This window comes from Melanerpes formicivorus, unplaced genomic scaffold, assembly GCF_026170545.1.
Source record: "Melanerpes formicivorus ecotype bairdi unplaced genomic scaffold, bMelFor1.0.p_v2 SCAF_231, whole genome shotgun sequence".
NCBI lineage: Eukaryota > Metazoa > Chordata > Aves > Piciformes > Picidae > Melanerpes > Melanerpes formicivorus.
In genome coordinates, this window is record NW_027142583.1 from 51,262 (window position 1) to 119,099 (window position 67,838).

The window sequence follows — 67,838 nt, forward strand, 5'->3', positions numbered from 1 at the left end:
GGGACTATACTGGACATTTCCAGCACTTCTCAGTCAGTCTTGCTTCCGTCTTTGCTTCGTGCAGCAGCTTTGCCTGTGCTGGGCTTTCTGCCAAGGCCTCGGCCTTGAAAACCAGATAACAGGCCTGTATACTAACTCCCTTCCAATTAACACGAACTGCTTCTAACTTTTTTTTCCTCTCTTCTCTTTCTCTTTCTATCCCATTCTGGGGAAAGGGGGGGAAGAGAGGGGAGAGCGGAGGTGGGGGACCCCTCTCTGCCGAGGGGGGCACTCTCATTTCTGTGTTACTCTGTTGTATATCTTTGTATATATTGTAGATATTGTAAATTTGTAAATATCTTCCTGCAAACCCTACATCGCTTTGTAAATATAGCTCCACTGCTTTGCTAATTCAGCTTGCGAGTTTTTTTTTCCTTTCCCTTCAATTTTTTTTTCCCTTTTACTTTACAAGGGGGAAGGGAGGAGGCTTCTTGGCCTTACCCCTTCCACCCACCACATTTTTTTTATTGGCGCCCAACGTGGGGCAGATAATTAGTTCAATTTATTATTTGATTGATTTAGTGTTTTCCAGCTGAATTAGCAAACATGAAGGTATTGTGGTTTGTGGAGCGATTATTCTTTTCAATTTTTGGGGCTCTGATTTACAGGTATTGTTTGGGTTTGATTTTGGATTACCTGGGTAAATATTTGGTGCGGACAATTTATATGTGGGTTATGTATAGAGTTAAATTATGGTATGGAAAATGTATTAATTTATTATGGCCAGTGAGATACAGGAATGTTACCTCCACCACTCTCCCAATTGAGATAAAGAGTTTTAAGATTCCGCCTGAGGAGACAGTAACTTTAGGTGATGCCTGGGATCCAAAGGTGATTTATGTGATGTGTATAAATCTGTTGCTGGTGATGGTAATTGCATATTTACTGTTCTCTCTGCGGCGAGAGAGAAAGTTATCCAGAGCTTGTTTTGTTATTAAAACTAGATCAAAAAGAAAACGCCGTGGCTCTCGATCAGTCCCAGAGTCATCTAGTGACGAGGACTGTGGAGAACCCGTGTCAGTCAAAAAGAAGGCTAAAAAGTTAATTGGTAAAGCAGCTCTAAATGACTTTGCTGATTCTAGCAAGCAGCCAAGGGCATCGGCTGGTATCAACATGGCACCTACTCCTTCTCCTACTCCTTCTCCTTCTTCTTCTCCGTCGGCCATTAACGGAGCAACATCACTTCCACCCACTCCCTCGGTGGGACCGGAAGTCACTGCCCTAGCAGCTGATTTATCTCAGGACCTGTCAGCTTCCATTAAGGTGGCTGTAAATTCAAACACAGCTCCAGTTAAGGTGGCTCCTTTAAAGACTAGAGCTGGAAAGGCCAAAGATGGAGAAGAAGAGGAGGAGACTGATCCTGGTGAGGGGCCCTCTACTCTAAAAGATCCTGCTCAGGAGGAAGAGAAGGTTTGTTTTAAAGATCTAGCTAACCTAGTGAGATCAAAGCAGGATAGAGATGAAGCTAGGAAAGCAGCTGGCAAAGGTGGTTCTCAGCTTAAAGAGATCCTTAGGAGAATGACAGCAGGATTTTATGGGCAAAGAATTCAGGGAGATGAAGATGAAGATGATATTACGGACTGTTCGTCACCACGGGAAGAATTGAGAAATGTCCGTAAAGATTTCACCAGGGCAGATAAGGAGCCAGTTCTAGCTTGGCTTAGTAGGTGTTATGATACAGGTGCTTCAGCTCTAACAGTTGGAGACAAGTCAGCAGCTCAGTTAGGAACTCTCTCAAGGGACAATGGAATAGATAGACATCTAGGCGAAGCTCTCGGTAAGGTTAATCTGTGGATACGCCTCTTGATAGCGGTTGCCCTGAGATACCCTTCCCGAGATGATCTTCCATGGAATCCTAAACCCTGGACTACCATAGATGAGGGAATTAAGCGCTTGAGAGAATTTGCTGTTAGAGAGCTACTCTATGGTGAACATGAAACTCTGAATCCTGATGACATTCCTGTGGGTATTGGTCTTGCTAAAAAGATCATCAAACTTGCTCCTTCCAATTATGCAAACATTCTGGCAAGCAGAATTGTGTCAAGAAGTTATGGTGGAGCTTCTCCCACGGTTGGCCAATTCAGTGATCAAATGAGACAATTGGAGGATAGCATGACACGTGGTTCTTTGGTTTCGGCCATTAAAACAATGTCTGGTGATATTCAGAATTGCATAAGAGAGTTAAAAGATGAATTTAGAAATTCCATATCCCAATTGGCACAAAGGGATAATTTCAATTCTTCCTCCAGGTGGGTACAAGTCTCATCTGTGAGGAATACACGTCCTCCAAGGAGGTCATTCCAAAACAGGACATTCCAAAACAGGTCATTCCAAAACAGACCGCCAAGGCAATCACGTAGAACTATTTGGATAACTCTGCGTGATCAGTTTGGTGAGAACATGAACCGCTGGGATGGCCAACCAACTTCTAATCTTTTCAGGAGACTGAGGGAATTGCAAAGTGGCAGAACCCAAGGTAGCAATACCAGAAGGGTAGCTGTTACTTCCACAGTTCCCCAGAACGACTCTTATGGCACCAACAGTGGCTCCAGTTATAACATGCAAAGTTATAACCCTGCACAATATGTGCAATGCACATGTGCGCATGTTCCCCATAACTAGGGGTGCCCTGCCTCCCGCCAGGGGGAGGAGAGGGATAACAGAGATAACAGAATCTATTGGGATGTGTACATCCAGTGGCCTGGCACTTCACAATTTCAGAAGTACAGGGCCTTGGTTGACACAGGAGCTCAGTGCACCATAATACCATCAAATTATCAGGGATCAGAGTCTATAACTATTCTGGGAGTCACTGGTGGATCTCAAGAGTTAAGTAAGGTAGAGGTTAATATAAGTTTAACTGGTAAACAATGGAGGAAGCATACAGTTGTGACCGGACCTGATGCACCTTGTATTTTGGGAATTGATTTTCTGAGAGAAGGGCGTTTCAAGGACCCTAGAGGTTACAAATGGGCTTTTGGAGTAGCTTCAATAGAAATTGATGGACAAAAATTGAAGCTATCTGCCAGACCCGAACTTTCTGATGAATCTGCAGTTGTGGGACAACATAAGATACAGGACATTAAATTGCCGGTTGCTTCTCAGACTGTGCATCACAGACAATACAGAACCAACCGTGACTCTTTGTTGCCCATTCAGAATCTGATTCGTCAGTTGGAAAGTCAGAAAGTCGTCAGCAAAACTCATTCACCTTTCAACAGTCCAGTGTGGCCTGTGCGGAAGCAGAATGGAGACTGGCGTCTGACGGTAGACTACCGAGCCCTAACTGAAGTGACACCACCTATGAGTGCAGCAGTACCAGACATGATGGAGCTACAGTATGAGCTGGAATCCAAAGAGGCCAAATGGTATGCTACCATAGACATTGCTAATGCATTTTTCTCTATTCCCATAGCAGAGGAATGCAGGCCTCAGTTTGCTTTCACCTGGAGAGGAATCCAGTACACTTTCAACAGATTGCCAATGGGCTGGATCCACAGCTCAAGCATCTGTCATGCAGTGATCCACGATGCTCTGGAGAAAGGCGGAGCTCCAGAACACATCCAGTTCATCGATGACATCATCGTCTGGGGTAAAACTGCTGAGGAAGTCTTCAAGAAAGGTAACAAAATCATTGACATTCTTCTGAATGCAGGTTTTGCCATCAAGCGAGACAAGGTGAAAGGACCTACCACAGAGATTCAATTTCTGGGAGTGAAGTGGCAGGATGGACGCCGACACATTCCAGTGGATGTGGTAAATAGAGTCTCTACCATGGCAAGTCCCACAAACAAGCAAGAGACCCTACGTTTCTTGGGGATAGTGGGATTTTGGAGACTGCACATTCCTGGATACAGTCAGATTGTGAAACCTCTGTATGATGTGACTCGAAAGAGAAACCATTTCCACTGGGGACCTGAACAACAAGCAGCCTTTGACCAGATAAAGCAAGAGGTAATTCAAGCAATGGGTCTGGGACCTGTCCGAGATGGTCCAGACATTAAGAACATTTTGTACACGGCTGCAAGTGACAATGGTCCAACCTGGTGCTTGTGGCAAAAAGCTCCAGGAGAGACACGTGGACGACCTCTTGGTTTCTGGAGTCGAGGTTACAGAGGTTCAGAGGCTAACTATACTCCAACAGAGAAAGAAATCTTAGCTGCCTATGAAGGAGTAAAAGCATCTTCTGAAGTGATTGGAACTGAATCACAACTTCTTCTAGCTCCCAGATTACCAGTTTTGAATTGGATGTTCAAAGGCAAAGGATCCACACCACATCATGCCACAGACTCAACATGGTCTAAGTGGATGGCTCTGATAACACAGAGAGCTCGAATGGGAAATCTTGAAAGACCTGGTCTAGTGGAGGTGATCTCAAGTTGGCCTGAAGGTACCAACTGTGCTAAACCTCCAGAGGAGAAAGTAACTCGTGCTGAGGAAGCTCCTCCTTACAATGACCTTTCTGATGATGAAAAGAAATATGCTTTGTTCACAGACGGTTCCTGTCGTCTTGTTGGAAACAAGCGAAGGTGGAAGTCTGCAGTGTGGAGTCCAACACGCCGAGTTGCAGAAGCGAAAGATGGAGAAGGAGAATCCAGTCAGTTCGCAGAGGTAAAAGCTATCCAGCTAGCTCTCGACGTGGCTGAACGTGAGAGATGGCCAAAGCTTTATCTCTACACCAACTCATGGATGGTAGCCAATGCTCTATGGGGTTGGCTAAAGAACTGGAAAAAGAGTGGTTGGCAGAGAAAAGGAAAACCCATTTGGGCAGCCAACCTATGGCAGGACATTGCTGATCGAATCGAGAGAATTCCAGTGAAAGTGAGACATATCGATGCTCACATTCCTAAGAGCAAAGCTACTGAGGAACAGCAACACAACCATCAGGCAGATCTAGCTGCAAGAGTTTCTCAAGTAGACATGGACTCTAATCTTGATCTCGACTGGAAACACCGAGGTGAGATATTCTTAGCTCGGTGGGCTCACGATTCGTCAGGACATCAGGGCAGAGATGCAACATACCAATGGGCTCGTGACAGATCCATAGACATTTCCATGGATGCTATCACACAAGTCATCCATGACTGTGACATTTGTGCTGCTATTAAGCAGGCAAAACGACTTAAGCCCTTGTGGTATGGTGACAGATGGTCCAAGTACAAGTATGGTGAAGCTTGGCAGATTGACTACATCACTCTACCACGTTCTCGTTCTGGTAAGCAATACGTGCTTACTATGGTAGAGGCAAACACTGGATGGTTGGAAACTTATCCAGTTCCACATGCAACTGCACGCAACACCATTCTCGGTCTGGAGAGACAGATCCTATGGAGACACGGAACTCCAGAGAGGATTGAGTCAGACAACGGAACTCATTTCAAGAACAACCTTGTGAAGAACTGGGCAAAAGAGCACGGTATTGAGTGGATATTCCACATTCCCTACTATGCACCAGCTTCAGGGAAGATTGAACGCTACAACAGTTTGTTGAAGACCACTCTCAAAGCCATGGGAGGTGGATCTTTGAAAAACTGGGAAAAACATTTAGCACAAGCAACCTGGCTGGTAAATAGTAGAGGTTCAGTGAACAGAGCTGGACCTGCACATTCAGATTTGCTACGAAAAGTAGAAGGTGATAGAGTTCCTGTTGTTAGAGAAAAGAATCTGTTAGGTAAAACTGTTTGGGTATTTTCACCCTCAGGAGAGGCTAAACCTGTCCGAGGGGTGGTTTCAGCTGAAGGTCCGGGTCACACTTATTGGGTAATGCAAGAGAACGGTGAAATTCAGTGTATTCCACAAAGAAATTTAACTTTAGCTGAAAGAGGTTAATTTCAAACTGCTGTACAGCTACATCGCGCCCAGAGGAAGAACCAACGAGGAATCTACGGTGCACGAACCCTGAGATCCCTGAGAGCCCTGAGTCAACTAAGAGACCCTGAGATTTCCCTGTTTCCCTTTTCTTTGCTTCGTCGGCGAAGAAATGAACTCTTTTCCATTTTTCTCGTTTTCTGATTTTCTTGGACTTTTGAATCATCTACATCTGAGCATAGCCGGAATGGACTATGAACTTTACTCACGAACTGTAAATATCGTTTTGGATTGGATGGACAGTGTGAACAGCCAATGAAATTGTTTAGAAGGGGTGGACTGTGGCCGGTTGACGTTGCCCCCTTAAGAAAGGGAACATGGTGGACGGAAGTTGGTAAACGGAAGGAATAGTCTAAACTAATTTCATTGGACGAGTGGGAGGAAGCACTTTATGAGCTGGGACTATACTGGACATTTCCAGCACTTCTCAGTCAGTCTTGCTTCCGTCTTTGCTTCGTGCAGCAGCTTTGCCTGTGCTGGGCTTTCTGCCAAGGCCTCGGCCTTGAAAACCAGATAACAGGCCTGTATACTAACTCCCTTCCAATTAACACGAACTGCTTCTAACTTTTTTTTCCTCTCTTCTCTTTCTCTTTCTATCCCATTCTGGGGAAAGGGGGGGAAGAGAGGGGAGAGCGGAGGTGGGGGACCCCTCTCTGCCGAGGGGGGCACTCTCATTTCTGTGTTACTCTGTTGTATATCTTTGTATATATTGTAGATATTGTAAATTTGTAAATATCTTCCTGCAAACCCTACATCGCTTTGTAAATATAGCTCCACTGCTTTGCTAATTCAGCTTGCGAGTTTTTTTTTTCCTTTCCCTTCAATTTTTTTTTCCCTTTTACTTTACAAGGGGGAAGGGAGGAGGCTTCTTGGCCTTACCCCTTCCACCCACCACAACAGCCCAGCCCCAGCCCTGGACCCAGCCCCAGTCGCAGCCCCGGCCCCAGACCAGCCCTAGCCCAGCCCCAACCCAACCCTCAGCCCCAGCCCAGCTCCACCCACAGCCCAGCTACAGCCCTGGACCCAGCCCCAGCCCAGCCCCATCCCCAGCCCTGCCCCAGCCCTACCCTCAGCCCAGCCCCAGCCCCAGCCCGGCCCCACTCCTGCCCCAGCCCCAGCCCCAGCCCCACCTTGGACCCAGCCCCATCCCCAGCCCTGCCCCAGCCCTACCCTCAGCCCAGCCCCAGCCCCAGCCCCGGCCCAAGCCCAGCCCCAGCCCTGCCCAAGCCTTGGTTCCAGCCCCAGCCCCAGCCCTGCCCCATCCCTGCCCCCAGCCCCGGCCACAGCCCCAGCCACAGCCCCAGCCATGCCCCAGCCACAGCCCCAGCCATGCCCCAGACCTGCCCCTACCCCAGCCCCAGCCCCAGCCCCAGCCCAAGCCCTACCCCAGCCCTGCCCCAGCCCCATCCATCAGCCCCAGCCAAGACCCAGCCCTCAGCCCCAGCCCCCAGCCCCAGCCCCAGCCCCAGTCCTGCGCCAGCCCTGCCCCGCCCTGCCTCAGCCTTGTCCCCAGCCCCAGCCCCAGCCCCAGCTGAGCCCCAGCCCAGCCCCGGCCCCAGCCCAAGCCCCAGCCCTGCCCCAGCTCATCCCCAGACCAGCCCCGGCCCCAACCCCTGCCCCAGCCCCAGTTCTAGCCCCGGCCCTGCCCCAGCTCATCCCCAACCCAGCCACGGCCCCAGCCTCCAGCCCCAGCCCCAGACCTGGCCCCAGCCCAGCCCCAGCCCTGCCCCAGCCCTGCCCCTGCCCTAGTCCCCAGCCCACTCCCAGCACAGCACCAGCACAGCCCCAGCCCTAGACCCAGCCCATCCCCTGCCCAAGCCCCAGCCCAGTCCTGCCCCCAGCTCAGCCCCAGCCCAGCCCCAGCCCTGCCCCAGCCCTGCCCAGCCACCAGCCCACCCTTGCCCCAGCCCCAGCCCAGCCCTAGCCCCAGCCCAGCCCCAGCCCAGCCTCGGTCCCAGCGTCCAGCCCCAGCCCTGCCCAAGCCTTGGTTCCATCCCCAGCCCTAACCCTGCTCAAGCCCCAGCCCCAGCCCAGCACCAGCCCTGCCCCAGCCCCAGCCCAGCCCTAGCCCAGCCCTGACCCAGCCCCAGCCCCAGCCCTAGCCATGCCCAAGACTTGGTTCCTGCCCCAGCCCCAGCCCTGCCCCAGCCCCACCCTCGGCCCCAGCCCAGCCCCAGTCCCAGCCCTGCCCCGGCCCAGCCATGCCCCCCAGCCCTGCCCCTGCCCTGGACCCAGCCCCAGCCCAGCCCCAGCCCCAGCCCCAGCCCCAGGCCTGCCCCAGCCCAGCCCCAGCCACAGCCCAGCCCCAGCCCTGGACCTAGCCCCAGTCACAGCCCTGGCCCCAGCCCAGCCCTAGCCCAGCCCCCGCCCCACCCTCAGCCCCAGCCCAGCTCCAGCCACAGACCAGCCCCAGCCCTGCCCCAGCCCAACCCCAGCCCCAGCCCAGCCCCCCGCCCCGGCCCTGCCCCAGCCCAACCCCAGCCACTGCCCTGCCCCAGCCCTGGACCCAGTCCCAGCCCCAGCCCCACCCCCGGCCCCAGCCCTGGCCCCAGCCCAGCCCTAGCCCAGCCCCCGCCCCACCCTCAGCCCCAGCCCAGCTCCAGCCACAGACCAGCCACAGCCCTGGACCCAGCCCCAGCCCCAGCCCTGCCCCAGCCCAAGCCCAGCCCCAGCCCAGCCCCCCGCCCCGGCCCTGCCCCAGCCCAACCCCAGCCACTGCCCTGCCCCAGCCCTGGACCCAGTCCCAGCCCCAGCCCCACCCCCGGCCCCAGCCCCGGCCCCAGCCCAGCCGTGCCCTCAGCCCAGCCCCAGGCCCGGACCCAGCCCCAGCCCTGAGCCGAACCCAACCCCAGCCTGGCCCCAGCCCTGCCCTAGCTCCAGCCCTAGCCCTGTCCCCAGCCTCGGCAAGTGCCCCTGCCCCAGTCCCAGTCCTGCCCCATCCCAGGCCCCAGCCCCAGCCCTGCCCCAGCCCAGCCCCAGCCACCGCCCAGCCCTAGCCCCGGACCCAGCCCCAGCCCCAGCCCCACACCTGGCCCCAACCCCTGCCCCAGCCAAGCCCCAGCCCCAGTCCAGACCCTGCCCTGGACCCAGTCCCAGCCACCGCCCAGACCCAGTCCTGCCCCATCCCAGGCCCCAGCCCCAGCCCTCCCTCAGCCCCAGCCCAGCCACAGCCCTGGACCCAGCCCCAGCCCAGCCCCAGCCCCAGCCACAGCCCTGCCCCAGCCCTGGACCCAGCCCCAGCCCTAGCCCAGACCCAGACCCAGCCCCAGCCCCAGCCCAAGCCCAGCCCCGGACCTACCCCTACCCTATCCCAGTCCATGCCCAGCCACAGCCCTGCCCCACCCTCGTCCCCAGCCCAGCCCCTGCCCCAGCTTTACCCCTGACAGTCTCGGTCCATGCCCAGCCCCAGCCCTGCCCAGCCCCAGCCCCAGCCCCAGCCCTAGCCCTGCACCGAACCCAGCCCCAGCCCCACCCCAGCCTCATCCGCTGCCCAGCCCTAGCCCAGCCCTGCCCTCAGCCCAGCCCCAGGCCCAGACCCAGCCCCGGCCTCAGCCCAGCCCTAACCTAGCCCTGCCCCAGCCCCAGGCCTAGCCCAGCCCTGCCCTCAGCCCAGCCCCAGCCCTGGACCACGCCCCAGCCCTGAGCCGAACCCAGCCCCAGCCTGGCCCCAACTCTGCCCTAGCTCCAGCCCTAGCCCTGTCCCCAGCCTCGGCCCGTGCCCCTTCCCCAGTCCCAGTCTTGCCCCATCCCAGCCCCCAACCCCAGCCCTGCCCTCAGCCCAGCCCCAGACCCAGCGTGGCCCCAGCCCTGTCCCCAGCCCTGGCTCCTGCCCCACCCCTGGCTCCAGCCCCAGCCCCAGCCCTGCCCATGCCTTGGTTCCAGCCCAGCCCCAGCCACAGCCCAGCCCCAGCCACAGCACAGCCCCAGCCCTGGACCCAGCCCCAGACCAGCCCCAGCCCCAGCCCCAGCCCCAGCCCTGCCCCAGCCCAGCCCCAGTCACAGCCCAGCCCCAGCCCTACCCTCAGCCCAGCCCCAGGCCCAGCCCGGCCCCAGTCCTGCCCCAGCCCCGGCCCCAGCCCCACCTTGGACCCAGCCCCAGCCCCAGCCCAGCCCCAGCCCTGCCCCAGCCTAGCCCCAGCCCCAGTCCAGCCCCTGCCCTGGACCCAGCCCCAGCCCCAGCCCGGCCACAGCCCCACCTTGGACCCAGCCCCTGCCCCAGCCCAGCCCCAGCCCTGCCCCAGCCTAGCCCCAGCCCCAGTCCAGCCCCTGCCCTGGACCCAGCCCCAGCCCCAGCCCGGCCCCAGTCCTGCCCCAGCCCCGGCCACAGCCCCACCTTGGACCCAGCCCCAGCCCCACCCCAGCCACCGCCCAGCCCCAGACCTGCCCCTGCCCAGCCCCAGCCCCACCCTGGACACAGCCCCAGCCCCAGCCCTGCCCCAGCCCTACCCTCAGCCCAGCCCCAGCCACCGCCCAGCCCCAGACCTGCCCCTGCCCAGCCCCAGCCCCACCCTGGACCCAGCCCAGCCCCAGCCCTACCCCAGCCCTACCCCAGCCTAGCCCCAGCCCCAGCCCCAGCCCTGCCCTGGACCCAGCCCCAGCCCCACCCCAGCCTCATCCCCAGTCCAGGCCCAGACCTTCCCCTGCCCAAGCGCCAGCCCCAGCCCCAGCCCCATCCATTCCCCCAGCCCAGCCCAGCGCCAGCCCCAGCCCTGCCCCCAGCCCAGCCCCAGCCCCAGCCAAAGCCCTGCCCCAGCCCAGCCCCAGCCACCGCCCAGCCCCAGCCCTGGACCCAGCCCCAGCCCCAGCCCTCTCCCAGTCCCCGCCCCAGCCCCAGCCCCGGCCCCAGCCAAGCCCCACTCACGGCCCCATCCCCGGCCCCAGCCCAGCTCCAGCCACAGCCCATCCACAGCCCCCGCCCTGCCCCTGCCCCAGCCCTGCCCCAGCACAGCCCCTGCTGTGGACCCAGACCCAGCCCAGCCCCAGTCCTGGACCCAGCCCCAGTTCCAGCCCCGGCCCCAGCACAGCCCTAGCCCAGCCCCAGCCCAGCCCTAGCCCTGCCCCAGCCCCACCCTCAGCCCCACCCCAGCTTTAGCCACAGCCCAGCCACAGCCCTAGACCTAGCCCCAGCCCAGCCCCTGCCCCAGCCAAAGCCCAGTCCCAGCCCTGGACCCAGCCTCAGTCGCAGCCCCAGCCCCAGCCCAGCCCTAGACCAGCCCCAGCCCCGGCCCTACCCCTACCCTATCCCAGTCCATGCCCAGCCACAGCCCTGCCCCACCCTCGTCCCCAGCCCAGCCCCTGCCCCAGCTTTACCCCTGCCCAGTCTCGGTCCATGCCCAGCCCCAGCCCTGCCCAGCCCCAGCCCCAGCCCCAGCCCTAGCCCTGCACCGAACCCAGCCCCAGCCCCACCCCAGCCTCATCCGCTGCCCAGCCCCAGCCCAGCCCCTGCCCCAGCCCTGCCCCGGCCCAGCCCTAGCCACAGCCCAGTCCCAGCCCTGGACCCAGCCTCAGTTGCAGCCCCGGCCCCAGCCCAACCCTAGCCCAGCCCCAGCCCCTCCCTCAGCCCCAGCCCAGCCACAGCCCTGGACCCAGCCCCAGCCCAGCCCCAGCCCCAGCCCCAGCCCTGCCCCAGCCCTGGACCCAGCCCCAGCCCTAGCCCAGACCCAGACCCAGCCCCAGCCCAACCCCAGCCCCGGCCCTACCCCTACCCTATCCCAGTCCATGCCCAGCCACAGCCCTGCCCCACCCTCGTCCCCAGCCCAGACCCTCCCCAGATTTGCCCCTGCCCAGTCTCGGTCCATGCCCAGCCCCAGCCCTGCCCAGCCCCAGACCCAGCCCCAGCCCTAGCCCTGCACTGAACCCAGCCCCAGCCCCACCCCAGCCTCATCCGCTGCCCAGCCCCAGCCCAGCCCCTGCCCCAGCCCTGCCCCGGCCCAGCCCTAGCCACAGCCCAGTCCCAGCCCTGGACCCAGCCTCAGTCGCAGCCCCGGCCCCAGCCCAGCCCTAGCCCAGCCCCAGCCCCTCCCTCAGCCCCAGCCCAGCCACAGCCCTGGACCCAGCCCCAGCCCAGCCCCAGCCCCAGCCCCAGCACTGCCCCAGCCCAGCTCCACCCACAGCCCAGCCACAGCCCTGGAGCCAGCCCCAGCCCAGCCCCATCCCCAGCCCTGCCCCAGCCCCCACCCTCAGCCCTAGCCCAGCTCCACCCACAGCCCAGCCCCAGCCCTGGACCCAGCCCCAGCCCAGCCCCAGCCCCAGCCCCAGCACTGCCCCAGCCCAGCTCCACCCACAGCCCAGCCCCAGCCCAGGACCCAGCCCCAGTCGCAGCCCCGGCCCCAGACCAGCCCTAGCCCAGCCCCAACCCAACCCTCAGCCCCAGCCCAGCTCCACCCACAGCCCAGCTACAGCCCTGGACCCAGCCCCAGCCCAGCCCCATCCCCAGCCCTGCCCCAGCCCTACCCTCAGCCCAGCCCCAGCCCCAGCCCGGACCCAGTCCTGCCCCAGCCCCAGCCCCAGCCCCACCTTGGACCCAGCCCCATCCCCAGCCCTGCCCCAGCCCTACCCTCAGCCCAGCCATAGCCCCAGCCCAGCCCCAGACCTGCCCCTGCCCAGCCCCAGCCCCACCCTGGACACAGCCCCATCCCCAGCCCTGCCCCAGACCTACCCTCAGCCCAGCCCCAGCCACCGCCCAGCCCCAGACCTGCTTCTGCCCAGCCCCAGCCCCACCCTGGCTCCAGCCCCAGCCCCAGCCCTGCCCATGCCTTCGTTCCAGCCCCAGCCCCAGCCCTGCGCCAACCCAGCCCCAGCCCAAGGCCCAGCCTCAAGCCTAGTCCTGCCCCAGCCCTGGCCCCAATCCAGCCTCAGCCCTACCCCTACCTCAGCCCTAGCCCCAGCCCTGTCCGCAGCCCCAGCCCCAGCCCCACCCTCGCCACCCAGCCCAGCCCCAGCCCCAACCTTGCCCCCAGCCCAGCCCCAGTTCCAGCCCTGCCCCAGCCCTGCCCCGGTCCCAGACCCAGCCCCGGACCCAGACTCGGCCCCAGCCCAGCCCCAGCCATAGCCCTGCCCCAGTCCCCGCCCCAGCCCCAGCCCCAGCCCTGTGCCAGCCCTACCCCAGCCCAGCCCCGGTCCCAGCCCAGCCCAAGCCCTGGCCCAACCCCAGCCCAAACCCCATCCTTGCCCCCAGCCCAGAACCAGCCCAGCCCTAGCCCTGCCCCAGTCCCAGCTCCAGCCCAGCCCAGCTCTGGACCCAGCCCCAGCCCCACCCCCGCACCCATCCCCGGTCCCAGCCCAGCCGTAGCCCCCGCCCTGCCCCAGCCCTGCACCGAACCCAGCCCCAGCCTGGCCCCAGCCCTGCCCCAGCTCTGGCCCCAGCCCTGTCCCAAGCCCTGTCCCCAGCCCCAGCCCCAGCCCCACCCTCGGCCCCAGCCCAGCCCCTGCCCCAGCCCTGCCCTGGCCCAGCCCTAGCCACAGCCCAGTCCCAGCCCTGGACCCAGCCTCAGTCGCAGCCCCGGCCCCAGCCCAGCCCTAGCCCAGCCCCAGCCCCACCCTCAGCCCCAGCCCAGCCCCAGCCCCAGCCCAGCCACAGCCCTGGACCCAGCCCCAGCCCAGCCCCAGCCCCAGCCCCAGCCCCAGCACTGCCCCAGCCCCAGCCCCACCCTCAGCCCCAGCCCAGCCCCAGCCCCAGCCCAGCCACAGCCCTGGACCCAGCCCCAGCCCAGCCCCAGCCCCAGCCCCAGCACTGCCCTAGCCCAGCTCCACCCACAGCCCAGCCCCAGACCTGGACCCAGCCCCAGTCGCAGCCCCGGCCCCAGCCCAGCTCCAGCCACAGCCCATCCACAGCCCCCGCCCTGCCCCTGCCCCAGCCCTGCCCCAGCCCAGCCCCAGCCCCAGCCCAGCCACAGCCCTGGACCCAGCCCCAGCCCAGCCCCAGCCCCAGCCCCAGCACTGCCCCAGCCCAGCTCCACCCACAGCCCAGCCCCAGTCCTGGACCCAGCCCCAGTTCCAGCCCCGGCCCCAGCACAGCCCTAGCCCAGCCCCAGCCCAGCCCTAGCCCAGCCACAGCCACAGCCACAGCCCTGCCCCAGCCCTGGACCCAGCCCCAGCCCTAGCCCAGCCCCAGACCCAGCCCCAGCCCAACCCCAGCCTCGGCCTTACCCCTACCCAATCCCAGTCCATGCCCAGCCACAGCCCTGCCCCACCCTCGTCCCCAGCCCTGACCCTGCCCCAGCTTTACCCCTGCCCAGTCCCGGTCCATGCCCAGCCCCAGCCCTGCCCAGCCCCAGCCCCAGCCCCAGCCCTAGCCCTGCACCGAACCCAGCCCCAGCCCCACCCCAGCCTCATCCGCTGCCCAGCCCCAGCCCAGCCCCTGCCCCAGCCCTGCCCCGGCCCAGCCCTAGCCACAGCCCAGTCCCAGCCCTGGACCCATCCTCAGTCGCAGCCCCGGCCCCAGCCCAGCCCTAGCCCAGCCCCAGCCCCGCCCTCAGCCCCAGCCCAGCCCCAGCCCCAGCCCAGCCACAGCCCTGGACCCAGCCCCAGCCCCAGCCCCAGCACTGCCCCAGCCCAGCTCCACCCACAGCCCAGCCCCAGCCCAGGACCCAGCCCCAGTCGCAGCCCCGGCCCCAGACCAGCCCTAGCCCAGCCCCAACCCAACCCTCAGCCCCAGCCCAGCTCCACCCACAGCCCAGCTACAGCCCTGGACCCAGCCCCAGCCCAGCCCCATCCCCAGCCCTGCCCCAGCCCTACCCTCAGCCCAGCCCCAGCCCCAGCCCGGACCCAGTCCTGCCCCAGCCCCAGCCCCAGCCCCACCTTGGACCCAGCCCCATCCCCAGCCCTGCCCCAGCCCTACCCTCAGCCCAGCCATAGCCCCAGCCCAGCCCCAGACCTGCCCCTGCCCAGCCCCAGCCCCACCCTGGACACAGCCCCATCCCCAGCCCTGCCCCAGACCTACCCTCAGCCCAGCCCCAGCCACCGCCCAGCCCCAGACCTGCTTCTGCCCAGCCCCAGCCCCACCCTGGCTCCAGCCCCAGCCCCAGCCCTGCCCATGCCTTCGTTCCAGCCCCAGCCCCAGCCCTGCGCCAACCCAGCCCCAGCCCAAGGCCCAGCCTCAAGCCTAGTCCTGCCCCAGCCCTGGCCCCAATCCAGCCTCAGCCCTACCCCTACCTCAGCCCTAGCCCCAGCCCTGTCCGCAGCCCCAGCCCCAGCCCCACCCTCGCCACCAGCCCAGCCCCAGCCCCAACCTTGCCCCCAGCCCAGCCCCAGTTCCAGCCCTGCCCCAGCCCTGCCCCGGTCCCAGACCCAGCCCCGGACCCAGACTCGGCCCCAGCCCAGCCCCAGCCATAGCCCTGCCCCAGTCCCCGCCCCAGCCCCAGCCCCAGCCCTGTGCCAGCCCTACCCCAGCCCAGCCCCGGTCCCAGCCCAGCCCAAGCCCTGGCCCAACCCCAGCCCAAACCCCATCCTTGCCCCCAGCCCAGAACCAGCCCAGCCCTAGCCCTGCCCCAGTCCCAGCTCCAGCCCAGCCCAGCTCTGGACCCAGCCCCAGCCCCACCCCCGCACCCATCCCCGGTCCCAGCCCAGCCGTAGCCCCCGCCCTGCCCCAGCCCTGCACCGAACCCAGCCCCAGCCTGGCCCCAGCCCTGCCCCAGCTCTGGCCCCAGCCCTGTCCCAAGCCCTGTCCCCAGCCCCAGCCCCAGCCCCACCCTCGGCCCCAGCCCAGCCCCTGCCCCAGCCCTGCCCTGGCCCAGCCCTAGCCACAGCCCAGTCCCAGCCCTGGACCCAGCCTCAGTCGCAGCCCCGGCCCCAGCCCAGCCCTAGCCCAGCCCCAGCCCCACCCTCAGCCCCAGCCCAGCCCCAGCCCCAGCCCAGCCACAGCCCTGGACCCAGCCCCAGCCCAGCCCCAGCCCCAGCCCCAGCCCCAGCACTGCCCCAGCCCCAGCCCCACCCTCAGCCCCAGCCCAGCCCCAGCCCCAGCCCAGCCACAGCCCTGGACCCAGCCCCAGCCCAGCCCCAGCCCCAGCCCCAGCACTGCCCTAGCCCAGCTCCACCCACAGCCCAGCCCCAGACCTGGACCCAGCCCCAGTCGCAGCCCCGGCCCCAGCCCAGCTCCAGCCACAGCCCATCCACAGCCCCCCGCCCTGCCCCTGCCCCAGCCCTGCCCCAGCCCAGCCCCAGCCCCAGCCCAGCCACAGCCCTGGACCCAGCCCCAGCCCAGCCCCAGCCCCAGCCCCAGCACTGCCCCAGCCCAGCTCCACCCACAGCCCAGCCCCAGTCCTGGACCCAGCCCCAGTTCCAGCCCCGGCCCCAGCACAGCCCTAGCCCAGCCCCAGCCCAGCCCTAGCCCAGCCACAGCCACAGCCACAGCCCTGCCCCAGCCCTGGACCCAGCCCCAGCCCTAGCCCAGCCCCAGACCCAGCCCCAGCCCAACCCCAGCCTCGGCCTTACCCCTACCCAATCCCAGTCCATGCCCAGCCACAGCCCTGCCCCACCCTCGTCCCCAGCCCTGACCCTGCCCCAGCTTTACCCCTGCCCAGTCCCGGTCCATGCCCAGCCCCAGCCCTGCCCAGCCCCAGCCCCAGCCCCAGCCCTAGCCCTGCACCGAACCCAGCCCCAGCCCCACCCCAGCCTCATCCGCTGCCCAGCCCCAGCCCAGCCCCTGCCCCAGCCCTGCCCCGGCCCAGCCCTAGCCACAGCCCAGTCCCAGCCCTGGACCCATCCTCAGTCGCAGCCCCGGCCCCAGCCCAGCCCTAGCCCAGCCCCAGCCCCGCCCTCAGCCCCAGCCCAGCCCCAGCCCCAGCCCAGCCACAGCCCTGGACCCAGCCCCAGCCCCAGCCCCAGCACTGCCCCAGCCCAGCTCCACCCACAGCCCAGCCCCAGCACTGGACCCAGCCCCAGTCGCAGCCCCGGCCCCAGCCCAGCCCTAGCCCAGCCCTAACCCCACCCTCAGCCCCAGCCCAGCTCCACCCACAGCCCAGCCACAGCCCTGGACCCAGCCCCAGCCCAGCCCCATTCCCAGCCCTGCCCCAGCCCTACCCTCAGCCCAGCCCCAGCCCCAGCCCGGCCCCAGTCCTGCCCCAGCCCCGGCCCCAGCCCCACCTTGGACCCAGCCCCAGCCTCAGCCCTGCCCCAGCCCTGCCCCAGCCTAGCCCCAGCCCAGCCCCAGCCCCAGTCACAGCCCTGCCCCAGCCCTGGTCCCAGACCCAGCCCTAGCCCAGCCCCAGACCCAGCCCCAGCCCAACCCCAGCCCCGGCCCTACCCCTACCCAATCCCAGTCCATGCCCAGCCACAGCCCTGCCCCAGCTTTACACCTGCCCAGTCCCGGTCCATGCCCAGCCCCAGCCCTGCCCAGCCCCAGACCCAGCCCCAGCCCTAGCCCTGCACCGAACCCAGCCCCAGCCCCACCCCAGCCTCATCCGCTGCCCAGCCCCAGCCCAGCCCCTGCCCCAGCCCTGCCCCAGCCCAGCCCTAGCCACAGCCCAGTCCCAGCCCTGGACCCAGCCTCAGTCGCAGCCCCGGCCCCAGCCCAGCCCTAGCCCAGCCCCAGCCCCACCCTCAGCCCCAGCCCAGCTCCACCCACAGCCCAGCCACAGCCCCGGCCCCAGCCCAGCCCTAGCCCAGCCCCAGCCCCACCCTCAGCCCCAGCCCAGCTCCACCCACAGCCCAGTCCCAGACCTGGACCCAGCCTCAGTCGCAGCCCCGGCCCCAGCCCAGCCCTAGCCCAGTCCCAGCCCCACCCTCAGCCCCAGCCCAGCTCCACCCACAGCCCAGCCCCAGCCCTGGACCCAGCACTGCCCCAGCCCAGCCCCAGCCCCAGCCCCAGCACTGCCCCAGCCCAGCCCCAGCCACAGCCCAGCCCCAGCCCTGGACCCAGCCCCAGTCGCAGCCCCGGCCCCAGACCAGCCCTAGCCCAGCCCCAACCCCACCCTCAGCCCCAGCCCAGCTCCACCCACAGCCCAGCCACAGCCCTGGACCCAGCCCCAGCCCAGCCCCAGCCCCAGCCCTGCCCCAGCCCTACCCTCAGCCCAGCCCCAGCCCCAGCCTAGCCCCAGTCCTGCCCCAGCCCCGGCCCCAGCCCCACCTTGGACCCAGCCCCAGCCCCAGCCCTGCCCCAGCCCTGCCCCAGCCTAGCCCCAGCCCCAGTCCAGCCCCTGCCCTGGACCCAGCCCCAGCCCCAGCCCGGCCCCAGTCCTGCCCCAGCCCCGGCCACAGCCCCACCTTGGACACAGCCTCAGCCCCAGCCCAGCCCCAGCCACTGCCCAGCCCCAGACCTGCCCCTGCCCAGCCCCAGCCCCACCCTGGACACAGCCCCAGCCCCAGCCCTGCCCCAGCCCTACCCTCAGCCCAGCCCCAGCCACCGCCCAGCCCCAGACCTGCCCCTGCCCAGCCCCAGCCACACCCTGGACCCAGCCCCAGCCCCAGCCCTGCCCCAGCCCTACCCCAGCCCAGCCCCAGCCCCAGCCCCAGCCCTGCCCTGGACCCAGCCCCAGCCCCACCCCAGCCTCATCCCCAGTCCAGGCCCAGACCTTTTCCAGCCCAAGCCCCAGCCCCAGCCCCAGCCCCATCCGTTCCCCCAGCCCAGCCCAGCCCCAGCCCCATCCGTTCCCCCAGCCCAGCCCAGCCCCAGCCCCAGCCCTGCCCCCAGCCCAGCCCCAGCCCCAGCCAAAGCCCTGCCCCAGCCCAGCCCCAGCCACCGCCCAGCCCCAGCCCTGGACCCAGCCCCAGCCCCAGCCCTCTCCCAGTCCCTGCCCCAGCCCCAGCCCCGGCCCCAGCCAAGCCCCACTCACGGCCCCATCCCCGGCCCCAGCCCAGCTCCAGCCACAGCCCAGCCACAGCCCCCGCCCTGCCCCTGCCCCAGCCTTGCCCCTGCCCAGCCCCAGCCCCAGCACAGCCCCTGCTGTGGACCCAGACCCAGCCCAGCCCCAGTCCTGGACCCAGCCCCAATTCCAGCCCCGGCCCCAGCACAGCCCTAGCCCAGCCCCAGCCCAGCCCTAGCCCAGCCCCAGCCCCACCCTCAGCCCCACCCCAGCTTTAGCCACAGCCCAGCCACAGCCCTGGACCTAGCCCCAGCCCAGCCCCAGCCCCAGCCACAGCCCTGCCCCAGCCCTGGACCCAGCCCCAGCCCTAGCCCAGACCCAGACCCAGCCCAAGCCCAACCCCAGCCCCGGCTCTACCCCTACCCAATCCCAGTCCATGCCCAGCCACAGCCCTGCCCCACCCTCGTCCCCAGCCCAGCCCCTGCCCCAGCTTTACCCCTGCCCAGTCCCGGTCCATGCCCAGCCCCAGCCCTGCCCAGCCCCAGACCCAGCCCCAGCCCTAGCCCTGCACCGAACCCAGCCCCAGCCCCACCCCAGCCTCATCCGCTGCCCAGCCCCAGCCCAGCCCCTGCCCCAGCCCTGCCCCGGCCCAGCCCTAGCCACAGCCCAGTCCCAGCCCTGGACCCAGCCTCAGTCGCAGCCCCGGCCCCAGCCCAGCCCTAGCCCAGCCCCAGCCCCAGCCCAGCCACAGCCCTGGACCCAGCCCCAGCCCAGCCCCAGCCCCAGCCCCAGCACTGCCCCAGCCCAGCTCCACCCACAGCCCAGCCCCAGCCCTGGACCCAGCCCCAGTCGCATCCCCGGCCCCAGCCCAGCCCTAGCCCAGCCCCAACCCCACCCTCAGCCCCACCCCAGCTTTAGCCACAGCCCAGCCACAGCCCTGGACCCAGCCCCAGCCCTGCCCCAGCCCAGCCTCAGCCACCGCCCAGCCCCAGCCCCAGCCCCAGCCCTGCCCCAGTCCCTGCCCCAGCCCAGTCCTGGTCCCAGCCCAGCCCCAGCCCTGGACCCAGCCCTGGACCCAGCCCCAGCCCCACCCCAGCCTCATCCCCAGCCCAGGCCCAGACCTGCCCCAGCCCCAGCCCTGCCCTGGACCCAGCCCCGGCCCCACCCCAGCCTCATCCCCAGCCCAGGCCCAGACCTGCCCGAGCCCAAGCCCCAGCCCCAGCCCCAGCCCCAGCCCCAGCCCCAGCCCCACCCTCAGCCCCACCCCAGCTTTAGCCACAGTCCAGCCACAGACATGGACCCAGCCCCAGCCCCAGCCCCATCCGTTCCCCCAGCCCAGCTCCAGCCCCAGCCCCAGCCCTGCCCCCAGCCCAGCCCCAGCCCCAGCCAAAGCCCTGCCCCAGCCCAGCCCCAGCCACCGCCCAGCCCCAGCCCTGGACCCAGCCCCAGCCCCAGCCCAGCCCCTGCCGTGGACCCAGCCCCAGCCCAGCCCCAGCCCTGGACCCAGCCCCAGTCGCAGCCCCGGCCCCAGCACAGCCCTAGCCCAGCCCCAGCCCAGCCCTAGCCCAGCCCCAGCCCCACCCTCAGCCCCACCCCAGCTTTAGCCACAGTCCAGCCACAGCCCTGGACCTAGCCCCAGCCCAGCCCCAGCCCCAGCCACAGCCCTGCCCCAGCCCTGGACCCAGCCCCAGCCCTAGCCCAGCCCCAGACCCAGCCACAGCCCTAGCCCTGCCCTGGACCCAGCCTCAGCCCCAGCCCCACCCCTGCCTCATCCGCTGCCCAGCCCCAGCCCTGCCCCAGCCCAAACCCCAGCCCCAGCCCCAGCCCCATTCCTGCCCCCAGTCCAGCCCCAGCCCCAGCCATGCCCCATCCCAGCCACCAGCCCCAGCCCCAGCCCAAGCCCTGCCCCAGTCCCTGCCCCAGCCCGGTCCTGGTCCCAGCCCAGCCTCAGACCAGCCCCAGCACTGCCCCAGCCAAAGCCCCAACCCCAGCCCAGCCCCAGCCCTGACCCAGCCCCAGCCCTAGCCCAGCCCCGCCCTCAGCCCAGCCCCAGGCCCGGACCCAGCCCCGGCCTCAGCCCAGCCCTAACCTAGCCCTGCCCCAGCCCCAGGCCTAGCCCAGCCCTGCCCTCAGCCCAGCCCCAGCCCTGGACCAAGCCCCAGCCCTGAGCCGAACCCAGCCCCAGCCTGGCCCCAACCCTGCCCTAGCTCCAGCCCTAGCCCTGTCCCCAGCCTCGGCCCGTGCCCCTGCCCCAGTCCCAGTCTTGCCCCATCCCAGCCCCCAACCCCAGCCCTGCCCTCAGCCCAGCCCCAGACCCAGCGTGGCCCCAGCCCTGTCCCCAGCCCTGGCTCCTGCCCCAGCCCTGGCTCCAGACCCAGCCCCAGCCCTGCCCATGCCTTGGTTCCAGCCCAGCCCCAGCCTCAGCCCAGCCCCAGCCACAGCACAGCCCCAGCCCTGGACCCAGCCCCAGTCGCAGCCCCGGCCCCAGCCCCAGCCCCAGCCCCAGCCCAACCCCAGCCCCAGTCCAGCCCCTGCCCCGGACCAGTCCCAGCCCAGCCCCAGCCCCAGCCCCAGCCCTGCCCCAGCCCAGCCCCAGCCACTGCCCCAGCCCAACCCCAGCCCCAGTCCAGCCCCTGCCCCGGACCAGTCCCAGCCCAGCCCCAGCCCCAGCCCCAGCCCAGCCCCAGCCCCAGTCCCAGCCCAGGCCCAGCCCCAGCCCCAGCCCTGCCCTAGCCCAGCCCCAGCCCTGGACCAAGCCCCAGCCCTGAGCCGAGCCCAGCCCCAGCCCTGCCCCAGCCCTGCCCCGGCCCCAGACCCAGCCCCAGACACAGACTCGGCCCCAGCTCAGCCCCAGCCATAGCCCTGCCCCAGTCCCCGCCCCAGCCCTAGCCCCAGCCCCAGCCCTGTGCCAGCCCTACCCCAGCCCAGCCCCGGTCCCAGCCCAGCCCAAGCCCTGGCCCAACCCCAGCCCAAACCCCATCCTTGCCCCCAGCCCAGAACCAGCCCAGCCCTAGCCCTGCCCCAGTCCCAGCTCCAGCCCAGCCCAGCTCTGGACCCAGCCCCAGCCCCACCCCCCGCACCCATCCCCGGTCCCAGCCCAGCCGTAGCCCCCGCCCTGCCCCAGCCCTGCACCGAACCCAGCCCCAGCCTGGCCCCAGCCCTGCCCCAGCTCTGGCCCCAGCCCTGTCCCAAGCCCTGTCCCCAGCCCCAGCCCCACCCTCGGCCCCAGCCCAGCCCCTGCCCCAGCCCTGCCCTGGCCCAGCCCTAGCCACAGCCCAGTCCCAGCCCTGGACCCAGCCTCAGTCGCAGCCCCGGCCCCAGCCCAGCCCTAGCCCAGCCCCAGCCCCACCCTCAGCCCCAGCCCTGACCCAGCCCCAGCCCAGCCACAGCCCTGGACCCAGCCCCAGCCCAGCCCCAGCCCCAGCCCCAGCCCCAGCCCCAGCACTGCCCCAGCCCCAGCCCCACCCGCAGCCCCAGCCCAGCCCCAGCCCCAGCCCAGCCACAGCCCTGGACCCAGCCCCAGCCCAGCCCCAGCCCCAGCCCCAGTCCCAGCACTGCCCCAGCCCAGCTCCACCCACAGCCCAGCCCCAGCCCTGGACCCAGCCCCAGTCGCAGCCCCGGCCCCAGCCCAGCTCCAGCCACAGCCCATCCACAGCCCCCGCCCTGCCCCTGCCCCAGCCCTGCCCCAGCCCAGCCCCAGCCCCAGCACAGCCCCTGCTGTGAACCCAGACCCAGCCCAGCCCCAGTCCTGGACCCAGCCCCAGTTCCAGCCCCGGCCCCAGCCCAGCCCTAGCCCAGCCCCAGCCCAGCCCTAGCCCAGCCCTGACCCAGCCCCAGCCCTAGCCCAGCCCTGCCCTCAGCCCAGCCCCAGGCCCGGACCCAGCCCCAGCCTCAGCCCAGCCCTAACCTAGCCCTGCCCCAGCCCCAGCCCCCGCCCTGCCCAGCCCCAGCCCTGCACCGAACCCAGCCCCAGCCCGGACCCAGCCCTACCCCAGCTCTGGCCCCAGCCCTGTCCCCAGCCCCAGCCCAGCCCCAGCCCTGGACCCAGCCCCAGCCCTAGGCTAGCCCTGCCCTCAGCCCCAGCCCCAGCCCCAGCCCCACCCTTGGCCCCAGCCCAGCCCAGCCCCTGCCCCAGGTCTGCCCAGGCCCAGTCCCAGCCCCAGCCCAGCCCCTGCCCTGTACCCAGCCACAGCCCCAGCCCCAGCCCTGGTCCCAGCCCCAGTCGCAGCCCCGGCCCCAGCCCCGCCCTAGCCCAGCCCAAGCCCCACCCTCAGCCCCAGCCCAGCTCCAGCCACAGCCCAGCCACAGCCCTGGACCCAGCCCCAGCCCAGCCCCAGCCCAGCCTGGAACCAGTCCTGCCCCAGCCCTGGACACAGCCCCACTCTGGACCCAGCCCCAGCCCCAGCCCAGCCCCAGCCCTGCCCCAGCCTAGCCCCAGCCCCAGTCCAGCCCCAGCCCTGTCCCCAGCCCCTGCCGCAGCTCCAGCCCCAGCCCTAAACCAGCCCTGCCCCAGCCCCCGCCCTGCCCAGCCCCAGCCCTGCACCGAACCCAGCCCCAGCCCGGACCCAGCCCTGCCCCAGCTCTGGCCCCAGCCCTGTCCCCAGCCCCTGCCCCAGCTCCAGCCCCAGCCCCAGCCCCACCCTCGGCCCCAGGCCAGCCCCAGCCCCAGCCCAGCCCCTGCCCTGGACCCAGCCCCAGCCCAGCCCCAGCCACAGCCCCAGCCCAGCCCCAGCCCTGCCCAGCTCCAGCCACAGCCCCAGCCCCAGCCCTGGTCCCAGCCCCAGTCGCAGCCCCGGCCCCAGCCCCGCCCTAGCCCAGCCCCAGCCCCACCCTCAGCCCCAGCCCAGCTCCAGCCACAGCCCAGCCACAGCCCTGGACCCAGCCCCAGCCCAGCCCCAGCCCCAGCCCTGCCCCAGCCCTGCCCTCAGCCCAGCCCCAGCCCCAGCCCGGAACCAGTCCTGCCCCAGCCCTGGACACAGCCCCACCCTGGACCCAGCCCCAGCCCCAGCCCAGCCCCAGCCCTGCCCCAGCCTAGCCCCTGCCCCAGCCCAGCCCCTGCCCTGGACCCAGCCCCAGCCCCAGCCCAGCCCAAGCCCAGCCCCAGCCACTGCCCAGCCCCAGTCCTGCCCCAGCCTAGCCCCAGCCCCAGCCCAGCCCCTGCCCTGGACCCAGCCCCAGCCCCACCCCAGCCTAATCCCCAGCCCAGCCCCATCCCTGTCCCCAGCCCAGCCGCAGCCCCAGCCCTGCCCAGCCCAGCACCAGCCACCGCCCAGCCCCACCCCAGCCTCATCCCCAGCCCATCCCCATCCCTGCCTCCAGCCCAGCCCCAGCCCCAGCCCTGCCCCAGCCCAGCCTTAGCCACTGCCCAGCCCCAGCCCGGGACCCAGCCCAAGCCCCAGCCCTCTCCCGCTCCCCACCCCAGCCCCAGCCCCAGCCCCACCCCAGGCCCCTGCCCCGGCCCCAGCCAAGCCCCACCCCCGGCCCCAGCCCCGGCCCCAGCCCAGCCCCAGCCCCAGCCCCAGCCCAGCCCCTGCCCTGGACCCAGCCCCAGCCCAACCCCAGCCACAGCACAGCCCCAGCCCTGGACCCAGCCCCAGTCGCAGCCCCGGCCCCAGCCCCAGCCCCAGCCCAGACCCCAGCCCCAGCCCTACCCCTGCCCAGTCCCGGTCCATGGCCAGCCCCAGCCCTGCCCCACCCTCGTCCCCAGCCCAGCCCCAGCCCCAGCCATGCCCAGCCCCAGCCCCAGTCCCAGCCCTGCCCAAGACTTGGTTCCAGCCCCAGCCCCAGCCCTGCCCCAGCCCCGCCCTCGGACCCAGCCCTGCCCCAGCCCCAGCCCTAGCCCCAGCCCCATCCCCATCCCTGCCCCCAGCCCAGCCCTGCCCCAGCCCTGCCCCATCCCAGCCCCAGCCCAAGCCCAGCCACAGCCCAGCCCCAGCCCTGCCCTCAGCCCAGCCCCAGACCCAGCCTGGCCCCAGCCCTGTCCCCAGCCCCAGCCACAGCCCAGCCCCAGGCCCTGCCCCAGCCTAGCCCCAGCCCTGCCCCAGCTCCAGCCAACCCTGTCCCCAGCCCCGGCCCCTGCCCCAGCCCCAGCCCCAGATCCACCCTTGGCCCCAGCCCAGCCCCTGCCCCAGCCCTGCCCCGGCCCAGCCCCAGCCCCAGCACAGGCCCATCCCCAGCCCTGCCCCAGCCCTGCCCTCAGCCCAACCCCAGCCCCAGGCGGGCCCCAGTCCTGCCCCAGCCCTGGACACAGCCCCACCCTGGACCCAGCCCTAGCCCCAGCCCAGCCCCAGCCCTGCCCCAGTCTAGCTCCAGCCCCAGTCCAGCCCCTGCCCCGGCCCAGTCCCAGCCCTGCCCCAGCCCCATCCCCAGCCCTGCCCCAGCCCTGGCTCCAGCCCCAGCCCCAGCCCTGCACCAACCCAGCCCCAGCCCAAGGCCCAGCCTCAAGCCTAGTCCTGCCCCAGCCCTGGCCCCAATCCAGCCCCAGCCCTACCCCTACCTCAGCCCTAGCCCCAGCCCTGTCCCGAGCCCCAGCCACAGCTCAGCCCCAGCCCCAGCCCCAACCTTGTCCCCAGCCCAGCCCCAATTCAATCCCTGCCCCAGCCCTGTGCCTGCCCCGGCCCCAGCCCCGGCCCCAGACTTGGCCCCAGCCCAGCCCCAGGCCTAGCCCTGTGCCAGCCCTACCCCAGCCCAGCCCCGGTCCCAGCCCAGCCCAAGCCCTGGCCCAACCCCAGCCCAAACCCCATCCTTGCCCCCAGCCCAGACCTAGCCCTACCCCAGTCCCAGCCCCAGCCCCAGCCCAGCCCCAGCCCTGGACCCAGCCCCAGCCCCACCCGCGGACCCATCCCTGGTCCCAGCCCAGCCGTAGCCCCAGCCCCAGGCCTGCCCCAGCCCAGCCACAGCCACAGCCCAGCCCCAGCCCTGGACCCAGCCCCAGTCGCAGCCCCAGCTCCAGCGCAGTCCTAGCCCAGCCCCAGCCCCAGCCTCAGCCCCAGCCCAGCTCCAGCCACAGCCCAGCCACAGCCCTGGACCTAGCCCCAGCCCAGCCACAGCCCCAGCCACAGCCCTGCCCCAGTCCTGGACCCAGCCCCAGCCCTAGCCCAGCCCCAGCCCCAGCCCTGCCCAAGACTTGGTTCCAGCCCCTGCCCCAGCCCTACCCCTGCCCAGTCCCGGTCCATGCCCAGCCCCAGCCCTGCCCAGCCCCAGCCCCAGCCCTGCCAAAGATTGGGTTCCAGCCCCAGCCCTGCCCCAGCCCCAGCCCTAGCCCCAGCCCCAGCCCCAGCCCCAGCCCCAGCCCCATCCCCATCCCTGCCCCCAGCCCAGGCCCAGCCCCAGCCCTGCCCCATCCCAGCCCCAGCCCAAGCCCAGCCACAGCCCAGCCTGACCCCAGCCCTGGACCCAGCCCCAGCCCCAGCCCTGCCCATGCCTTGGTTCCAGCCCCAGCCCCAGCCCTGCGCCAACCCAGCCCCAGCCCAAGGCCCAGCCTCAACCCTAGTCCTGCCCCAGCCCTGGCCCCAATCCAGCCCCAGCCCTACCCCTACCTCAGCCCTAGCCCCAGCCCTGTCCGCAGCCCCAGCCCCAGCCCCACCCTCGCCACCAGCCCAGCCCCAGCCCCAACCTTGCCCCCAGCCCAGCCCCAGTTCCAGCCACAGCCCCAGCACTGCCCCAGCCCAGCCCCAGACCCAGCCCCAGACTAGACCGAGCCCTGCCCCAGCCCAGCCCCTGCCCCAGACCTGACATCAGCCCTGCCCCAGCCCTGCCCCGGACCAGCCCCAGCCCCAGCCCCAGCCCAGCCCCTGCCCTGGACCCAGCCCCAGCCCAGCCCCAGCCACAGCACAGCCCCAGCCACAGCACAGCCCCAGCCCTGGACCCAGCCCCAGTCGCAGCCCCGGCCCCAGCCCCAGCCCCAGCCCCAGCCCACCCCCAGCCCCAGCGCAGACCCCAGCCCCGGCCCTACCCCTGCCCAGTCCCGGTCCATGGCCAGCCCCAGCCCAGCCCCTGCCCAAGACTTGGTTCCAGCCCCTGCCCCAGCCCTGCCCCAGCCCCACCCTCGGACCCAGCCCCAGCCCCAGCCCCAGCCCTGCCCAGGACCAGCCCCAGCCCCAGCCCTGCCCAAGACTTGGTTCCAGCCCCAGCCCCAGCCCTGCCCCAGCCCCGCCCTCAGACCCAGCCCTGCCCCAGCCCCAGCCCCAGCCCCAGCCCCAGCCCCAGCCCCATCCCTGCCCCCAGCCCAGCCCCAGCCCCAGCCCTGCCCCATCCCAGCCCCAGCCCAAGCCCAGCCACAGCCCAGCCCCAGCCCTGCCCTCAGCCCAGCCCCAGACCCAGCCTGGCCCCAGCCCTGTCCCCAGCCCCAGCCACAGCCCAGCACCAGGCCCTGCCCCAGCCTAGCCCCAGCCCTGCCCCAGCTCTGGCCCCAACCCTGTCCCCAGCCCCAGCCCTGCCCATGCCTTGGTTCCAGCCCCAGCCCCAGCCCTGCACCAAACCCAGCCCCAGCCCAAGGCCCAGCCTCAACCCTAGTCCTGCCCCAGCCCTGGCCCCAATCCAGCCCCAGCCCTACCCCTACCTCAGCCCTAGCCCCCAGCCCTGTCCGCAGCCCCAGCCCCAGCCCCACCCTCGCCACCAGCCCAGCCCCAGCCCCAACCTTGCCCCCAGCCCAGCCCCAGCCCCAGCCCCACCCGCGGACCCATCCCCGGTCCCAGCCCAGCCGTAGCCCCAGCCCCAGGCCTGCCCCAGCCCAGCCACAGCCACAGCCCAGCCCCAGCCCTGGACCCAGCCCCAGACCCAGCCCCAGTCGCAGCCCCCAGCTCCAGCGCAGTGCTAGCCCAGCCCCAGCCCCAGCCTCAGCCCCAGCCCAGCTCCAGCCACAGCCCAGCCACAGCCCTGGACCTAGCCCCAGCCCAGCCACAGCCCCAGCCACAGCCCTGCCCCAGTCCTGGACCCAGCCCCAGCCCTAGCCCAGCCCCAGCCCCAGCCCTGCCCAAGACTTGGTTCCAGCCCCTGCCCCAGCCCTACCCCTGCCCAGTCCCGGTCCATGCCCAGCCCCAGCCCTGCCCAGCGCCAGCCCCAGCCCTGCCCAAGATTTGGTTCCAGCCCCAGCCCTGCCCCAGCCCCAGCCCTAGCCCCAGCCCCAGCCCCAGCCCCAGCCCCAGCCCCATCCCTGCCCCCAGCCCAGGCCCAGCCCCAGCCCTGCCCCATCCCAGCCCCAGCCCAAGCCCAGCCACAGCCCAGCCTGGCCCCAGCCCTGTCCCCAGCCACAGCCACAGCCCAGCCCCAGGCCCTGCCCCAGCCCTGGACCCAGCCCCAGCCCCAGCCCTGCCCATGCCTTGGTTCCAGCCCCAGCCCCAGCCCTGCGCCAACCCAGCCCCAGCCCAAGGCCCAGCCTCAAGCCTAGTCCTGCCCCAGCCCTGGCCCCAATCCAGCCCCAGCCCTACCCCTACCTCAGCCCTAGCCCCAGCCCTGTCCGCAGCCCCAGCCCCAGCCCCACCCTCGCCACCAGCCCAGCCCCAGCCCCAACCTTGCCCCCAGCCCAGCCCCAGTTCCAGCCACAGCCCCAGCACTGCCCCAGCCCAGCCCCAGACCCAGCCCCAGACTAGACCGAGCCCTGCCCCAGCCCAGCCCCTGCCCCAGACCTGACCTCAGCCCTGCCCCAGCCCTGCCCCGGCCCAGCCCCAGCCCCAGCCCAGCCCCTGCCCTGGACCCAGCCCCAGCCCAGCCCCAGCCACAGCACAGCCCCAGCCACAGCACAGCCCCAGCCCTGGACCCAGCCCCAGTCGCAGCCCCAGCCCCAGCCCCAGCCCCAGCCCACCCCCAGCCCCAGCGCAGACCCCAGCCCCGGCCCTACCCCTGCCCAGTCCCAGTCCATGGCCAGCCCCAGCCCAGCCCCTGCCCAAGACTTGGTTCCAGCCCCTGCCCCAGCCCTGCCCCAGCCCCGCCCTCGGACCCAGCCCCAGCCCCAGCCCCAGCCCTGCCCAGCCCCAGCCCCAGCCCCAGCCCTGCCCAAGACTTGGTTCCAGCCCCAGCCCCAGCCCTGCCCCAGCCCCAGCCCTAGCCCCAGCCCCAGCCCCAGCCCCAGCCCCAGCCCCATCCCCATCCCTGCCCCCAGCCCAGCCCCAGCCCCAGCCCTGCCCCATCCCAGCCCCAGCCCAAGCCCGGCCACAGCCCAGCCCCAGCCCTGCCCTCAGCCCAGCCCCAGACCCAGCCTGGCCCCAGCCCTGCCCCATCCCAGCCCCAGCCACAGCCCAGCACCAGGCCCTGCCCCATCCCAGCCCCAGCCCTGCCCCAGCCCCAGCCCTAGCCCCAGCCCCAGCCCCAGCCCCAGCCCCATCCCCATCCCCATCCCTGCCCCCAGCGCAGCCCCAGCCCCAGCCCTGCCCCATCCCAGCCCCAGCCCAAGCCCAGCCACAGCCCAGCCTGGCCCCAGCCCTGTCCCCAGCCACAGCCACAGCCCAGCCCCAGGCCCTGCCCCAGCCCTGGACCCAGCCCCAGCCCCAGCCCTGCCCATGCCTTGGTTCCAGCCCCAGCCCCAGCCCTGCGCCAACCCAGCCCCAGCCCAAGGCCCAGCCTCAAGCCTAGTCCTGCCCCAGCCCTGGCCCCAATCCAGCCCCAGCCCTACCCCTACCTCAGCCCTAGCCCCAGCCCTGTCCGCAGCCCCAGCCCCAGCCCCACCCTCGCCACCAGCCCAGCCCCAGCCCCAACCTTGCCCCCAGCCCAGCCCCAGTTCCAGCCACAGCCCCAACACTGCCCCAGCCCAGCCCCAGACCCAGCCCCAGACTAGACCGAGCCCTGCCTCAGCCCAGCCCCTGCCCCAGACCTGACCTCAGCCCTGCCCCAGCCCTGCCCCGGCCCAGCCCCAGCCCCAGCCCAGCCCCTGCCCTGGACCCAGCCCCAGCCCAGCCCCAGCCACAGCACAGCCCCAGCCACAGCACAGCCCCAGCCCTGGACCCAGCCCCAGTCGCAGCCCCGGCCCCAGCCCCAGCCCCAGCCCCAGCGCAGACCCCAGCCCCGGCCCTACCCCTGCCCAGTCCCGGTCCATGGCCAGCCCCAGCCCAGCCCCTGCCCAAGATTTGGTTCCAGCCCCTGCCCCATTCCTGCCCCAGCCCCGCCCTCGGACCCAGCCCCAGCCCCAGCCCCAGCCCTGCCCAGCCCCAGCCCCAGCCCCAGCCCTGCCCAAGACTTGGTTCCAGCCCCAGCCCCAGCCCTGCCCCAGCCCCGCCCTCGGACCCAGCCCTGCCCCAGCCCCAGCCCTAGCCCCAGCCCCAGCCCCAGCCCCAGCCCCATCCCCATCCCTGCCCCCAGCCCAGCCCCAGCCCCAGCCCTGCCCAAGACTTGGTTCCAGCCCCAGCCCCAGCCCTGCCCCAACCCCAGCCCTAGCCCCAGCCCCAGCCCCAGCCCCAGCCCCAGCCCCATCCCCATCCCTGCCCCCAGCGCAGCCCCAGCCCCAGCCCTGCCCCATCCCAGCCCCAGCCCAAGCCCAGCCACAGCCCAGCCTGGCCCCAGCCCTGTCTCCAGCCACAGCCACAGCCCAGCCCCAGGCCCTGCCCTAGCCCTGGACCCAGCCCCAGCCCCAGCCCTGCCCATGCCTTGGTTCCAGCCCCAGCCCCAACCCTGCACCAACCCAGCCCCAGCCCAAGGCCCAGCCTCAACCCTAGTCCTGCCCCAGCCCTGGCCCCAATCCAGCCCCAGCCCTACCCCTACCTCAGCCCTAGCCCCAGCCCTGTCCGCAGCCCCAGCCCCAGCCCCACCCTCGCCACCAGCCCAGCCCCAGCCCCCAACCTTGCCCCCAGCCCAGCCCCAGTTCCAGCCACAGCCCCAACACTGCCCCAGCCCAGCCCCAGACCCAGCCCCAGACTAGACCGAGCCCTGCCCCAGCCCAGCCCCTGCCCCAGACCTGACCTCAGCCCTGCCCCAGCCCTGCCCCGGCCCAGCCCCAGCCCCAGCCCAGCCCCTGCCCTGGACCCAGCCCCAGCCCAGCCCCAGCCACAGCACAGCCCCAGCCACAGCACAGCCCCAGCCCTGGACCCAGCCCCAGTCGCAGCCCCGGCCCCAGCCCCAGCCCCAGCCCCAGCCCACCCCCAGCCCCAGCGCAGACCCCAGCCCCGGCCCTACCCCTGCCCAGTCCCAGTCCATGGCCAGCCCCAGCCCAGCCCCTGCCCAAGATTTGGTTCCAGCCCCTGCCCCATCCCTGCCCCAGCCCCGCCCTCGGACCCAGCCCCAGCCCCAGCCCCAGCCCTGCCCAGCCCCAGCCCCAGCCCCAGCCCTGCCCAAGACTTGGTTCCAGCCCCAGCCCCAGCCCTGCCCCAGCCCCGCCCTCGGACCCAGCCCCAGCCCCAGCCCCAGCCCTAGCCCCAGCCCCAGCCCCAGCCCCAGCCCCAGCCCCAGCCCCATCCCTGCCCCCAGCCCAGCCCCAGCCCCAGCCCTGCCCCATCCCAGCCCCAGCCCAAGCCCAGCCACAGCCCAGCCACAGCCCTGCCCTCAGCCCAGCCCCAGACCCAGCCTGGCCCCAGCCCTATCCCCAGCCCCAGCCACAGCCCAGCACCAGGCCCTGCCCCAGCCTAGCCCCAGCCCTGCCCCAGCTCTGGCCCCAACCCTGTCCCCAGCCCCAGCCCTGCCCATGCCTTGGTTCCAGCCCCAGCCCCAGCCCTGCACCAACCCAGCCCCAGCCCAAGGCCCAGCCTCAACCCTAGTCCTGCCCCAGCCCTGGCCCCAATCCAGCCCCAGCCCTACCCCTACCTCAGCCCTAGCCCCAGCCCTGTCCGCAGCCCCAGCCCCAGCCCCACCCTCGCCACCAGCCCAGCCCCAGCCCCAACCTTGCCCCCAGCCCAGCCCCAGCCCCAGCCCCACCCGCGGACCCATCCCCGGTCCCAGCCCCAGCCGTAGCCATAGCCCCATCCCCATCCCCATCCCCATCCCCATCCCCATCCCTGCCCCCAGCGCAGCCCCAGCCCCAGCCCTGCCCCATCCCAGCCCCAGCCCAAGCCCAGCCACAGCCCAGCCTGGCCCCAGCCCTGTCCCCAGCCACAGCCACAGCCCAGCCCCAGGCCCTGCCCCAGCCCTGGACCCAGCCCCAGCCCCAGCCCTGCCCATGCCTTGGTTCCAGCCCCAGCCCCAGCCCTGCGCCAACCCAGCCCCAGCCCAAGGCCCAGCCTCAACCCTAGTCCTGCCCCAGCCCTGTCCGCAGCCCCAGCCCCAGCCCCACCCTCGCCACCAGCCCAGCCCCAGACCCAACCTTGACCCCAGCCCAGCCCCAGTTCCAGCCACAGCCCCAGCCCTGCCCCTGCCTTGGCCCCAGCCCTGCCCCAGCCCTGGCTCCTGCCCCAGCCCTGGCTCCAGCCCCAGCCCCAGCCCTGCCCAAGCCTTGGTTCCAGCCCATTCCCCAGCCCCAGCCCCAGCCCCATCCCTGCCCCCAGCCCAGCCCCAGCCCCAGCCCTGCCCCATCCCAGCCCCAGCCCAAGCCCAGCCACAGCCCAGCCCCAGCCCTGCCCTCAGCCCAGCCCCAGACCCAGCCTGGCCCCAGCCCTGTCCCCAGCCCCAGCCACAGCCCAGCACCAGGCCCTGCCCCAGCCTAGCCCCAGCCCTGCCCCAGCTCTGGCCCCAACCCTGTCCCCAGCCCCAGCCCTGCCCATGCCTTGGTTCCAGCCCCAGCCCCAGCCCTGCACCAACCCAGCCCCAGCCCAAGGCCCAGCCTCAACCCTAGTCCTGCCCCAGCCCTGGCCCCAATCCAGCCCCAGCCCTACCCCTACCTCAGCCCTAGCCCCAGCCCTGTCCGCAGCCCCAGCCCCAGCCCCACCCTCGCCACCAGCCCAGCCCCAGCCCCAACCTTGCCCCCAGCCCAGCCCCAGCCCCAGCCCCACCCGCGGACCCATCCCCGGTCCCAGCCCAGCCGTAGCCCCAGCCCCAGGCCTGCCCCAGCCCAGCCACAGCCACAGCCCAGCCCCAGCCCTGGACCCAGCCCCAGTCGCAGCCCCAGCTCCAGCGCAGTCCTAGCCCAGCCCCAGCCCCAGCCTCAGCCCCAGCCCAGCTCCAGCCACAGCCCAGCCACAGCCCTGGACCTAGCCCCAGCCCAGCCACAGCCCCAGCCACAGCCCTGCCCCAGTCCTGGACCCAGCCCCAGCCCTAGCCCAGCCCCAGCCCCAGCCCTGCCCAAGACTTGGTTCCAGCCCCTGCCCCAGCCCTACCCCTGCCCAGTCCCGGTCCATGCCCAGCCCCAGCCCTGCCCAGCCCCAGCCCCAGCCCCAGCCCTGCCCCAGCCCCAGCCGTAGCCCCAGCCCCAGCCCCATCCCCAGCCCCAGCCCCCATCCCCATCCCCATCCCCATCCCTGCCCCCAGCGCAGCCCCAGCCCAAGCCCAGCCACAGCCCAGCCTGGCCCCAGCCCTGTCCCCAGCCCCAGCCCCAGCCCTGCCCATGCCTTGGTTCCAGCCCCAGCCCCAGCCCTGCGCCAACCCAGCCCCAGCCCAAGGCCCAGCCTCAAGCCTAGTCCTGCCCCAGCCCTGGCCCCAATCCAGCCCCAGCCCTACCCCTACCTCAGCCCTAGCCCCAGCCCTGTCCGCAGCCCCAGCCCCAGCCCCACCCTCGCCACCAGCCCAGCCCCAGCCCCAACCTTGCCCCCAGCCCAGCCCCAGTTCCAGCCACAGCCCCAGCACTGCCCCAGCCCAGCCCCAGACCCAGCCCCAGACTAGACCGAGCCCTGCCCCAGCCCAGCCCCTGCCCCAGACCTGACCTCAGCCCTGCCCCAGCCCTGCCCCGGCCCAGCCCCAGCCCCAGCCCAGCCCCTGCCCTGGACCCAGCCCCAGCCCAGCCCCAGCCACAGCACAGCCCCAGCCACAGCACAGCACCAGGCCCTGCCCCAGCCTAGCCCCAGCCCTGCCCCAGCTCTGGCCCCAACCCTGTCCCCAGCCCCAGCCCTGCCCATGCCTTGGTTCCAGCCCCAGCCCCAGCCCTGCACCAACCCAGCCCCAGCCCAAGGCCCAGCCTCAACCCTAGTCCTGCCCCAGCCCTGTCCGCAGCCCCAGCCCCAGACCCACCCTCGCCACCAGCCCCACCCTCGCCACCAGCCCAGCCCCAGCCCCAACCTTGCCCCCAGCCCAGCCCCAGTTCCAGCCACAGCCCCAGCCCTGCCCCTGCCTTGGCCCCAGCCCTGCCCCAGCCCTGGCTCCTGCCCCAGCCCTGGCTCCAGGCCCAGCCCCAGCCCTGCCCAAGCTTTGGTTCCAGCCCCATCCCCAGCCCCAGCCCCATCCCCATCCCTGCCCCCAGCCCAGCCCCAGCCCCAGCCCTGCCCCATCCCAGCCCCAGCCCAAGCCCAGCCACAGCCCAGCCCCAGCCCTGCCCTCAGCCCAGCCCCAGACCCAGCCTGGCCCCAGCCCTGTCCCCAGCCCCAGCCACAGCCCAGCACCAGGCCCTGCCCCAGCCTAGCCCTAGCCCTGCCCCAGCTCTGGCCCCAACCCTGTCCCCATCCCCAGCCCTGCCCATGCCTTGGTTCCAGCCCCAGCACCAGCCATGCACCAACCCAGCCCCAGCCCAAGGCCCAGCCTCAACCCTAGTCCTGCCCCAGCCCTGGCCCCAATCCAGCCCCAGCCCTACCCCTACCTCAGCCCTAGCCCCAGCCCTGTCCGCAGCCCCAGCCCCAGCCCCACCCTCGCCACCAGCCCAGCCCCAGCCCCAACCTTGCCCCCAGCCCAGCCCCAGCCCCAGCCCCACCTGCGGACCCATCCCCGGTCCCAGCCCAGCCGTAGCCCCAGCCCCAGGCCTGCCCCAGCCCAGCCACAGCCACAGCCCAGCCCCAGCCCTGGACCCAGCCCCAGTCGCAGCCCCAGCTCCAGCGCAGTCCTAGCCCAGCCCCAGCCTCAGCCCCAGCCCAGCTCCAGCCACAGCCCAGCCACAGCCCTGGACCTAGCCCCTGCCCAGCCACAGCCCCAGCCACAGCCCTGCCCCAGTCCTGGACCCAGCCCCAGCCCCAGCCCTGCCCAAGACTTGGTTCCAGCCCCTGCCCCAGCCCTACCCCTGCCCAGTCCCGGTCCATGCCAAGCCCCAGCCCTGCCTAGCCCCAGCCCCAGCCCCAGCCCTGCCCCAGCCCCAGCCGTAGCCCCAGCCCCAGCCCCAGCCCCAGCCCCAGCCCCAGCCCCATCCCCATCCCTGCCCCCAGCGCAGCCCCAGCCCAAGCCCAGCCACAGCCCAGCCTGGCCCCAGCCCTGGCCCCAGCCACAGCCACAGCCCAGCCCCAGGCCCTGCCCCAGCCCTGGACCCAGCCCCAGCCCCAGCCCTGCCCATGCCTTGGTTCCAGCCCCAGCCCCAGCCCTGCGCCAACCCAGCCCCAGCCCAAGGCCCAGCCTCAAGCCTAGTCCTGCCCCAGCCCTGGCCCCAATCCAGCCCCAGCCTTACCCCTACCTCAGCCCTAGCCCCAGCCCTGTCCGCAGCCCCAGCCCCAGCCCCACCCTCGCCACCAGCCCAGCCCCAGCCCCAACCTTGCCCCCAGCCCAGCCCCAGTTCCAGCCACAGCCCCAGCACTGCCCCAGCCCAGCCCCAGACCCAGCCCCAGACTAGACCGAGCCCTGCCCCAGCCCAGCCCCTGCCCCAGACCTGACCTCAGCCCTGCTCCAGCCCTGCCCCGGCCCAGCCCCAGCCCCAGCCCAGCCCCTGCCCTGGACCCAGCCCCAGCCCAGCCCCAGCCACAGCACAGCCCCAGCCACAGCACAGCCCCAGCCCTGGACCCAGCCCCAGTTGCAGCCCCGGCCCCAGCCCCAGCCCCAGCCCACCCCCAGCCCCAGCGCAGACCCCAGCCCCGGCCCTACCCCTGCCCAGTCCCAGTCCATGGCCAGCCCCAGCCCAACCCCTGCCCAAGACTTGGTTCCAGCCCCTGCCCCAGCCCTGCCCCAGCCCCGCCCTCGGACCCAGCCCCAGTCCCAGCCCCAGCCCTGCCCAGCCCCAGCCCCAGCCCCAGCCCTGCCCAAGACTTGGTTCCAGCCCCAGCCCCAGCCCTGCCCCAGCCCCGCCCTCGGACCCAGCCCTGCCCCAGCCCCAGCCCTAGCCCCAGCCCCAGCCCCAGCCCCAGCCCCAGCCCCATCCCTGCCCCCAGCCCAGCCCCAGCCCCAGCCCTGCCCCATCCCAGCCCCAGCCCAAGCCCAGCCACAGCCCAGCCCCAGCCCTGCCCTCAGCCCAGCCCCAGACCCAGCCTGGCCCCAGCCCTGTCCCCCAGCCCCAGCCACAGCCCAGCACCAGGCCCTGCCCCAGCCTAGCCCCAGCCCTGCCCCAGCTCTGGCCCCAACCCTGTCCCCAGCCCCAGCCCTGCCCATGCCTTGGTTCCAGCCCCAGCCCCAGCCCTGCACCAACCCAGCCCCAGCCCAAGGCCCAGCCTCAACCCTAGTCCTGCCCCAGCCCTGTCCGCAGCCCCAGCCCCAGCCCCACCCTCGCCACCAGCCCAGCCCCAGCCCCAACCTTGCCCCCAGCCCAGCCCCAGTTCCAGCCACAGCCCCAGCCCTGCCCCTGCCTTGGCCCCAGCCCTGCCCCAGCCCTGGCTCCTGCCCCAGCCCTGGCTCCAGCCCCAGCCCCAGCCCTGCCCAAGCCTTGGTTCCAGCCCCAGCCCCAGCCCCATCCCCATCCCTGCCCCCAGCCCAGCCCCAGCCCCAGCCCTGCCCCAGCCCCGCCCTCGGACCCAGCCCTGCCCCAGCCCCAGCCCTAGCCCCAGCCCCAGCCCCAGCCCCAGCCCCAGCCCCAGCCCCAGCCCTGCCCCCAGCCCAGCCCCAGCCCCAGCCCTGCCCCATCCCAGCCCCAGCCCAAGCCCAGCCACAGCCCAGCCCCAGCCCTGCCCTCAGCCCAGCCCCAGACCCAGCCTGGCCCCAGCCCTGTCCCCAGCCCCAGCCACAGCCCAGCACCAGGCCCTGCCCCAGCCTAGCCCCAGCCCTGCCCCAGCTCTGGCCCCAACCCTGTCCCCAGCCCCAGCCCTGCCCATGCCTTGGTTCCAGCCCCAGCCCCAGCCCTGCACCAACCCAGCCCCAGCCCAAGGCCCAGCCTCAACCCTAGTCCTGCCCCAGCCCTGGCCCCAATCCAGCCCCAGCCCTACCCCTACCTCAGCCCTAGCCCCAGCCCTGTCCGCAGCCCCAGCCCCAGCCCCACCCTCGCCACCAGCCCAGCCCCAGCCCCAACCTTGCCCCCAGCCCAGCCCCAGCCCCAGCCCCACCCGCGGACCCATCCCCAGTCCCAGCCCAGCTGTAGCCCCAGCCCCAGGCCTGCCCCAGCCCAGCCACAGCCACAGCCCAGCCCCAGCCCTGGACCCAGCCCCAGTCGCAGCCCCAGCTCCAGCGCAGTCCTAGCCCAGCCCCAGCCCCAGCCACAGCCCCAGCCACAGCCCTGCCCCAGTCCTGGACCCAGCCCCAGCCCTAGCCCAGCCCCAGCCCCAGCCCTGCCCAAGACTTGGTTCCAGCCCCTGCCCTAGCCCTACCCCTGCCCAGTCCCGGTCCATGCCCAGCCCCAGCCCTGCCCAGCCCCAACCCCAGCCCCAGCCCTGCCCCAGCCCCAGCCGTAGCCCCAGCCCCAGCCCCAGCCCCAGCCCCAGCCCCATCCCCATCCCTGCCCCCAGCGCAGCCCCAGCCCCAGCCCTGCCCCATCCCAGCCCCAGCCCAAGCCCAGCCACAGCCCAGCCTGGCCCCAGCCCTGTCCCCAGCCACAGCCACAGCCCAGCCCCAGGCCCTGCCCCAGCCCTGGAACCAGCCCCAGCCCCAGCCCTGCCCATGCCTTGGTTCCAGCCCCAGCCCCAGCCCTGCGCCAACCCAGCCCCAGCCCAAGGCCCAGCCTCAACCCTAGTCCTGCCCCAGCCCTGTCCGCAGCCCCAGCCCCAGCCCCACCCTCGCCATCAGCCCAGCCCCAGCCCCAACCTTGCCCCCAGCCCAGCCCCAGTTCCAGCCGTAGCCCCAGCCCCAGCCCCAGCCCCAGCCCCATCCCCAGCCCCATCCCCATCCCCATCCCCATCCCCATCCCCATCCCTGCCCCCAGCGCAGCCCCAGCCCCAGCCCTGCCCCATCCCAGCCACAGCCCAAGCCCAGCCACAGCCCAGCCTGGCCCCAGCCCTGGCCCCAGCCACAGCCACAGCCCAGCCCCAGGCCCTGCCCCAGCCCTGGACCCAGCCCCAGCCCCAGCCCTGCGCCAACCCAGCCCCAGCCCAAGGCCCAGCCTCAACCCTAGTCCTGCCCCAGCCCTGGCCCCAATCCAGCCCCAGCCCTACCCCTACCTCAGCCCTAGCCCCAGCCCTGTCTGCAGCCCCAGCCCCAGCCCCACCCTCGCCACCAGCCCAGCCCCAGCCCCAACCTTGCCCCCAGCCCAGCCCCAGCCCCAGCCCCACCCGCGGACCCATCCCCGGTCCCAGCCAGCCGTAGCCCCAGCCCCAGGCCTGCCCCAGCCCAGCCACAGCCACAGCCCAGCCCCAGCCCTGGACCCAGCCCCAGTCGCAGCCCCAGCTCCAGCTCCAGCGCAGTCCTAGCCCAGCCCCAGCCCCAGCCTCAGCCCCAGCCCAGCTCCAGCCACAGCCCAGCCACAGCCCAGCCCCAGCCCTGCCCTCAGCCCAGCCCCAGACCCAGCCTGGCCCCAGCCCTGTCCCCAGCCCCAGCCACAGCCCAGCACCAGGCCCTGCCCCAGCCTAGCCCCAGCCCTGCCCCAGCTCTGGCCCCAACCCTGTCCCCAGCCCCAGCCCTGCCCATGCCTTGGTTCCAGCCCCAGCCCCAGCCCTGCACCAACCCAGCCCCAGCCCAAGGCCCAGCCTCAACCCTAGTCCTGCCCCAGCCCTGTCCGCAGCCCCAGCCCCAGCCCCACCCTCGCCACCAGCCCAGCCCCAGCCCCAACCTTGCCCCCAGCCCAGCCCCAGTTCCAGCCACAGCCCCAGCCCTGCCCCTGCCTTGGCCCCAGCCCTGCCCCAGCCCTGGCTCCTGCCCCAGCCCTGGCTCCAGCCCCAGCCCCAGCCCTGCCCAAGCCTTGGTTCCAGCCCCAGCCCCAGCCCCATCCCCATCCCTGCCCCCAGCCCAGCCCCAGCCCCAGCCCTGCCCCAGCCCCGCCCTCGGACCCAGCCCTGCCCCAGCCCCAGCCCTAGCCCCAGCCCCAGCCCCAGCCCCAGCCCCAGCCCCATCCCTGCCCCCAGCCCAGCCCCAGCCCCAGCCCTGCCCCATCCCAGCCCCAGCCCAAGCCCAGCCACAGCCCAGCCCCAGCCCTGCCCTCAGCCCAGCCCCAGACCCAGCCTGGCCCCAGCCCTGTCCCCAGCCCCAGCCACAGCCCAGCACCAGGCCCTGCCCCAGCCTAGCCCCAGCCCTGCCCCAGCTCTGGCCCCAACCCTGTCCCCAGCCCCAGCCCTGCCCATGCCTTGGTTCCAGCCCCAGCCCCAGCCCTGCGCCAACCCAGCCCCAGCCCAAGGCCCAGCCTCAAGCCTAGTCCTGCCCCAGCCCTGGCCCCAATCCAGCCCCAGCCCTACCCCTACCTCAGCCCTAGCCCCAGCCCTGTCTGCAGCCCCAGCCCCAGCCCCACCCTCGCCACCAGCCCAGCCCCAGCCCCAACCTTGCCCCCAGCCCAGCCCCAGCCCCAGCCCCACCCGCGGACCCATCCCCGGTCCCAGCCCAGCCGTAGCCCCAGCCCCAGGCCTGCCCCAGCCCAGCCACAGCCACAGCCCAGCCCCAGCCCTGGACCCAGCCCCAGTCGCAGCCCCAGCTCCAGCTCCAGCGCAGTCCTAGCCCAGCCCCAGCCCCAGCCTCAGCCCCAGCCCAGCTCCAGCCACAGCCCAGCCACAGCCCTGGACCTAGCCCCAGCCCAGCCACAGCCCCAGCCACAGCCCTGCCCCAGTCCTGGACCCAGCCCCAGCCCTAGCCCAGCCCCAGCCCCAGCCCTGCCCAAGACTTGGTTCCAGCCCCTGCCCCAGCCCTACCCCTGCCCAGTCCCGGTCCATGCCCAGCCCCAGCCCTGACCAGCCCCAGCCCCAGCCCCAGCCCTGCCCCAGCCCCAGCCGTAGCCCCAGCCCCAGCCCCAGCCCCAGCCCCAGCCCCAGCCCCAGCCCCATCCCCATCCCTGCCCCCAGCGCAGCCCCAGCCCAAGCCCAGCCACAGCCCAGCCTGGCCCCAGCCCTGGCCCCAGCCACAGCCACAGCCCAGCCCCAGGCCCTGCCCCAGCCATGGACCCAGCCCCAGTCCCAGCCCTGCCCATGCCTTGGTTCCAGCCCCAGCCCCAGCCCTGCGCCAACCCAGCCCCAGCCCAAGGCCCAGCCTCAAGCCTAGTCCTGCCCCAGCCCTGGCCCCAATCCAGCCCCAGCCCTACCCCTACCTCAGCCCTAGCCCCAGCCCTGTCCGCAGCCCCAGCCCCAGCCCCACCCTCGCCACCAGCCCAGCCCCAGCCCCAACCTTGCCCCCAGCCCAGCCCCAGTTCCAGCCACAGCCCCAGCACTGCCCCAGCCCAGCCCCAGACCCAGCCCCAGACTAGACCGAGCCCTGCCCCAGCCCAGCCCCTGCCCCAGACCTGACCTCAGCCCTGCCCCAGCCCTGCCCCGGCCCAGCCCCAGCCCCAGCCCAGCCCCTGCCCTGGACCCAGCCCCAGCCCAGCCCCAGCCACAGCACAGCCCCAGCCACAGCACAGCCCCAGCCCTGGACCCAGCCCCAGTTGCAGCCCCGGCCCCAGCCCCAGCCCCAGCCCACCCCCAGCCCCAGCGCAGACCCCAGCCCCGGCCCTACCCCTGCCCAGTCCTGGTCCATGGCCAGCCCCAGCCCAACCCCTGCCCAAGACTTGGTTCCAGCCCCTGCCCCAGCCCTGCCCCAGCCCCGCCCTCGGACCCAGCCCCAGTCCCAGCCCCAGCCCTGCCCAGCCCCAGCCCCAGCCCCAGCCCTGCCCAAGACTTGGTTCCAGCCCCAGCCCCAGCCCTGCCCCAGCCCCGCCCTCGGACCCAGCCCTGCCACAGCCCCAGCCCTAGCCCCAGCCCCAGCCCCAGCCCCAGCCCCATCCCTGCCCCCATCCCAGCCCCAGCCCCAGCCCTGCCCCATCCCAGCCCCAGCCCAAGCCCAGCCACAGCCCAGCCCCAGCCCTGCCCTCAGCCCAGCCCCAGACCCAGCCTGGCCCCAGCCCTGTCCCCAGCCCCAGCCACAGCCCAGCACCAGGCCCTGCCCCAGCCTAGCCCCAGCCCTGCCCCAGCTCTGGCCCCAACCCTGTCCCCCAGCCCCAGCCCTGCCCATGCCTTGGTTCCAGCCCCAGCCCCAGCCCTGCACCAACCCAGCCCCAGCCCAAGGCCCAGCCTCAACCCTAGTCCTGCCCCAGCCCTGTCCGCAGCCCCAGCCCCAGCCCCACCCTCGCCACCAGCCCAGCCCCAGCCCCAACCTTGCCCCCAGCCCAGCCCCAGTTCCAGCCACAGCCCCAGCCCTGCCCCTGCCTTGGCCCCAGCCCTGCCCCAGCCCTGGCTCCTGCCCCAGCCCTGGCTCCAGCCCCAGCCCCAGCCCTGCCCAAGCCTTGGTTCCAGCCCCAGCCCCAGCCCCAGCCCCATCCCTGCCCCCAGCCCAGCCCCAGCCCCAGCCCTGCCCCATCCCAGCCCCAGCCCAAGCCCAGCCACAGCCCAGCCCCAGCCCTGCCCTCAGCCCAGCCCCAGACCCAGCCTGGCCCCAGCCCTGTCCCCAGCCCCAGCCACAGCCCAGCACCAGGCCCTGCCCCAGCCTAGCCCCAGCCCTGCCCCAGCTCTGGCCCCAACCCTGTCCCCAGCCCCAGCCCTGCCCATGCCTTGGTTCCAGCCCCAGCCCCAGCCCTGCACCAACCCAGCCCCAGCCCAAGGCCCAGCCTCAACCCTAGTCCTGCCCCAGCCCTGGCCCCAATCCAGCCCCAGCCCTACCCCTACCTCAGCCCTAGCCCCAGCCCTGTCCGCAGCCCCAGCCCCAGCCCCACCCTCGCCACCAGCCCAGCCCCAGCCCCAACCTTGCCCCCAGCCCAGCCCCAGCCCCAGCCCCACCCGCGGACCCATCCCCGGTCCCAGCCCAGCCGTAGCCCCAGCCCCAGGCCTGCCCCAGCCCAGCCACAGCCACAGCCCAGCCCCAGCCCTGGACCCAGCCCCAGTCGCAGCCCCAGCTCCAGCGCAGTCCTAGCCCAGCCCCAGCCCCAGCCTCAGCCCCAGCCCAGCTCCAGCCACAGCCCAGCCACAGCCCTGGACCTAGCCCCAGCCCAGCCACAGCCCCAGCCACAGCCCTGCCCCAGTCCTGGACCCAGCCCCAGCCCTAGCCCAGCCCCAGCCCCAGCCCTGCCCAAGACTTGGTTCCAGCCCCTGCCCTAGCCCTACCCCTGCCCAGTCCCGGTCCATGCCCAGCCCCAGCCCTGCCCAGCCCCAGCCCCAGCCCCAGCCCTGCCCCAGCCCCAGCCGTAGCCCCAGCCCCAGCCCTAGCCCCAGCCCCAGCCCCAGCCCCATCCCCATCCCTGCCCCCAGCGCAGCCCCAGCCCCAGCCCTGCCCCATCCCAGCCCCAGCCCAAGCCCAACCACAGCCCAGCCTGGCCCCAGCCCTGGCCCCAGCCACAGCCACAGCCCAGCCCCAGGCCCTGCCCCAGCCCTGGACCCAGCCCCAGCCCCAGCCCTGCCCATGCCTTGGTTCCAGCCCCAGCCCCAGCCCTGCGCCAACCCAGCCCCAGCCCAAGGCCCAGCCTCAACCCTAGTCCTGCCCCAGCCCTGTCCGCAGCCCCAGCCCCAGCCCCACCCTCGCCACCAGCCCAGCCCCAGCCCCAACCTTGACCCCAGCCCAGCCCCAGTTCCAGCCCCAGCCCTAGCCCCAGCCCCAGCCCCAGCCCCATCCCCATCCCCATCCCTGCCCCCAACGCAGCCCCAGCTCCAGCCCTGCCCCATCCCAGCCACAGCCCAAGCCCAGCCACAGCCCAGCCTGGCCCCAGCCCTGGCCCCAGCCACAGCCACAGCCCAGCCCCAGGCCCTGCCCCAGCCCTGGACCCAGCCCCAGCCCCAGCCCTGCCCATGCCTTGGTTCCAGCCCCAGCCCCAGCCCTGCGCCAACCCAGCCCCAGCCCAAGGCCCAGCCTCAAGCCTAGTCCTGCCCCAGCCCTGGCCCCAATCCAGCCCCAGCCCTACCCCTACCTCAGCCCTAGCCCCAGCCCTGTCCGCAGCCCCAGCCCCAGCCCCACCCTCGCCACCAGCCCAGCCCCAGCCCCAACCTTGCCCCCCAGCCCAGCCCCAGTTCCAGCCACAGCCCCAGCACTGCCCCAGCCCAGCCCCAGACCCAGCCCCAGACTAGACCGAGCCCTGCCCCAGCCCAGCCCCTGCCCCAGACCTGACCTCAGCCCTGCCCCAGCCCTGCCCCGGCCCAGCCCCAGCCCCAGCCCAGCCCCTGCCCTGGACCCAGCCCCAGCCCAGCCCCAGCCACAGCACAGCCCCAGCCACAGCACAGCCCCAGCCCTGGACCCAGCCCCAGTCGCAGCCCCGGCCCCAGCCCCAGGCCCAGCCCACCCCCAGCCCCAGCGCAGACCCCAGCCCCGGCCCTACCCCTGCCCAGTCCCGGTCCATGGCACAGCCCCAGCCCAGCCCCTGCCCAAGACTTGGTTCCAGCCCCTGCCCCAGCCCTGCCCCAGCCCCGCCCTTGGACCCAGCCCCAGCCCCAGCCCCAGCCCTGCCCAGCCCCAGCCCCAGCCCCAGCCCTGCCCAAGACTTGGTTCCAGCCCCAGCCCCAGCCCTGCCCCAGCCCCGCCCTCGGACCCAGCCCCAGCCCCAGCCCCAGCCCTGCCCAGCCCCAGCCCCAGCCCCAGCCCTGCCCAAGACTTGGTTCCAGCCCCAGCCCCAGCCCTGCCCCAGCCCCGCCCTCGGACCCAGCCCTGCCCCAGCCCCAGCCCTAGCCCCAGCCCCAGCCCCAGCCCCAGCCCCATCCCTGCCCCCATCCCAGCCCCAGCCCCAGCCCTGCCCCATCCCAGCCCCAGCCCAAGCCCAGCCACAGCCCAGCCCCAGCCCTGCCCTCAGCCCAGCCCCAGACCCAGCCTGGCCCCAGCCCTGTCCCCAGCCCCAGCCACAGCCCAGCACCAGGCCCTGCCCCAGCCTAGCCCCAGCCCTGCCCCAGCTCTGGCCCCAACCCTGTCCCCAGCCCCAGCCCTGCCCATGCCTTGGTTCCAGCCCCAGCCCCAGCCCTGCACCAACCCAGCCCCAGCCCAAGGCCCAGCCTCAACCCTAGTCCTGCCCCAGCCCTGTCCGCAGCCCCAGCCCCAGCCCCACCCTCGCCACCAGCCCAGCCCCAGCCCCAACCTTGCCCCCAGCCCAGCCCCAGTTCCAGCCACAGCCCCAGCCCTGCCCCTGCCTTGGCCCCAGCCCTGCCCCAGCCCTGGCTCCTGCCCCAGCCCTGGCTCCAGCCCCAGCCCCAGCCCTGCCCAAGCCTTGGTTCCAGCCCCAGCCCCAGCCCCAGCCCCATCCCTGCCCCCAGCCCAGCCCCAGCCCCAGCCCTGCCCCATCCCAGCCCCAGCCCAAGCCCAGCCACAGCCCAGCCCCAGCCCTGCCCTCAGCCCAGCCCCAGACCCAGCCTGGCCCCAGCCCTGTCCCCAGCCCCAGCCACAGCCCAGCACCAGGCCCTGCCCCAGCCTAGCCCCAGCCCTGCCCCAGCTCTGGCCCCAACCCTGTCCCCAGCCCCAGCCCTGCCCATGCCTTGGTTCCAGCCCCAGCCCCAGCCCTGCACCAACCCAGCCCCAGCCCAAGGCCCAGCCTCAACCCTAGTCCTGCCCCAGCCCTGGCCCCAATCCAGCCCCAGCCCTACCCCTACCTCAGCCCTAGCCCCAGCCCTGTCCGCAGCCCCAGCCCCAGCCCCACCCTCGCCACCAGCCCAGCCCCAGCCCCAACCTTGCCCCCAGCCCAGCCCCAGCCCCAGCCCCACCCGCGGACCCATCCCCGGTCCCAGCCCAGCCGTAGCCCCAGCCCCAGGCCTGCCCCAGCCCAGCCACAGCCACAGCCCAGCCCCAGCCCTGGACCCAGCCCCAGTCGCAGCCCCAGCTCCAGCGCAGTCCTAGCCCAGCCCCAGCCCCAGCCTCAGCCCCAGCCCAGCTCCAGCCACAGCCCAGCCACAGCCCTGGACCTAGCCCCAGCCCAGCCACAGCCCCAGCCACAGCCCTGCCCCAGTCCTGGACCCAGCCCCAGCCCTAGCCCAGCCCCAGCCCCAGCCCTGCCCAAGACTTGGTTCCAGCCCCTGCCCTAGCCCTACCCCTGCCCAGTCCCGGTCCATGCCCAGCCCCAGCCCTGCCCAGCCCCAGCCCCAGCCCCAGCCCTGCCCCAGCCCCAGCCGTAGCCCCAGCCCCAGCCCTAGCCCCAGCCCCAGCCCCAGCCCCATCCCCATCCCTGCCCCCAGCGCAGCCCCAGCCCCAGCCCTGCCCCATCCCAGCCCCAGCCCAAGCCCAACCACAGCCCAGCCTGGCCCCAGCCCTGGCCCCAGCCACAGCCACAGCCCAGCCCCAGGCCCTGCCCCAGCCCTGGACCCAGCCCCAGCCCCAGCCCTGCCCATGCCTTGGTTCCAGCCCCAGCCCCAGCCCTGCGCCAACCCAGCCCCAGCCCAAGGCCCAGCCTCAACCCTAGTCCTCCCCCAGCCCTGTCCGCAGCCCCAGCCCCAGCCCCACCCTCGCCACCAGCCCAGCCCCAGCCCCAACCTTGACCCCAGCCCAGCCCCAGTTCCAGCCCCAGCCCTAGCCCCAGCCCCAGCCCCAGCCCCATCCCCATCCCCATCCCTGCCCCCAACGCAGCCCCAGCTCCAGCCCTGCCCCATCCCAGCCACAGCCCAAGCCCAGCCACAGCCCAGCCTGGCCCCAGCCCTGGCCCCAGCCACAGCCACAGCCCAGCCCCAGGCCCTGCCCCAGCCCTGGACCCAGCCCCAGCCCCAGCCCTGCCCATGCCTTGGTTCCAGCCCCAGCCCCAGCCCTGCGCCAACCCAGCCCCAGCCCAAGGCCCAGCCTCAAGCCTAGTCCTGCCCCAGCCCTGGCCCCAATCCAGCCCCAGCCCTACCCCTACCTCAGCCCTAGCCCCAGCCCTGTCCGCAGCCCCAGCCCCAGCCCCACCCTCGCCACCAGCCCAGCCCCAGCCCCAACCTTGCCCCCAGCCCAGCCCCAGTTCCAGCCACAGCCCCAGCACTGCCCCAGCCCAGCCCCAGACCCAGCCCCAGACTAGACCGAGCCCTGCCCCAGCCCAGCCCCTGCCCCAGACCTGACCTCAGCCCTGCCCCAGCCCTGCCCCGGCCCAGCCCCAGCCCCAGCCCAGCCCCTGCCCTGGACCCAGCCCCAGCCCAGCCCCAGCCACAGCACAGCCCCAGCCACAGCACAGCCCCAGCCCTGGACCCAGCCCCAGTCGCAGCCCCGGCCCCAGCCCCAGGCCCAGCCCACCCCCAGCCCCAGCGCAGACCCCAGCCCCGGCCCTACCCCTGCCCAGTCCCGGTCCATGGCACAGCCCCAGCCCAGCCCCTGCCCAAGACTTGGTTCCAGCCCCTGCCCCAGCCCTGCCCCAGCCCCGCCCTTGGACCCAGCCCCAGCCCCAGCCCCAGCCCTGCCCAGCCCCAGCCCCAGCCCCAGCCCTGCCCAAGACTTGGTTCCAGCCCCAGCCCCAGCCCTGCCCCAGCCCCGCCCTCGGACCCAGCCCCAGCCCCAGCCCCAGCCCTGCCCAGCCCCAGCCCCAGCCCCAGCCCTGCCCAAGACTTGGTTCCAGCCCCAGCCCCAGCCCTGCCCCAGCCCCGCCCTCGGACCCAGCCCTGCCCCAGCCCCAGCCCTAACCCCAGCCCCAGCCCCAGCCCCAGCCCCATCCCCATCTCTGCCCCCAGCCCAGCCCCAGCCCCAGCCCTGCCCCATCCCAGCCCCAGCCCAAGCCCAGCCACAGCCCAGCCCCAGCCCTGCCCTCAGCCCAGCCCCAGACCCAGCCTGGCCCCAGCCCTGTCCCCAGCCCCAGCCACAGCCCAGCACCAGGCCCTGCCCCAGCCTAGCCCCAGCCCTGCCCCAGCTCTGGCCCCAACCCTGTCCCCAGCCCCAGCCCTGCCCATGCCTTGGTTCCAGCCCCAGCCCCAGCCCTGCACCAACCCAGCCCCAGCCCAAGGCCCAGCCTCAACCCTAGTCCTGCCCCAGCCCTGGCCCCAATCCAGCCCCAGCCCTACCCCTACCTCAGCCCTAGCCCCAGCCCTGTCCGCAGCCCCAGCCCCAGCCCCACCCTCGCCACCAGCCCAGCCCCAGCCCCAACCTTGCCCCCAGCCCAGCCCCAGCCCCAGCCCCACCCGCGGACCCATCCCCGGTCCCAGCCCAGCTGTAGCCCCAGCCCCAGGCCTGCCCCAGCCCAGCCACAGCCACAGCCCAGCCCCAGCCCTGGACCCAGCCCCAGTCGCAGCCCCAGCTCCAGCGCAGTCCTAGCCCAGCCCCAGCCCCAGCCTCAGCCCCAGCCCAGCTCCAGCCACAGCCCAGCCACAGCCCTGGACCTAGCCCCAGCCCAGCCACAGCCCCAGCCACAGCCCTGCCCCAGTCCTGGACCCAGCCCCAGCCCTAGCCCAGCCCCAGCCCCAGCCCTGCCCAAGACTTGGTTCCAGCCCCTGCCCCAGCCCTACCCCTGCCCAGTCCCGGTCCATGCCCAGCCCCAGCCCTGACCAGCCCCAGCCCCAGCCCCAGCCCTGCCCCAGCCCCAGCCGTAGCCCCAGCCCCAGCCCCAGCCCCAGCCCCATCCCCATCCCAGCCCCAGCCCAAGCCCACCCACAGCCCAGCCTGGCCCCAGCCCTGGCCCCAGCCACAGCCACAGCCCAGCCCCAGGCCCTGCCCCAGCCCTGGACCCAGCCCCAGCCCCAGCCCTGCCCATGCCTTGGTTCCAGCCCCAGCCCCAGCCCTGCCCCAACCCAGCCCCAGCCCAAGGCCCAGCCTCAAGCCTAGTCCTGCCCCAGCCCTGGCCCCAATCCAGCCCCAGCCCTACCCCTACCTCAGCCCTAGCCCCAGCCCTGTCCGCAGCCCCAGCCCCAGCCCCACCCTCGCCACCCAGCCCAGCCCCAGCCCCAACCTTGCCCCCAGCCCAGCCCCGGCCCCAGCCCCAGCCCCAGCCCACCCCCAGCCCCAGCGCAGACCCCAGCCCCAGCCCTACCCCTGCCCAGTCCCGGTCCATGGCCAGCCCCAGCCCAGCCCCTGCCCAAGACTTGGTTCCAGAACCCAGCCCCAGCCCTGCCCCAGCCCCGCCCTCGGACCCAGCCCCAGCCCCAGCCCCAGCCCTGCCCAGCCCCAGCCCCAGCCCCAGCCCTGCCCAAGACTTGGTTCCAGCCCCAGCCCCAGCCCTGCCCCAGCCCCAGCCCCAGCCCCAGCCCCAGCCCCAGCCCCAGCCCTGCCCCCAGCCCAGCCCCAGCCCCAGCCCTGCCCCATCCCAGCCCCAGCCCTGCCCCAGCCCCAGCCCTAGCCCCAGCCCCAGCCCCAGCCCCAGCCCCAGCCCCAGCCCTGCCCAAGCCTTGGTTCCAGCCCCAGCCCCAGCCCCAGCCCCATCCCCATCCCTGCCCCCAGCCCAGCCCCAGCCCCAGCCCTGCCCCATCCCAGCCCCAGCCCAAGCCCAGCCACAGCCCAGCCCCAGCCCTGCCCTCAGCCCAGCCCCAGACCCAGCCTGGCCCCAGCCCTGTCCCCAGCCCCAGCCCACCCCCAGCCCCAGCGCAGACCCCAGCCCCAGCCCTACCCCTGCCCAGTCCCGGTCCATGGCCAGCCCCAGCCCAGCCCCTGCCCAAGACTTGGTTCCAGCCCCTGCCCCAGCCCTGCCCCAGCCCCGCCCTCGGACCCAGCCCCAGCCCCAGCCCCAGCCCTGCCCAGCCCCAGCCCCAGCCCCAGCCCTGCCCAAGACTTGGTTCCAGCCCCAGCCCCAGCCCTGCCCCAGCCCCAGCCCCAGCCCCAGCCCCAGCCCCAGCCCCAGCCCCAGCCCTGCCCCCAGCCCAGCCCCAGCCCCAGCCCTGCCCCATCCCAGCCCCAGCCCTGCCCCAGCCCCAGCCCTAGCCCCAGCCCCAGCCCTGGCTCCAGCCCCAGCCCCAGCCCTGCCCAAGCCTTGGTTCCAGCCCCAGCCCCAGCCCCAGCCCCATCCCCATCCCTGCCCCCAGCCCAGCCCCAGCCCCAGCCCTGCCCCATCCCAGCCCCAGCCCAAGCCCAGCCACAGCCCAGCCCCAGCCCTGCCCTCAGCCCAGCCCCAGACCCAGCCTGGCCCCAGCCCTGTCCCCAGCCCCAGCCACAGCCCAGCACCAGGCCCTGCCCCAGCCTAGCCCCAGCCCTGCCCCAGCTCTGGCCCCAACCCTGTCCCCAGCCCCAGCCCTGCCCATGCCTTGGTTCCAGCCCCAGCCCCAGCCCTGCACCAACCCAGCCCCAGCCCAAGGCCCAGCCTCAACCCTAGTCCTGCCCCAGCCCTGGCCCCAATCCAGCCCCAGCCCTACCCCTACCTCAGCCCTAGCCCCAGCCCTGTCCGCAGCCCCAGCCCCAGCCCCACCCTCGCCACCAGCCCAGCCCCAGCCCCAACCTTGCCCCCAGCCCAGCCCCAGCCCCAGCCCCACCCGCGGACCCATCCCCGGTCCCAGCCCAGCCGTAGCCCCAGCCCCAGGCCTGCCCCAGCCCAGCCACAGCCACAGCCCAGCCCCAGCCCTGGACCCAGCCCCAGTCGCAGCCCCAGCTCCAGCGCAGTCCTAGCCCAGCCCCAGCCCCAGCCTCAGCCCCAGCCCAGCTCCAGCCACAGCCCAGCCACAGCCCTGGACCTAGCCCCAGCCCAGCCACAGCCCCAGCCACAGCCCTGCCCCAGTCCTGGACCCAGCCCCAGCCCTAGCCCAGCCCCAGCCCCAGCCCTGCCCAAGACTTGGTTCCAGCCCCTGCCCCAGCCCTACCCCTGCCCAGTCCCGGTCCATGCCCAGCCCCAGCCCTGCCCAGCCCCAGCCCCAGCCCCAGCCCTGCCCCAGCCCCAGCCGTAGCCCCAGCCCCATCCCCAGCCCCAGCCCCATCCCCATCCCCATCCCCATCCCTGCCCCCAGCGCAGCCCCAGCCCCAGCCCTGCCCCATCCCAGCCCCAGCCCAAGCCCAGCCACAGCCCAGCCTGGCCCCAGCCCTGGCCCCAGCCACAGCCACAGCCCAGCCCCAGGCCCTGCCCCAGCCCTGGACCCAGCCCCAGCCCCAGCCCTGCCCAAGCCTTGGTTCCAGCCCCAGCCCCAGCCCTGCGCCAACCCAGCCCCAGCCCAAGGCCCAGCCTCAAGCCTAGTCCTGCCCCAGCCCTGGCCCCAATCCAGCCCCAGCCCTACCCCTACCTCAGCCCTAGCCCCAGCCCTGTCCGCAGCCCCAGCCCCAGCCCCACCCTCGCCACCAGCCCAGCCCCAGCCCCAACCTTGCCCCCAGCCCAGCCCCAGTTCCAGCCACAGCCCCAGCACTGCCCCAGCCCAGCCCCAGACCCAGCCCCAGACTAGACCGAGCCCTGCCCCAGCCCAGCCCCTGCCCCAGACCTGACCTCAGCCCTGCCCCAGCCCTGCCCCGGCCCAGCCCCAGCCCCAGCCCAGCCCCTGCCCTGGACCCAGCCCCAGCCCAGCCCCAGCCACAGCACAGCCCCAGCCACAGCACAGCCCCAGCCCTGGACCCAGCCCCAGTCGCAGCCCCGGCCCCAGCCCCAGCCCCAGCCCCAGCCCACCCCCAGCCCCAGCGCAGACCCCAGCCCCGGCCCTACCCCTGCCCAGTCCCGGTCCATGGCCAGCCCCAGCCCCACCCCTGCCCAAGACTTGGTTCCAGCCCCTGCCCCAGCCCTGCCCCAGCCCCGCCCTCGGACCCAGCCCCAGCCCCAGCCCCAGCCCTGCCCAGCCCCAGCCCCAGCCCCAGCCCTGCCCAAGACTTGGTTCCAGCCCCAGCCCCAGCCCTGCCCCAGCCCCGCCCTCGGACCCAGCCCTGCCCCAGCCCCAGCCCTAGCCCCAGCCCCAGCCCCAGCCCCAGCCCCATCCCTGCCCCCAGCCCAGCCCCAGCCCCAGCCCTGCCCCATCCCAGCCCCAGCCCAAGCCCAGCCCCAGCCCCAGCCCCAGCCCCATCCCTGCCCCCAGCCCAGCCCCAGCCCCAGCCCTGCCCCATCCCAGCCCCAGCCCAAGCCCAGCCACAGCCCAGCCCCAGCCCTGCCCTCAGCCCAGCCCCAGACCCAGCCTGGCCCCAGCCCTGTCCCCAGCCCCAGCCACAGCCCAGCACCAGGCCCTGCCCCAGCCTAGCCCCAGCCCTGCCCCAGCTCTGGCCCCAACCCTGTCCCCAGCCCCAGCCCTGCCCATGCCTTGGTTCCAGCCCCAGCCCCAGCCCTGCACCAACCCAGCCCCAGCCCAAGGCCCAGCCTCAACCCTAGTCCTGCCCCAGCCCTGTCCGCAGCCCCAGCCCCAGCCCCACCCTCGCCACCAGCCCAGCCCCAGCCCCAACCTTGCCCCCAGCCCAGCCCCAGTTCCAGCCACAGCCCCAGCCCTGCCCCTGCCTTGGCCCCAGCCCTGCCCCAGCCCTGGCTCCTGCCCCAGCCCTGGCTCCAGCCCCAGCCCCAGCCCTGCCCAAGCCTTGGTTCCAGCCCTAGCCCCAGCCCTGCACCAACCCAGCCCCAGCCCAAGGCCCAGCCTCAAGCCTAGTCCTGCCCCAGCCCTGGCCCCAATCCAGCCCCAGCCCTACCCCTACCTCAGCCCTAGCCCCAGCCCTGTCCCGAGCCCCAGCCACAGCCCAGACCCAGCCCCAGCCCCAACCTTGGCCCCAGCCCAGCCCCAATTCAAGCCCTGCCCCAGCCCTGCGCCTGCCCCGGCCCCAGCCCCGGCCCCAGACTCGGCCCCAGCCCAGCCCCAGGCCTAGCCCTGTGCCAGCCCTACCCCAGCCCAGCCCAAGCCCTGGCCCAACCCCAGCCCAAACCCCATCCTTGCCCCCAGCCCAAACCCCATCCTTGCCCCCAGCCCAGCCCTAGCCCTGCCCCAGTCCCAGCCCCAGCCCAGCCCCAGCCCTGGACCCAGCCCCAGCCCCACCCCAGCCTCATCCCCAGCCCAGGCCTAGCCCTGCCCCAGCCCCATCCCCACTCCCGGACCCATCCCCAGTCCCAGCCCAGCCATAGCCCAGCCCTGCCCAGCCCCAGCCCTGCACCGAACCCAGCCCTAGCCCGGCCCCAGCCCTGTCCCCAGCCCCGGCCCATGCCCCAGCCACAGCCCTAGCCACAGCCCTGCCCTCAGGCCCAACCCCAGCCCCAGCCCCACCCTCAGCCCCTGACCTGCCCCTGCCCCAGCCCTGCCCCTGCCCCAGCCCTGCCCCAGCCCAGCCCCAGACCCAGCCCAGCCCCTGCCCTGGACCCAGCCCCAGCCCAGCCCCAGCCACAGCCCAGCCCCAGCCACAGCACAGCCCCAGCCCTGGACACAGCCCCAGTCGCAGCCCCGGCCCCAGCCCCAGCCCCAGCCCCAGCCCAACTCCAGCCCCAGCCCAGACCCCAGCCCCGGCCCTACCCCTGCCCAGTCCCGGTCCATGGCCAGCCCCAGCCCTGCCCCACCCTCGTCCCTAGCCCAGCCCCTGCCCCAGCCCTACCCCTGCCCAGTCCCAGTCCATGCCCAGTCCCAGCCCTGCCCAGACCAGCCCCAGCCTCAGCCCTGCCCAAGACTTGGTTCCAGCCCCAGCCCCAGCCCTGCCCCAGCCCCACCCTCGGCCCCAGCCCACCACCAGCCCCAGCCCTGCCCTCAGCCCAGCCCCAGGCCCGGACCCAGCCCATTCCTGTTCCCAGCCCAGCCCCAGCCCAGCCCCAGCCCTGCCCAAGCCTTGGTTCCAGCCCCAGCCCCAGCCCTGCACCAACCCAGCCCCAGCCCAAGGCCCAGCCTCAAGCCTAGTCCTGCCCCAGCCCTGGCCCCAATCCAGCCCCAGCCCTACCCCTACCTCAGCCCCAGCCCCAGCCCTGTCCGCAGCCCCAGCCCCAGCCCCAGCCCCACCCTCCCCACCAGCCCAGCCCCAGCCCCAACCTTGGCCCCAGCCCAGCCCCAATTCAAGCCCTGCCCCAGCCCTGCACCTGCCCCGGCCCCAGCCCCGGCCCCAGACTCGGCCCCATCCCAGCCCCAGGCCTAGCCCTGTGCCAGCCCTACCCCAGCCCAGCCCCGGTCCCAGCCCAGCCCAAGCCCTGGCCCAACCCCAGCCCAAACCCCATCCTTGCCCCCAGCCCAGCCCCAGCCCCAGCCCCAGCGCAGCCCCAGCCCAAACCCAGCCCCAGCCCAGCCCCCAGCCCCGGCCCTACCCCTGCCCAGTCCCGGTCCATGCCCAGTCCCAGCCCTGCCCCACCCTCGTCCTCAGCCCAGCCCCTGCCCCAGCCCTACCCCTGCCCAGTCCCGGTCCATGCCCAGCCCCAGACCTGCCCAGCCCTGCCCCAGCCCCAGCCATGCCCAGCCCCAGCCCTGCACCGAACCCAGCCCCAGCCCGGACCCAGCCCTGCCCCAGCTCTGGCCCCAGCTCCAGCCCCAGCCCCAGCCCCACCCTCGGCCCCAGGCCAGCCCCAGCCCCAGCCCAGCCCCTGCCCTGGACCCAGCCCCAGCCCAGCCCCAGCCACAGCCCCAGCCCAGCCCCGGCCCTGCCCAGCTCCAGCCACAGCCCCAGCCCCAGCCCTGGTCCCAGCCCCAGTCGCAGCCCCGGCCCCAGCCCCGCCCTAGCCCAGCCCCAGCCCCACCCTCAGCCCCAGCCCAGCTCCAGCCACAGCCCAGCCACAGCCCTGGACCCAGCCCCAGCCCAGCCCCAGCCCCAGCCCTGCCCCAGCCCTGCCCTCAGCCCAGCCCCAGCCCCAGTCCGGACCCAGTTTTGCCCCAGCCCTGGACACAGCCCCACTCTGGACCCAGCCCCAGCCACAGCCCCAGCCCTGCCCCAGCCCAGCCCCAGCCACCGCCCAGACCCTGCCCTGGACCCAGCCCCATCCCCACCCCAGCCTCATCCCCAGCCCAGGCCCATCTCTGCCCCCAGCCCAACCCCAGCCCCAGCCCTGCACCAACCCAGCCCCAGCCCAAGGCCCAGCCTCAAGCCTAGTCCTGCCCCAGCCCTGGCCCCAATCCAGCCCCAGCCCTACCCCTACCTCAGCCCTAGTCCCAGCCCTGTCCGCAGCCCCAGCCCCAGCCCCAGCCCCACCCTCCCCACCAGCCCAGCCCAGGCCCCAACCTCGGCCCCAGCCCAGCCCCAGTTCCAGCCCTGCCCCAGCCCTGCCCCTGCCCCGGCCCCAGCCCGGCTCCACCCTCAGCCCCAGCCCAGCTCCAGACACAGCCCAGCCACAGCCCTGGACCCAGCCCCAGCCCAGCCCCAGCCCCAGCCCTGCCCTCGCCCAGTCCCAGCCCTGGACCAAGCCCCACCCGTGAGCCGAACCCAGCCCCAGCCTGTCCCCAGCCCTGCCCTAGCTCCAGCCCTAGCCCTGTCCCCAGCCTCGGCCCGTACCCCTGCCCCAGTCCCAGTCCTGCCCCATCCCAGCCCCCAGCCCCAGCCCTGCCCTCAGCCCAGCCCCAGACCCAGCCTGGCCCCAGCCCTGTCCCGAGCCCCAGCCACAGCCCAGCCCCAGGCCCAGCCCCAGCCTAGCCCCAGCCCTGCCCCAGCCGCAGCCCCAGGCCTGACCTCAGCCCTGCCCCAGCCCTGGCTCCTGCCCCAGCCCTGACTCCAGCCCCAGCCCCAGCCCTGCCCAAGCCTTGGTTCCAGCCCCAGCCCCAGCCCTGCACCAACCCAGCCCCAGCCCAAGGCCCAGCCTCAAGCCTAGTCCTGCCCCAGCCCTGGCCCCAATCCAGCCCCAGCCCTACCCCTACCTCAGCCCCAGCCCCAGCCCCACCCTCCCCACCAGCCCAGCCCCAGCCCCAACCTTGGCCCCAGCCCAGCCCCAATTCAAGCCCTGCCCCAGCCCTGCGCCTGCCTAGGCCCCAGCCCCGGACCCAGACTCGGCCCCAGCCCAGCCCCAGGCCTAGCCCTGTGCCAGCCCTACCCCAGCCCAGCCCCGGTCCCAGCCCCAGCCCCACCCTCGGCCCCAGCCCAGCCCCTGCCCCAGCCCTGCCCCGGCCCAGCCCCAGCCCCAGGCCAGCCCCTGCCCTGGACCCAGCCCCAGCCCAGTCACAGCCACAGCCCCAGCCCAGCCCCAGCCCTGCCCAGCTCCAGCAACAGCCCCAGCCACAGCCCTGGTCCCAGCCCCAGTCGCAGCCCCGGCCCCAGCCCCACCCTCAGCCCCAGCCCAGCTCCAGCCACAGCCCAGTCACAGCCCAGCTCCAGCCCCAGCCCAGCCCCAGCCCCAGCCCTGCCCCAGCCCTGCCCTCAGCCCAGCCCCAGCCCCAGTCCGGACCCAGTTTTGCCCCAGCCCTGGACACAGCCCCACTCTGGACCCAGCCCCAGCCACAGCCCCAGCCCTGCCCCAGCCCAGCCCCAGCCACCGCCCAGACCCTGCCCTGGACCCAGCCCCATCCCCACCCCAGCCTCATCCCCAGCCCAGGCCCATCTCTGCCCCCAGCCCAACCCCAGCCCCAGCCCTGCACCAACCCAGCCCCAGCCCAAGGCCCAGCCTCAAGCCTAGTCCTGCCCCAGCCCTGGCCCCAATCCAGCCCCAGCCCTACCCCTACCTCAGCCCTAGTCCCAGCCCTGTCCGCAGCCCCAGCCCCAGCCCCAGCCCCACCCTCCCCACCAGCCCAGCCCAGGCCCCAACCTCGGCCCCAGCCCAGCCCCAGTTCCAGCCCTGCCCCAGCCCTGCCCCTGCCCCGGCCCCAGCCCGGCTCCACCCTCAGCCCCAGCCCAGCTCCAGACACAGCCCAGCCACAGCCCTGGACCCAGCCCCAGCCCAGCCCCAGCCCCAGCCCTGCCCTCGCCCAGTCCCAGCCCTGGACCAAGCCCCACCCGTGAGCCGAACCCAGCCCCAGCCTGTCCCCAGCCCTGCCCTAGCTCCAGCCCTAGCCCTGTCCCCAGCCTCGGCCCGTACCCCTGCCCCAGTCCCAGTCCTGCCCCATCCCAGCCCCCAGCCCCAGCCCTGCCCTCAGCCCAGCCCCAGACCCAGCCTGGCCCCAGCCCTGTCCCGAGCCCCAGCCACAGCCCAGCCCCAGACCCAGCCCCAGCCTAGCCCCAGCCCTGCCCCAGCCGCAGCCCCAGGCCTGACCTCAGCCCTGCCCCAGCCCTGGCTCCTGCCCCAGCCCTGACTCCAGCCCCAGCCCCAGCCCTGCCCAAGCCTTGGTTCCAGCCCCAGCCCCAGCCCTGCACCAACCCAGCCCCAGCCCAAGGCCCAGCCTCAAGCCTAGTCCTGCCCCAGCCCTGGCCCCAATCCAGCCCCAGCCCTACCCCTACCTCAGCCCCAGCCCCAGCCCCACCCTCCCCACCAGCCCAGCCCCAGCCCCAACCTTGGCCCCAGCCCAGCCCCAATTCAAGCCCTGCCCCAGCCCTGCGCCTGCCTAGGCCCCAGCCCCGGACCCAGACTCGGCCCCAGCCCAGCCCCAGGCCTAGCCCTGTGCCAGCCCTACCCCAGCCCAGCCCCGGTCCCAGCCCCAGCCCCACCCTCGGCCCCAGCCCAGCCCCTGCCCCAGCCCTGCCCCGGCCCAGCCCCAGCCCCAGGCCAGCCCCTGCCCTGGACCCAGCCCCAGCCCAGTCACAGCCACAGCCCCAGCCCAGCCCCAGCCCTGCCCAGCTCCAGCAACAGCCCCAGCCACAGCCCTGGTCCCAGCCCCAGTCGCAGCCCCGGCCCCAGCCCCACCCTCAGCCCCAGCCCAGCTCCAGCCACAGCCCAGTCACAGCCCAGCTCCAGCCCCAGCCCAGCCCCAGCCCCAGCCCTGCCCCAGCCCTGCCCTCAGCCCAGCCCCAGCCCCAGCCCGGACCCAGTCCTGCCCCAGCCCTGGACACAGCCCCACCCTGAACCCAGCCCCAGCCCCAGCCCAGCCCCAGCCCTGCCCCAGCCTGGCCCCAGCCCCAGTCCAGCCCCTGCCCTGGACCCAGTCCCAGCCCCAGCCCAGCCCAAGCCCAGCCCCAGCCACTGCCCAGCCTCAGCCCTGCCCCAGCCTAGCCCCAGCCACTGCCCAGCCCCTGCCCGGGACCCAGCCCACACCCCAGCCCTCTCCCGCTCCCCGCCCCACCCACAGCCCCAGCCCCACTCACGGCCCCTGCCCCGGCCCCAGCCCAGCCCCATCCCCACCCTGCACCGAACCCAGCCCCAGCCCGGCCCCACCCTCAGCCCCAGCCCAGCTCCAGACACAGCCCAGCCACAGCCCTGGACCAAGCCCCACCTCTGAGCCGAACCCAGCCCCAGCCTGGCCCCAGCCCTGCCCTAGCTCCAGCCCTAGCCCTGTCCCCAGCCTCAGCCCGTGCCCCTGCCCCAGTCCCAGTTTTGCCCCATCCCAGCCCCCAGCCCCAGCCCTGCCCTCAGCCCATCCCCGCCCTCAGCCCAGCCCCAGACCCAGCCTGGCCCCAGCCCTGTCCCGAGCCCCAGCCACAGCCCAGCCCCAGGCCCAGCCCCAGCCCAGGCCTAGCCCTGCCCCAGCCCCAGCCCCATCCCCGGACCCATCCCCGGTCCCAGCCCAGCCGTAGCCCAGCCCTGCCCCAGGCCCCGCCCTGCCCAGCCCCAGCCCTGCACCGAACCCAGCCCCAGCCCGGCCACAACCGTGCCACAGCTCTGGCCCCAGCCCTGTCCCCAGCCCTGCCCCAGCCCCAGCCCAGCACCAGCCTGGCCCGAGCCCAGCCCCATCACTACCCCAGCCCTGCCCAAGCCTTGCTTCCAGCCCCAGCCCCTGCACCAGCCCCGGCCCCTCCCCCAGCTCAGCCCCAGCCCAGCTCCAGCCCTGCCCCAGCCCCAGCCCTGCCCCAGCCCTGCCCCCAGCCCAGCCCCAGCCCCAGCCTAGCCCCGGCCCAAGCCCTAGCTGTTCCCCAGCCCTTGCTCAGCCCCAACCCAGCCTCCACCTCCAGCCCTGCCCCCAGCCCCAGCCCCAGCCCTGGCCCCAGCCTCCAGCCCCAACCCAGCCCCAGCCCAGCCCCAGCCGTGCCCCCTGCGCCGGCCCCAGCCCCCAGCCCCAGCCTTGCCCCATCCCTGTCCTCAGCCCCAGCCCCAGCCCTACTCCAGCCCTGGCCACAGCCCCAGCCCCAGCCGTGCCCCCTGCCCCGGCCCCAGACCTGCTCCAGCCCCTGCCCTAGCCCTGCCCCAGCCCTGACCCGAGCTCCGGCTCAAGCCCAGCCGCAGCCCAGCCCCAGCGCAGTACGAGGCCTCAGCCCAGCCCCGGCACCAGCCCAGCACCCAGCCCAGTCCTAGCCCTGCTCCAGCCCCCACCCCACCCACAGCTCAGCCCCAGCCCAGCCCCGGCCCCAGCCCAAGACCCAGCCCTGCCCCAGCTCATCCCCAGCCCAGCCCCAGCCCCAACCCCTGCCCCAGCCCCAGTTCCAGCCCCGGCCCTAGCTCCAGCCCAGCCCCAGCCCAGCCCCAGCCCTGCCCCAGCCCTGCCCCTGCCCTAGTCCCCAGCCCACTCCCAGCACAGCACCAGCACAGCCCCAGCCCTAGACCCAGCCCATCCCCTGCCCAAGCCCCAGCCCAGCCCTGCCCCCATCTCAGCCCCAGCCCAGCCCCAGCCCTGCCCAGCCACCAGCCCACCCTTGCCCCAGCCCCAGCCCAGCCCTAGCCCCAGACCAGCCCCAGCCCGGCCTCGGCCCCAGCCTCCAGCCCCAGCCCTGCCCAAGCCTTGGTTCCAGCCCCAGCCCCAGTCCTGCCCCATCCCAGCCCCCATCCCCAGCCCTGCCCCAGCCCTGCCCTCAGCCCAGCCCCAGCCCCAGCCCGGCCCCAGCCCTGACACTGCCCCGGCCCCAGCCCCACCCTCAGCCCAGCCCCAGCCCCAGCCCTGTCCCCAGCCCCATCCCTAGCCCAGCCCCTGCCCTGCCCCAGCCCAGCCCCAGTCCCAGCCCCAGCCCCGGCCTCAGCCCAGCCCTAACCCAGTCCTGCCCCACCCCAGCCCCCAGCCCCAGCCCTGCCCTCAGCCCAGCCCCAGACCAAGCCTGGCCCCAGCCCTGTCCCCAGCCCTGCCACAGCCCAGCCCCAGCCACCGACCAGCCCCAGCCCTGGACCCAACCCCAGCCCCAGCCCTGTCCCAGTCCCCGCCCCAGCCCCAGCCCCAGCCCCACACCTGGCCCCAGCCCCTGCCCCAGCCAAGCCCCAGCCCCAGCCCAGCCCCTGCCCTGGACCCAGTCCCAGCCACCGTCCTGCCCCAGCCCTGCCCCCAGCCCAGCCCCAGCCACACCCTGGACCCGGACCCAGCCCCAGCCCCAGCCCTGCCCTAGACCCAGCCCCAGCCCCACCCTAGCCTCATCCCCAGCCCAGGCCTAGTCCTGCCCCAGCCCAGCCCCCACCCCCGGCCCCAGCCCTGGCCCCAGCCAAGCCCCACTCACGGCCCCAGCCCCAGCCCCAGCCCAGCCCCAGCCCAGCCCTGCCCCAGCCCCAGCCCTGCACCGAACCTAGCCACAGCCCGGCCCCAGCCCTGCCCCAGCCCCGGCCCCATCCCCATCCCTGCCCCCCGCTCAGCCCCAGCCCCAGCCCTGCCCCATCCCAGCCCCAGCCCCAGCCCCAGCCCTGCCCTCAGCCCAGCCCCAGGCCCGGACCCAGCCCCGGCCTCAGCCCAGCCCTAAGCTAGCCCTGCCCCAGCCCCTGCCCCAGGCCATTCCTGGTCCCAGCCCAGCCACAGCCCAGCCCCTCACTGCCCCAGCCCAGCCCCAGCCCCAGCCCAGCCCCAGCCCTGGACCCAGCCCCAGCCCCAGCCCAGCCCTAGCCCAGCCCTGACCCAGCCCCAGCTCTAGCCCAGCCCTGCCCTCAGCCCAGCCCCAGGCCCAGACCCAGCCCCAGCCCTAGCCCAGCCCTGCCCTCAGCCCAGCCCCAGGCCCGGACCCAGCCCCGGCCTCAGCCCAGCCCTAACCTAGCCCTGCCCCAGCCCCCGCCCTGCCCAGCCCCAGCCCTGCACCGAACCCAGCCCCAGCCCGGACCCAGCCCTGCCCCAGCTCTGGCCCCAGCCCTGTCCCCAGCCCCGGCCCCTGCCCCAGTCCCAGCCCTAGGCTAGCCCTGCCCTCAGCCCCAGCCCCAGCCCCAGCCCCACCCTCGACCCCAGCCCAGCCCCTGCCCTGTACCCAGCCACAGCCGCAGCCCCAGCCCTGGTCCCAGCCCCAGTCGCAGCCCCAGCCCCAGCCCCAGCCCCATCCCTGCCCCCAGCCCAGCCCCAGCCCCAGCCCTGCTCCAGCTGAGCCCCAGCCCTGCACCGAACCCAGCCCCAGCCGTGCCCCAGCCGTGCCCCAGCTCTGGCCCCAGCCCTGCCCCAGCTCTGGCCCCAGTCCTGTCCCCAGCCCCGGCCCCTGCCCCAGCCCCAGCCCTAGCCCAGCCCTGCCCTCAGCCCCAGCCCCAGCCCCAGCCCCACCCCCACCCTCGGCCCCAGCCCAGCCACAGCCACAGCCCAGCCCCAGCCCTGGACCCAGCCCCACTAGCAGCCCCGAGCCCAGCCCTGCCCTAGCCCAGCCCCAGCCCCAGCCCCACCCCCGGCCCCATCCCCTGCCCCAGCCCATCCCTAGCTCAGCCCTGTCCCAGCCCCAGCCCTAGCCCAGCCCGGCCCTGCCCCAGTCCCAGCCCCAGCGCCGGCCTCAGCCCAGCCATAACCTAGCACTGCGCCAGCCCCAGGCCTAGCCCAGTCGTGCCCTCAGCCCAGCCCCAGCCCCAGCCCAGCCCAGCCCCAGCCCCAGACCCAGCCTGGCCCCAGCCCTGTCCCCAGCCCCAGCCCAGCCCAGCCCCAGGCCCAGCCCCATCCTTGCACCCAGCCCAGCCCTAGCCCGGCCCCAGCCCCATCCCCAGCCCTGCCCTAGTCTCTGCCCCAGCCCAGCCCAGACCCCAGCCCAGCCTCAGCCCCGGCCCGAGCCCTGCCCGAACCCCAGCCCTAGCTCGGCCACAGCCCAGTCCGCAGCCCCAGCCCCAGCCCCAGCCCCACCCTCGTCCCCAGCCCAGCCCCTGCCCCAGCCCTACCCCTGCCCAGTCACGATCCATGCCCAGCCCCAGCCCTGCCCCAGCCCCCACCCCAGCCCCAGCCCCAGCCCTGCCCAAGACTTGGTTAAAGCCCCAGCCCCAGCCCTGCCCCAGCCCCAGCCCTGCCCAGGCCCCAGCCCCAGACCCAGCCCCAGCCCTGCCCCAGCCTCAGTCCTGCCCCAGCCCCGGCCCCAGCCCCAGCCCCAGCCCTGCCCCCAACCCAGCCCCAGCCATGCCCCCAGCCCAGACCTGCCCCCAGCCCCAGCCCAAGGCCCAGCCTCCAGCCTACTCCAGCCCCAGCCCCGGCCCCAACCTCAGCCCCAGCCCTACCCCAGGCCCCAGCCCCTGCCCCCAGCCCAGCCCCAGCCCTGCATCAGCCCTGCCCCAGCCTTAGTCCCCAGCCCACCCCCAGCACAGCACCAGCCCTGCCCCAGCCCTAGACCCAGCCTAGCCCCAGCCCCAGCCCAGCCCCTTCCCTGGACCCGGTCCCAGCCCCACCCCAGCCTCATCCCCAGCCCAGGCCCAGCCCTGCCCCGGCCCAGCCCCAGCCCCACCCTCGGCCCTAGCCCAGTCCCTGCCCCAGCCCTGCCCCAGCCCAGCCCCAGCCCCAGCCCAGCCCCTGCCCTGGACCCAGCCCCAGCCCAGCCCCAGCCACAGCGCCAGCCCAGCCACAGCCCAGCCCCAGCCCTGGACCCAGCCCCAGTCGCAGCCCCAGGCCCAGCCCAGCTCCAGCCCAGCCCCAGCTCCACCCTCAGCCCCAGCCCAGCTCCAGCCACAGCCCAGCCACAGCCCTGGACCCAGCCCCAGTCGCAGCCCCAGGCCCAGCCCAGCTCCAGCCCAGCCCCAGCTCCACCCTCAGCCCCAGCCCAGCTCCAGCCACAGCCCAGCCACAGCCCTGGACCCAGCCCCAGCCCAGCCCCATCCCCAGCCCTGCCCCAGCCCTGCCCTCAGCCCAGCCCCAACCGCAGCCCGGCCCCAGTCCTGCCCCAGCCTAGCACCAACCCCAGTCCAGCCCCACCCTGGACCCAGCCCCAGACCCAGCACAGCCCCAGCCCTGCCCCAGCCTAGACCCAGCCCCAGTCCAGACCCTGCCCTGGACCCAGTCCCAGCCCCAGCCCAGCCCCAGCCACCGCCCAGCCCCAGCCCTGCCCCCAACCCAGCCCCAGCCCCACCCTGGACCCAGCCCCAGCCCCAGCCCTGCCCCAGCCCTACCCCAGCCTAGCCTCAGCCCCAGCCAAGCCCCTGCCCTGGATCCAGCCCCAGCCCCACCCCAACCTCATCCGCAGCCCAGGCCCAGCCCTGCCCCAGCCCTGCCCCAGCCCAGCCACAGCCCCAGCCCAGCTCCAGCCCTGGATCCAGCCCCAGTTGCGGCCCCGGCCCCATCCCAGCCCTAGCCCAGCCCCAGCCCCATCCTCAGCCCCAGCCCAGCTCCAGCCACAGCCCAGCCACAGCCCTGGACCCAGCCCCAGCCCAGCCCCAGCCCCAGCCCCAGCCCTGCACCAAACCCAGCCCCAGCCCAGCTCCAGACACAGCCCAGCCCCAGCCCTGGACCCAGCCCCAGCCCAGCCCCAGCCCCAGCTCTGCCCTAGCCCAGACTCAGCCCTGGACCAAGCCCCACCCCTGAGCCGAACCCAGCCCCAGCCTGGCCCCAGCCCCAGCCCTAGCTCCACGCCTAGCCCTGTCCCCAGCCTCGGCCCGTGCCCCTGCCCCAGTCCCAGTCCTGCCCCATCCCAGCCCCAGCCGCAGCCCAGCCCTAGCCCTGGACCCAGCCCCAGTCGCAGCCCCGGCCCCAGCCCAGCCCCATCCTCAGCCCCAGCCCAGCTCCAGCCACTGCCCAGCCACAGCCCTGGACCCAGACCCAGCCCAGCCCCGGGACCAGCCCAGCCCTAGCCCGGCTCCAACCCAGCTCCAGCCACTGCCCAGGCACAGCCCTGGACCCAGCCCCAGCCCAGCCCCATCCCCAGTCCTGCCCCAGCCAAGGCCCCAGCCCCACCCTGGATCCAGCCCCAGCGCCAGCCCAGCCCCAGCCAGCCCCAGCCCCACCCTGGACCCAGCCCCAGCCCCAGCCCTCTCCCAGTCCCCGCCCCTGCCCCAGCCCCACCCCTGGCCCCAGCCCCGGCCCCTGCCAAGCCCCACTCACGGCCCCATCCCCTGCCCCAGCCCAGCCCTACCCCAGCCCAGCCCTGCCCCAGCCCCAGCCCTGCACCGAACCCAGCCTCAGTCCGGCCCCAGCCCTGCCCCAGCCCCAGCCCTGCACTGAACCCATCCACAGCCTGGCTCCAGCCCTGCCCTAGATCCAGCCCTAGCCCTGTCCCCAGCCTCGGCCCGTGCCCAACCCCAGTCCCAGTCCTGCCCCATCCCAGCCCCAGCCGCAGCCCAGCCCCAGCCCCGGACCCAGCCCCAGCCCCAGCCCCAGCCCTGCACCAACTCAGCCCCAGCCCAAGGCCCAGCCTCAAGCCTAGTCCTGCCCCAGCCCTGCCCCCAATTCAGCCCCAGCCCTACCCCTACCTCAGCCCTAGCCCCAGCCCTGCTCCAGCCCCATCCTTGCCCCCAGCCCAGCCCTAGCCCGGCCCCAGCCCCAGCCCCAGCCCCAGCCCAAGCCCTGCCCTAGTCCCTGCCCCAGGCTCAGCCCCGGCCCCAGCCCTGCCCCAGCCCCAGCCCTAGCCCAGCCCTGCCCTCAGCCTAGCCCTAGCTCGGCCACAGCCCTGTCCGCAGCCCCAGCCCCAGCCCCAGCCCCACCCTCATCCCCAGCCCAGCCCCTGCCCCAGCCCTACCCCTGCCCAGTCACGGTCCATGCCCTGCCCCAGCCCTGCCCCAGCCCCCGCCCCAGCCCCAGCCCCAGCCCTGCCCAAGACTTGGTTCCAGCCCCAGCCCCAGCACCAGCCCTTCCCCAGCCTCAGTCCTGCCCCAGCCCCGGCCCCAGCCCTGCCCCCAACCCAGCCCCAGCCATGCCCCCAGCCCGGACCTGCCTCCAGCCCCAGCCCAGCCTCCAGCCTACTCCAGCCCCAGCCCCGGCCCCAACCTCAGCCCCAGCCCTACCCCAGGTCCCAGCCCCTGCCCCCAGCCCAGCCCCAGACCTGCATCAGCCCTGCCCCAGCCCTAGTCCCCAGCCCACCCCCAGCAGAGCACCAGCACAGCCCCAGCCCTAGACCCAGCCCAGCCCCAGCCCCAACCCAGCCCCTGCCCTGGACCCAGCCCCAGCCCCACCCCAGCCTCATCCCCAGCCCAGGCCCAGCCCTGCCCCGGCCCAGCCCCAGCCCCACCCTTGCCACCATCCCAGCCCCAGCCCCAACCTGGCCCCAGCCCAGCCCCAGTTCAAGCCCTGCCCCGCCCTCCCCCTGCCCCGGCCCCAGCCCAGGCCCAGGCCTAGCCCTGTGCCAGCCCTACCCCAGCCCAGCCCCGGTCCCAGCCCAGCCCAAGCCCTGGCCCAGCCCCAGCCCAAACCCCATCCTTGCCCCCAGCCCAGGTCCAGCCCTGCCCCAGCCCCAGCCCCAGCCCCACCCCGGACCCATTCCCGGTCCCAGCCCAGCCGTAGCACAGCCCTGCCCCAGGCCCCGCCCTGCCCAGCCCCAGCCATGCACCGAGCCCAGCCCCAGCCTGGACCCAGCCCTGCCCCAGCTCTGGCCCCACCCCTGCCCCCAGCCCCAGCCCCAGCCCCACCCTCAGCCCCAGCCCAGCCCCTGCCCCAGCCCTGCCCCGGCCCAGCCCCAGCCCCAGCCCCAGCCCTACTGCAAGAAGGGGGCCGCTTATTCGACCTATTTGATCAGCGGATTCCAACTTTATTGAGCATCAGACACATCTTATATACAGTTTGCTATAATTATGCCCACTTGGCAACATACTATTGGTTGCTCTCTAACAGGTTACATCATTGTTTTCACAACTCTGTGGAATTCTTCTATCCGGCCTAATTGATCTCTTTCCCAGATCTCGCCTCCTCCTTATCTTTCTTGCCTCCCATCTCAGGGGCAGCTGGACTTCAGCATACCAAGCAATCAGCACTTTCTCACATCTCCTCTCCGCCAGTATATTATCAACAGAGAATTCTTCAAGGCCTGAATTGCACAGGTAGATCTGGCCAGGCTCTAGCTTCACAGACAGAAAACTTGCAGGCAATCAGCAAGAGCAAAAGAGCTTCATTGCTTTGCCCAATATAAAAATTACCCATAATAATGTGTTTTTGCTCATCCTAGTAATACTGATCTCTTATTGGTACCATTTGTTGATGTTTTCAATCGAAAATGAAAATGCATGTTGTGTTGTTATGAATTTTGATTTTCCCTCTAGGTGTGTAAAATTATAGCGAACTGGTGAGATAACATATAAATCCCTTCTCCCTACATTCAGTGTGGTAAGGGTCAAAGCATCCACTTTCACACATGCTCAATTGTGCAGGCTTCTTATCTGAAGAAAACGAATTCCTAGTTCTGAATGTTTATCTTTAAGTCAGCTCCTTCTCAGCCGTGATGTCTCCAATTAACCAGACAGTGTCCTTGCAAGTCTGCAAGAGAGGTTTCTTTCTCTTTACCCTCTAAACAGGCCTCACAAGATCCTGACCCTTAATCCCAGTGCACTCTAAGTCTTACAATTTTAACACAAATCACCAGTATATTCATCACAATTCCCCCCCCCCCTTTTTTTTTTTTTTTTGTCACCATTGATTTGTGTTAAAATTTCCAGATATTTCAGAACCTTCTTAATTGGATCATAATTAAGTTCATCTGTTCTGATCACATTCTGATCATAATTCTCTACTTGTAACTGCATAGCAATATTACAATTATTCCAACAATATTACAAACAAATGTTTAAGCCAATTTAGATTTGGTAACCAGAAAGTTAATTTATCCCATATTTCTTTAAATCCACAAGAAGTATCATCTAAAGAAATCTGATGTAACATCTGATTGTGGTTTACAATCGCCTGTAAATCTGTTTCCACTCATTTATCTAGATTAACATAACTACAACAACTTACATTTATGACTACACATACACCCCCTTCCTTAACATATAAAAAATCCAAAGCTTATCTATTCTGAGTAGATATTTTCGAGAGACTATTGATTTCAATTTGCTGCACTTTTATTGCATCTGTGCTTGCATTTACTATGATTTCAACTGTAGCAGAAAAATTTACCATTGCTTTTTCAAGTTCAAGTCTTTTCTCTCCAGTCTGATCAAGATTCCACACATGGGAACATGGTTTTTGATTTCGATTGGACTACTTATGTACAAATAGGGTTAGGATCAAAATTAGGCTCCACTAGTATATGTGAACTCTGCCTCCTCAGCCTGCTGGGGTGCAACCAGCAGCCGGGTGTATTTTCTTCTCGGCAGCAGTTACATTCTTCAGGAGCCCTACAGATTTTTTAACTCCTTAACCCACTTCAAAATTCCATTTGGAGTCTCTTCTCTACTTCCTTGGTTAGTTTGTTTACCATTTCCCATTGTGCTTTTGTTATTTCAATTCCTCTTCCTTCAAAATCTTATGTCTCTTACTTTTCCTTTTACTAATCCTTTTAATTACTCCTGGTATTTCCCAACTAAAATTTCTCTAGTCTTTATTTCCCACTTATGCCAATCCCTTTCAATAATTTTCCATGGGGATTTAAATCCTTTTTCTCAGCACAAAATAGGTTTTCTGAATTTACCAGCCCAAACTGCCTATTTTCAAATTCAGCATTCAGGACAAAATATTATTTTGATTGATGCTTTTGACCTCAGATTATCATAACAGTTATTGTGATTGATGTTCGACTTCATGGGAAATGCTGTTTCCTCTCAGTCTTGGTTCTTCTGCACATTAGTGAAGGAATAGTTGTTAAAATTAATACCTATTTACTACAAGCCTTAACTTATGCTAATACCAAAAAATCCTTAAGACCTTAAAAAACTATGTTAAAATTAATCCATCAAATCAGTGTCTAAAAAGAAATAAAATTGTTACATTAACTAAAAAACACTTTCCAAAATTAAAACCTGTTTATACATTCCTTAACTATATTACATGGAGCTCCTTTGAAATGCCTAGGCAGACAACTAAGAAGGTTCGAACCAAAAGAAAATCTTACAATTTGAACTCTTAACTAAGTGCATACACCTTACTGCAATTACTATGTACTAAGTACTTATAAATACCAAATGCTTACTTATTCATTATGCTTATTAGAAAAACTTAACAAAACTCTAAATATCAAATCTCTGAAAGACGTTACAATCAGAAATGACAAAATGAGTACTGTTGCTTTAAATCAAAACAGAGTGGTGCGGCTAAAGCCGCTGCGGGGGAAAGGGGTGGGGGCTGCTGCCGTGGCAGCTGCTCCGCTGCTACTGTCGGTGCTGTCGGTGTCGGTGGTGCATCAGCCGGTACCGCCTTGGTCGGAGCCGTCGGTATCCGCGGGGGCAGGCAGGGCTCGCGGGAGGAGTGCGGTGGCAGGAACGCTGTAACCGCGAGCCTCCAAGAGCTCCATTTTTTCTAAGAGGGGCTGTAAAGCAAAGTCGGCGTTGTTTGAATTCCTCGCTGCCGGTATTGTCTTCCGAGTCCGAGCCGTCGCTGGCGATGTCAGAGGAAGGTTCCCCGCTGTGTGCAAATGGCAGTGGTGACGGCTGGTAAACGCGGTGTGGTCGCCGCAAGATGTATCGGGGGCGGCCCCGGTCGATCGGTCGACAGTTCTCAGACACATCTTTCAGCTGCAACTCAGATACACCTGGCGCTGCATCTCGTCCTGACAAAGTTGCTCTAACTGCAGCAGCCATTCGCTGTTTCAGTTCGTAGGTTTTAACACAGTTCATGCATGCTCGCCACGACTTTTGCAGCTTTATAGCAGTTTTATCACCATCTATAACCAAGTCCCACAACTTGTTCCTGTATTCTCTCCAACAAGCTTCATCAAAATAACTATCTCCGCTAGGGAAATGCCCTAAAGCGGATCTATGGGCCAAAAGTCCAGGCATTACTTTAGACGGTATCTCCGCCTTACGCTTTTCGATGACACTGTATTTCGTCTGATGACTGCTTATAGGGTCGGCCTTGCCCTTTCGAGTTTGTGCGCAAAGGTACTAAGGCTGCCATAACCTGCTGACTATGCTCAAGCTGTTTTGTCATTGTCATTGACAACACCTCAGCCTGTTTTTGTAATCCCTTATCAATCCCCTCCGTCAACATGGCCATCGGATTGCTTGGCAAGTCCTGAGCCCTCAGCAACAATTCGGCTACCGTCCATCTAGGATCTGCTGATGTAATAAGCTGTTGCGTCTGCTGGTTCCCATTCTGCATTAAACACTGCCTTAAAATTGCCTCTCGGATA